The sequence below is a fragment of the Conger conger genome, chromosome 2, assembly GCF_963514075.1.
Source record: "Conger conger chromosome 2, fConCon1.1, whole genome shotgun sequence".
Taxonomy (NCBI): domain Eukaryota; kingdom Metazoa; phylum Chordata; class Actinopteri; order Anguilliformes; family Congridae; genus Conger; species Conger conger.
The window spans coordinates 41,237,227-41,309,315 of NC_083761.1; the positions used below are offsets into that span (position 1 = coordinate 41,237,227).

The following is a 72,089-nucleotide window of genomic DNA, read 5'->3' on the forward strand; positions in this document are numbered from 1 at the left end:
GTTTGTTCAAAAAAAAAAAAAAATAAAAAAAAAAAAAAAAATAAAAAAAGGCCCTTGTCCTTATCTTTGTTGTACAGGTAGCAGTTGAAATTGTACTTACCTCTAGGGTCTTTCAGCGAACTTATCCCTGGTTATGGGTATGCACTTTGTTGTACGTCGCTCTGGATAAGAGCGTCTGCCAAATGCCAATAATGTAATGTAATGTAATGCAATGCAGGGTTAAGCCCCATAAGGCTGCCTGTAGGGTAGCATTCGATCTCAGCAAAAGTGAAGCTCATTGCAATGTTACATCTCACGCTTACAAAATGATTGCGTAATGAGCTGTAGCCTTTATAAATAAGATGTTCATTTCATGCAGACTGCGGCCGCACCAACACACTCTAGTCAGGCCGCATTTTGCGCGTATTTTTTTTTAAAGATATTTTTTAGGTCTTTTTCAGCTTTATTGGACAGTATATAGTATAGACAGAAAGAATGGGAGCGAGAGAGAGGGGAAGACATGCAACAAATGTAGGACTCGAACCGCCGACGTCGCGGCTCGCAATGAGCATGCTCTACAGGCTGCGCCACCGAGACACCCCGGCATTTTGCGCATATTTACATAAATCTGGCCCTATATACAGGTGCATCTATGCTACTATGCTCAAACATATAAGAACACTATATACTTTTATTTCAATACATCCTCTCTCATGTTTCATGTTTTTTATGAATTAATTTTCTTAAAACTGTAGGTGTCAGAATTATTGGCACCCAGTGGCGGCTGGTAGAAATGGGCTTACAGGGCTAACACCTCAAACCCACCAGAAAGCGCAAGCACACAGAGGTATCAAGGATACCAATAATTCTGAAGCCCACTGTAGTTTTCTCATGTTTGAACACAACATTTAGATTATAAGCTTTGTTTTTTATTATATGCAGCCTTTTTTCTTCATTTTTATTAATAATTCTGGAGCCCATTGTATCCTCTTAAATTTGCAGACAGCCTCAAAATTCTTAGTTGTCATTTTATTTTCTAACACACTCCTTTGTAGAAATAAAAGAACAATAAAGTACTATCAATGTACTGTTTCATAATATCTTCTGCTGTTTGAAAGTTTCTGCCTACATGGTACAGTAAGCAACATCTAAGAGGCCCATTATAAATCATTCCCAATCTGCAACCCTTAGAATGGAATAGATTAGGATAGATAAACTTTATTGTCCATCAAATATAAAATAAAATGGAAACTTTCCTTCAGCTCAATGCTCATTACAGATAACACAATACGCTGGTTAAAAGCAGGACAGCAGACATTAGACAACCATAGACAGCCATCCTTCAAATAACATTTCCTGGTCACTATCAGCTATATCCTCAGGTCCAAGTCTCTGGTTTGTCCGTTATTGAGGACGGTGATCGCAGAGGGGGCAAACAACGTTTTGTAGGTGTTTTTACTCCCCCTTGGGACCCTTAGTCTCCTTCCAGAGGGCAGAATTGAAGAGTGCACTGGATGGGAACAGTCATCCACAATTTTAAGGGCTTTCCTTTTCATGACGAGACTGTATAGATGTAGCAGTGGTTCTTGCTTAATACTAGTTATTTTATTGGCTTGGTTTATTATTTGTGACCATTTTTACTTGTTGGCACAGTCAAATTTCCATACCAAGTCATTTCAAGGTCATTACACTCTCAATGAGACATCTATATATGGAGACCAATATAGGGGCAGCCATATTACAGTTCTGAAGTCTCCTGAGAAGGAAGAGCAACTGTCTGTATGCTTGTAATCCCACAGAAGAAATACAGAAAGAATTAGCGGCAACCACTTCTCAACTAAACAATATCATAAACAAAAAGACCCAGTTCCTAATACAAAGACTTAGACATGACAATTTTGAACACTATAACAAATCATGTAAATATCTTGCAAACCAACTCAAGCAAAATAAAGACAAATCTCTCATCTCAGTGACAAAGAACTCAGCAGGGGAACCCGTGACCACACCCACTGAGATTAACAATACATTCTGGGAATTTTACAGCTAATTAAATACCAAGGATCAGGAACCAAATTTAGTAGATACCCACTCCTTTCTTTTGTAGAGCTACCTCGACTTGACAAAAAACTAGCAATTGAAATAGATGCACCTCTAACACTGGATTAATTCTATAAAGCACTTAACCAGATGCCTAACAATAAAGCACCAGGACCTGATGGTTTCTCACCACTCTTCTTCAGAATGACAGTTGATATCAGTTGATAAACCTAAAAAATACCACCGCACATGAACACAGCCCTCCTCTCAGTACTACTGAAGCCTGATAAAGACCCAACCCTATGTTCCAGCTACCGCCCCCTATCACTCATCAACACCGATCTCAAAATTATCAGTAAAGCACTAGCCACCTGAATTGACATGGTTATCCCATCACTAATCCATCCAGATCAAACCGGATTAATCAAAGGAAGACACTCTTCAAACAATATGCGTAGACTTCAAATTTAATTCATACATCAAATCAAAATAAAACTAAAACAATATTCACTTCACTAGATGCAGAAAAGGCATTTGACAGAGTAAATTGGACATTCCTGTTTAAAACACTCTACAAATTTGGCTTTGGAGAATCCTTTATTCACTGGATAAAAATATTATATAATTCACCAATGGCCACAGTTTCTACTAATGGACTAACATCACAGAGTTTCACACTGCACAGAGGGACCAGGCAAGGATGCCCACTCTCACCAGCTTTATTTGCCTTGGTCATTGAACCACTAGCCGCTGCAATACGTAAAAACGATAAAATAAAGGGAATCCATAACCCCACACCACACACCACAAAATCAGCCTTTATGCAGACGACATATTGCTCTACCTACAAGACCCATCAAACTCCCTGCATGAGGTCATCAGTCTCATTCATTCATTCTCTCAAATATCCGACTATGCTATAAATTGGACAAAATCTACTATTTTACCCATAAATAGTGTCGACTGGAATGCAACATCTCCCCTCCACTAGCAATACTAAATATCTGGGTATAAATATTTACACCAAGCTGTCAGAGTTGTTCCTCCTTAATTTCATTCCAATAATAAATACAATTGAAGATGATTTAAACTATTGGACAAACTTACCTCTACCTCTAATTGGCAGAATAGCAACTGTAAAAATGACCATACTACCAAAAATAAACTACCTTTTCAGAATGATTACAACCCAGCCCACCTCAAAATGGTTTAATTCATTAAACTCCATCACAACTAAATTCTATTGGAAAAATAAAACGCCCCGGATCAAACTTTCTACCTCACAGAAACTCAAAACTCAAAGAGGACTGGAAGCCCCAAACTTTTATCAATACTATTTGGCAAATCAGCTAAACTACATCACAAACTGGATTCCCAACCAACAGGACAACCCATGGATATAAATAGAACAATCAGAATGTAAAGAATGATATTCATCCCTGCTAATACCTCTCCCCACCTGGATCTCTCCATTTCTCTCGGGGATACCACACTCTCGCCATAACCCAGTGCAAGGAACCTCGGCGTGGTGATAGACAGCAGACTGTCCCTTTCCGAGAACATTGTGGCAGTGACCCGGTCATGCAGGTTCTTCCTATACAACATACGGAGAATCCGCCCCTTTCTCACCCCCAACTTGACCCAGCTCCTGGTCCAAGTGATGGTTCTGTCCCGCCTGGACTACTGCAATTCCCTCTTGGCTGGCCTCCCAGCGTCCGCCATCAGAGCCCTCCAACTTATCCAGAATGCAGCAGCTCATCTGGTCTTCAACCTTCCCAAATACTCACACGTCACCCCCCTGCTTACTTCCCTCCACTGGCTGCCTGTCATGGCTCGCATCAAATTCAAAACATTGGTGCTAGTCTTCCAAGCATTTAAGGGGTCTTCCCCAGCTTACCTCCAAAAAATCATCAGACCCTACACCCCTGCCAGACCTCTTCGTTCAGCCTCCACAGGCCACTTGGCACCCCCCCCCTCTCCGAACCTCCACCTCACACTCACGACTACTGTCTGTTCTGGTTCCACGGTGGTGGAACGAACTCCCCGTTGAGGTCAGAACTATAGAATCTCTCCCCACCTTCAAGGGCAAACTGAAGGCGCACCTCTTCAAGCAGCACGTCTCCCCATCCCTCCCTACCTCCCTGTGAACCTTAATTGTTGTCTTTGTGATTTACGTAGTGTTTTGGTATTTTTAGTTGGCTAGGTAAGCAGTATTTGGATAGTTAAGTTTGGTCACTTTTGCTTTGTTGTTTGTTTGTTTATTTGTTGATTAAAAAAAATAAAAAAATAAAAAATAAATAGGCCCTGGTCCTTATCTTTGTTGTACAGGTAGCAATTGAAATTGTACTTCCATCTAGGGTCTTTCAGTGCACTTACCCCTGGTTATGGGTATGCACTTTGTTGTACGTCGCTCTGGATAAGAGCGTCTGCGAAATGCCAATAATGTAATGTAATGTAAAGAAATTTCCATCTCCAATCTACCATTCCTCTGTGCCTCTATAAAACACCACAACTGCTTCAAAAACACTGTCATTTCAACAACTCTGAATGCCTGGTGGAAAATTAACAAAATCTTTAAATTCACAATGACCCCATGCAAATACACACCAATATGACACAATCCTGACTTCTTGCTTAACGAAACACCACTTTCCTTTACCTCATGGAAACAAAAAGGTATCACACATCTTTCAGGATGGCACCTTCATCACTTTCCAGGATTTGGTCCATAAGTACAACATTGGGAAAGCGCAATATCGCAGTACTTGTAAAATTTAAATACTACTTACAACCACCTCCGCTAATGGATGAAATTAATCTCAAATTATCAAATTATACAAACTAATATCAACCACAGACCTAACAATATCCCTCTCCATCCAAGTCTGGGAAAAAGACTGCTACAATTCAGACTTCTGAACTCAAATCTGTAGGAACACCTTCACGATGACCACCAATACTAACCTCCAACTAATACAATATAAGGTAATTCACAGAACTCATATCACCCACCAAAAGATGTATAAAATGGGATTCATGGACTCAGACACTTGCACTCACTGCTCTTAGAATACCACAGATAATTACTTCCACTCGACCGGGCAGAGCCAGGTCACAGACAGTGGTCTGTGACAGACCAAGTCACAGACCAAATATCTCTCACCAAATAAAAATACCAAGCCTATACTCATTGCCCTATCGCTAAGAAAACCATCCTCTTAAAGTGGAAAACAAGACACAAAATAAACATAACACAATGGTTAAATCTTCTCAAAGAACACATATCCATGGAACTAATCTCACACCAGCACCAAAGTTCACACTTGGCAAACATTTGGGGTCCTTTCATAAAATCATTATATTTGCCTGTGACTAATCCCCCAACCCCACCCTAACCAACATATACTCACATACTCCAGAAACACACTCCATGCAATACCATATCCCAATCCAGCCCATCCATAATCATGCATATTTTCCTTTTACTGTTCTTTTTATTTTTGTATTTAAGAATGTATTATTCATATTCACCATGTTGTCTTTTTATTTTATTTTATCCCCATCTTTATTTTTATTATTATTCCTTTTTTTCTCTTCTCTCCCTTTTTCCATACTATCCATTCAAGGCTCCAATCAATAATCCTGCCAATCCACCCACTTGTCCACCTGTCTATCTGTTCTTTTTATGTTTTCATTTCATTTCTTGTCTAGCTCTTTGACTTTGTGTTTGTCCCTCTGCCTGAAAGCTATGTTCTTTAAATTAAGACAATGTTTTAATTCTTTATTGATCCATGATTTATTGTTGGAAATATTCTGGAGTCCACACAGAACACGTAATCGCTTATTGTGTCCATTAGCCTATCACAGTCATCGTCATGGAAGAACGCATAACACTTGAAAAATTAGGAGAACATTTAAAGTGCTTGATTACATCTTATGTCCTGTTAATCTTGGTGATAGTGATGCCATCAAGTTGCAAGCTGCGACTTCAGAAATTCAGTGGGATGGAAAAGAAGGAACTCTACTGCAGAGTAGTTTTATAGGCACACTGCGATTTAAGCTGGTGAATACTGAAAGAGGTAAATGTATTTATTCTATAATTCATTTGCGTCATGAAGGTGCTCAACTGCTCAGCAAAATAAAAACTTGGCTTTCAGGCTCATCCACTGATTTGGAGTTAGTGCTTGGGTGTACCTTTTTATGCACACCTAAATTTGGTGGATTTATGCTCGTCGAAGGTAACTTATTTATTGCCATATCAACCCTATCCCCAGTAATGAGTATCATGCTGTGCTATGTTTTATCGCTATGTTTAGCACCGCTAAAGTAACAGACCAGGGTTTGATTCTCGGTCTTGCCAAGGACGGGGTCCTCAGCGATCAGTGATAATTGGATTAGATAGGGTACAATTGGCTAGCAAATTGGGAGAAAATTAGTAAAAATGAGAAACACAATAAAAATACACTTAATATATCTCTGGGAGCAAAAAAAGTTCAGACTGGGTAGTATTAATATCAGGTCTTTATTATGCGATTCGTTTAACAACTGCCATGTATTTGGATTGGTCAGGCTTCAGAAGTGAGAAGACTGATTTTAAAACCATGAAGTCCCTATCAGGTTTAAGTTTAAAAACAAACAAACACCATAGCCATATATACAAGGTGGGCATGTGCAAGATGGGTAATGGATGAATAGGAGGGAATACAAGGTGTGTGTGTGGGGGGGGCGCTTAGTACATGTAGCATTTGGAGTAGGGCTGAGAGCCCACGTTGGCACCAGCCTGATTGGGGGGGTAGGTCACCACCTCATCCAGGTGGGACAGGGGCACAGTGTCCTCCTCGTTGACATAGCGATCAAACTCGGCCTTTAGGCTTGGCCGCTGATTGTCTTGGAAGGCCAGTGAGATGAGGGCCTCAGGCTCGCAGACAAACTTGTACACGTAGCGTTCACCTGCCACCTACCAAGATACAGCATTTTACTGCTCTGTATTCAAACACTCGGTTACAGACACAAAACTGCTGAACGTTTTTATATATCTGCATTCACTGAATACTACAGCAATTTCTTTTGTTTGCAAGATGACATTCATCTACACTGTCCAGTCCCAAGAGTGTCATATGGCACTGAAATGTAACTACTTTAAAATCCCAAGAGTTTTAATAGGGACTTTATACCTTTTCAACCAATCAAAATTACTGATATACTATTGTTTTGAGCCCCTAAAAAAAAAAAACTCAACCAAAGCAAAAAACCCTTGTGATTTTGGTGGGGCCAATTCATGTTGGGCTGGGTTTAAATTAAAAATGTGAAGAAGGCGTAAGACATGCACACACTGTTCTGCCGTACCTTCTGCATGATACCCTTCTCATAGTAGTAGCGCAGAGAGCGGCTCAGCTTGTCATAGTTCATGGCGGGGCGGTTCTTCTGCATCCCCCACAGCCGAGCAACCTGACAGATGGAATGAGAGGAGGCTGTAAAAACCCTGTTCCTGATCTTGGGCCCGGTCGAGCCACAATAAATGATCCGCACAGCTGTTGGGCCCTTGAGCAAGGCCCTTAACCCCACATTGCTCCCCGGGCGCTGCACTGTGGCTGCCCACTGCTCCTAAGTAACTAGGATGGGTCAAATGCAGAGGACAAATTAACCCACAGGGTTCAATAAAGTATATGTTATCTTATCTTATCTTCTGCTCCTGATACTGCACTTCAGCCAACATGATTTAATCCATGATTTAATTCATGATTTAATCCATGATTTAATTCATGATTTAATCCATGATTTAATTCATGATTTAATCCATGATTTAATCCATGATTTAATCCATGATTTAATCCATGATTTAATCCATTCAATCCATTCAGTGGATATTTGGAATTCGGTTTTGAACATGCAAACATTCATGGAGATTCCATAGACCTCTGCCTAAATGACTAAAATGAACTAAAATCCTATTTCTGTGTATGGAAGTTTTTTGACTGGCCAGTGTTTTTGGCCCAACATGTAAAGCCCAATTTCTCATAAGAAACCCACAATGGCATCTTGTTTTTCTTTTATTCATGAATTTCATGCAATTTCCCGCTATTTCATCTGAACAAGTGGCTCAAGAACAAGTGGTCATCTTGGTGCATGAATGGTGCAGTATCATCCTCTTCAAGATTATGCCAAGTTTCTAATATATTGTACGTTTGAACACTGATTCCTGGACCAAAGTTGTAGTCCAAACTGTTGGACGATGCATGAACTTGCAATAAGAGTATTCACCACTAGAGGTCCGCATTGATTTTTCAAACAATCTTTGTGCTGATATTTATAAGTGCAGTAAAATGGCCCCAACATGTGCTCACTGTTCCTCTTTTTGTAACCATTTACCACTTAAAAACAACCAGAATCCCACATTTTGTGAAATGAAGAAAAGGTGGTGAACAAAGATGACAAGTTTGTTTTGTCAAGCATATAAAAAATGATTTCCTCAAATTTTATAGCCTTAACCTCCACACAAACCTCCAGAAACCTTGTGTCCTAGTACCAGAGGATGATCACACCAACACAAATAAAATCCCATAAACACTTCTCAAGTGAGAAATAAAGTTGATCTGTTCTGAGACATGTTCCTCGGCATACATTGAGTGTTCTGTTAAACAATAGTTAGTTGTGACAGGCGACTAATCTCTCATGTAAAATGCTGTATGGTAGTATCATAGATGTTTCTGCTTGTCCCTCAAGCAGTTTTCATAAAGAGAATTAAAAGCAGGAATTAAAAGCTTAATTTGTGTCGGCACCCGTGGCTATGGAATGAAATTCAGGGGTTGGGGTGGGGGGGGTGGTTGGGTGTAAAGCAGGGTAAGAGTAGTAATTGGGGAGGGATGCATATCTGAGTGATGGTGTGGACCTCTTTTAGAGAAACATATCTCCATGTATGTTATAAACAGTTGTAAATAATGCATGGACCGTAATGGAAGCTCTTTGTGTTTTGGATCAGTGCAGAAAGCCTAGGGGAAGAGATGGGGAGGGGGGGGTTTACTTCTGTTGCAAGCCTTTTCATGTTCATGGTTATGCTTGAAACTGTAACACTTGCAGGCTCTGAAGGAGTGATACTGATTCTGTGTCGCAGGTATAAACTCAGTGAGACCTGTACTTGTAATGCAAATATTTAATCTGCAACCATGTGGGAGCAACTAAATGCATAAAAGCATGCAGACGTGGTCAAGAGGTATAGACCAAACGTTAGAATGCGGAAGAAATGTGATCTAAATTACTTTGACCGTGGAATGATTATTGGTGCCAGACAGGGTGGTTTGAATATCTCAGAAACTGCTGATATCTTAGGATTTCAAAACAGAGTTTGCAGAGAATGGTGTGAAAAACAAAAAACATTGAGAGAGCACCAGTTCCCACGGGTAAAAAATAATTTATAATGAGAGAGGTCAGAGGAGAAGGGCCAGACTGGTCGAAGCTTACAGGAAGGTGACAGTAACGCAAATATCCACACATTACAACAGTGATATGCAGAAGAGCATCTCTGAACATGCAACGCGTCAACTCTAAGTAGATAGGCTACAGCAGCAGAAGACTAATAAGTAAAAAAATAAGTAGAATAAATACAGAATAAAGTGCTCACTGAATGTATTTCAATGGCCAATGATAATGGTTATACAACTGGGCTGCGATGCAGGTTAGAATGCTGGCAGATACACTTTTGCTGTTCTCAGAAGCAAGGTACTTAAGTTCCTGTGGCTTCAAGTAATATTCATTTGTATAAAGGGATGAGAAATAGTATTAGCAAAGTATGTCTTTGTGGAACCTGCTATGCAAGAAATATTATATCATATTTATATGTCATATTTATATTCAAAGCTAAATTAAAAAGTGAAAAGAAATCAAAATGGACCTAGAAGGGGATTCAATCAAAAGCACTTTTGAAGGGGCAGTTCACCCAAAAAAGGAATTATGTTCCAGGAAGTATGTTTTCATTCCCAGAATACTATCCATCCATCCAGATAGTTTTGCTGAGATGTGATGAATTGTCTAGATTTCATGACTTTTTTAGATGCAGTTCACCGTAATATATAATGGACACATAAAGACTGCTCTTTGTTCAAATTAACATTTGAAAAACTTAACAGAATTAACAGTCTCTCAAAAAACAACAAAACTCAGAAATGCAGATCCAGAAGTATTTATTCTATTGCTGAGACTCACCAACTCTGTCCGCTTTTGGTTGAACCAAACCAGAATTTTGGGACATTTCTGGAAATTTCTGCTTGCACGGACACTGGTGTGTTCCGGCAATATTTTGCAAGGTATTTTACGAACCTGTATATGGAGCCAAGAAGGTAAGTATTTTGCTACTGAATGTGTCCGGTTGCAGTAGCTGCCACTCTTTCTACTACTTAAAAAAAAATCTTTATCGGGATTAATCTACATAAAGGTTTCTGTTCCAACAAAGTTAACCGAAAAATTGCATTTTGCGTTGTCTCCTGTCATTGCAGTATGACATAGAACCTAATGTGAAATTATATATCAACACTCTGGTCATTGTTGCAGCATGTTTTGCTTTAATGCTATAAAACATTATTTGAGAAACTTCTTGCTTGTGAAAAAAAGTTTAGTACTATGCAGTACCATAATGCATGACTGAATGCCAGGAGGTACGCTTGAGCCAGAGATAACAACACATATCAACAGAAGCTTCCACCCCAGTCTGGGAAGCAAAGGTTCAGGGTCACACCAAAATGTATTGGATTTTTCAGTCTTTTTTAATGACCCTTAATGTTTGTTGATTGAATCTGAAAAATATGAAATCTAGTTTGATTTAATTGCAAGTTCTTAAACTGGCTAAGTGTATATGATTTAATCACGAGGTTGTATCTATCACAGATTTCATAGAGGGTAGGGCTTCAGTAAGGCCTGTGGTAAGTGCTGTTTGGGGCTATTTCATCGAGCTGAACAGCACACAGTGGGGAATAAGAAAGCTACGCCTGAGTCCAACAGGAAAACGGGAAGACTGACCCACCTCCTCCGGCTCAATGAGTTTGAACTCCATTCCACGGCCAGTCCAGGCAATGAAATGAATATTGGCAGGGTCATCTAGTAGAGCCACCAAGAACTGCCAAAGCTGCAGGGATCCACGGCGCTGGTAGGGGGCGCCCTCACGAAACACACTGCCAGCTTCCGGCTTCATCTCACCTGCTCAGAAAGAGCGAGATTAGAAACTACTGGGAACCTAGTCTTACCCTTACCCAAGCCTTATCCTCTGGGCTTCTCTGTAATGGCCTTATCCAGCCAACCCTAATTAAATGGGAATGGTTACAGAAGAAAGAAGTACACAACAGGTGACATGAGTCAATGGGTGTTCTCTGTTGGTCAGCCTGTCCATAAGCGTACTGGGTCTCTGGCCATCAAAACACACACCAGTTTGACCGGAGTAACAGCCCAGGTTTCAGAGCTTCTTTCCAGCTCCTTGTGTATATGCGAAACTGGAATGTGAGCTCTGCGAGATATACAATATAAAATCAACACAAGCTCCTAGAGTATAAGGCGAATGCAGGAATCATGAGGCCATAGAGTGTAGTGCAGAGTGTGCAAAAAGTGTAAATCGCTCTCATGTCTCTCTGTGTCTCCATGACTCGTGCCTGGAGAATGAAGCAGCAAGACTGTGATTGAGGAAAATTACCAATTATGCTCAGGCTGCTGCAATTTATTTTTTTCTGACAGAATCTGATATTGACTGGATTGGATATTGACACTGGCTTTTTTGTGTTGTGGAGGTATCTGTTATAGACCATCATATTTTGGATTTTTCTAAATGGGAATGTAGAGGAAGTGCTACTGTACTATTGGTCAGCCAAGCTTGTTTGGCTAATTGATGCAATCAACAGTGGCTTTAACTAAACCATAACCAGGGCATCTATCCTATAAAACCCTCTACTTCCTGAGCAAAATATGTTGTGCAATGTAAGACATTAACTTGTAGAATTGAAGTCTTTAAGAGTTGCCGTGCTTACCTTCAAATTTATCTGGAACAACTCTGGAGTCATTCTCAAAGGGATAACCTTGAGGCAAAAAAGAAGGACAGGGTAAGAGAACAAAATAACATTTGCCTGCTTGTTTATTTTACAGGGAGGCCAGTTGTAATGGCACCTGTGTGTTGAATGCACTGGGCTTTTTCTTACGTTGTAAGCTTATTACTTCTGGCAAAGAAAAAAAATATTTGAAGAAGAATGCAAATAAACCATTGCAGATTTCAGGTGCAAACTTTGCACTTGGGAGACTATCATTTTAATGTTCATTTTCTTAATGGGTTGGATTTTGGAGTCATTCAGTTAAGGTAGCATATTCTGGTGCACAAATGAGCACCATGGTTTCGTAACAAATCTGGACCGTGCCAGTGGCAACTGTGACAGGTAGTTCCATAGCGTCATGTTGGTGATTCTGTTGCCCAAGGCGGTTCAGTCGGTTAGAGGTCCGCATTTCATTGCTGTCTAGCAACCCCCACTGATCGATTGGGTGCCTGTTGACTGCAGCCAAAAATTCTAAAATTCCAACTGAACTTCATACAAGCTTGACTGTGGGCTGTTGTGTGAAAAGACCCAGGCTGGTGATACCATTTGTTTCAGAGGAAAGCTGCCTTCACTCTCCCAAATCGGCAGTGGAGAACTCATACGAACATGGCTACAAATAGTTAATTGGACATGCAAATTATGGTGAACATATTCAGCCCCACATTGCAGAACAAATTTACAACAAAAATAAGGCTGTATTAGTCAACAATGACCAGTCATGTGAACTTTGGACTTCGGACAGACTTTGCAAGTCTCTTCTCCAGGCCTCATTCTGAGAGGACCACATCGGCAGCAGGACCTGGATTAAATAGACACTCTGGTGTAGTAGGACAGGATGAAAGCAGCAGACTGCGTTTCTTCCTCCGGGAAAGACACTCCACTGTTCCAACTTCCAGTAGTAGCATTAACTTTAGCTTTTTTATGAAAATGAAATGTCTTTTACATGTTTAATGACGTTTTAATAAAAAAAGCTGTTTTTGGCAGGTGGGGCTCAGTTTGCTGGAAGGACACAAGGCAATCCAAGGACCTACTTACTGGTTAAGTAGGCACACACCTGGACCGCATGATAAATTAGACCAGGTTATTAAATGTGTGTTCTTTCCCGCAGTAGGTGTCTGAGACCGAGGAACCACGAATGAAAGAGCTGTGGTGTGGAAGAGATGAGGCCGAAAGCCACCGAAGTGACAAGCGACAGAGTGAAAGCTGCAAAGTGAAAGTTACAGTTTTATTTGCCTTTGTTATTTTAGTTTTTTGTGTTGACCCCACTCCCGTGACGGTGTTGGACAAATACCTTTTTGTTTGTTTATAAGTTCTGTCTATAAAATCTCTCTCCCCTCCTCTACCTGTGTGATAAATAAAATGCCTGTTGAAACTGACATTCGCTCTACCTCCTTATGTCCATCTCTTCTGTCGGCCAAGGGGTGTGTCACGGCATGTGACAATCAACCACACAAATCTCCTAAATGCTTCAAGGACAAAGCCTACATTTTTCAAATTATCATACTATGCATTTACAGTTATTTTAGTCTATGGGTGTGCAGGCTTGGTCTCAATGGTGCTGTGTATGATTGCACAAGGTTAGCTATCGCAGCTCCTGCTAGGCTCCTCCAGCACTCATAGACCTTACAAAAATAGTGTCCACTTCATTCAGTATAGCACTGCTGACTCTTCCCCCCCCCAGCTGTGAGAGGAAAACTTGGCCCTATAAGGCCAGGGTTAGGTCAGCTGCAGGGTTCAAAACACATCCCATGCAGGCTGCTCCACTCAGCAAACAATAGAATCAGCCACTCAGCTAAAGACCAAGCACTTCAGCCAAGGGAAGTAATTACACTTTTATTACTTCTCAAGGAGTGGTAGGCCTGTGGCAGACATTGTCATGCAAGCACACGTTAGATTCTTCCCCTCCATTTTCCTGCAGAAACCAACTGATAGGTATCAGTTGTGTCACCAGAGTTACAATATTACTGTAATGGGTTGGTCTTGTGTGGCCCATGTTGGTGTATTGAACTCTGATATAGATATACTTGTACACAAACACAGGTTCCTATAATATGAAGCTGCTACAGGAGTCCTGGGCCATTTGCGAACAGACAGTAGAGTGCAGTACAAAGTGGGCGAAAGGTAGAAATCCCTCAACTTTATCTGTGACACACCCCTGGGGAATGAAGCAGTTTAGTCATAACCAAATTCTAAACTCCAACTGGAGTTCTATGGTGCTCTATAGATGATATGATTGCTAGTTGGGCTTTCCAAACCTGAGAAGTTTTCTTTGGCTCGACGGCACAGTGCATACTTGCATTGCTTTGATATTTTGTATCGGTTGCCATGAAGCAGAGTAAGTAAGAACAGTAGCTGTGTTTCACAAGCAATTCTTGGTTTCAGTTTTCATAAAATATTAAATCATGAATCAGGGCCAGTGAGGTGTATGATGAACAAAATGTACTGTGAATTCAGATCCCCAGTTGTTTTGCTCTTTCAGCTAGCACTGAATAAATGTCAAAATAATGACATTCTGATAGCATTACTGTGACACTGCAGTCCTTTAATAATATTGCTACAACATCAACTTTTTCAGCATGCAGCCACACGTGTATCTCTGAATGCATGTTGTTTATCAAACAGCCAGCTGATAAGAGTATCAGATTTATTCGGAACTTAGTGTCTCTGTTAACATACCACTTTTCTTTCAGGCTTTCACATTCCATTCATCACCAAACTGAACAATGCAAAATATAGCACTCCCCCCAAGCATCAAAACAAAAAGAATTTTACTTGAAAGAAATTGAGGTCATAGTTTTATCAGCTCTAAAGCAGGATATGCCAGTTTCAGCACCGTGAGGCTTCTCTTTTTGGCTGTTTGTCGTGCACGCCCGCAGGAATATTTGAGCCACAATGGGTGGAGACCACTCCATTCACTGAAAATTGAACGAGCTGTGTGAGGTTGGCATTTGCTTTGCGGCCGTATTGCGTTTCTCTGCAGTGTGTTTGACCCATGGGATGAGGAGCAGCCCTGAGCTCCAGCCCTGCTTCTCTGTGCAGCTCAGTCCCCACCCCCCTTCCCCCGCCCTGGGCCCTCCTCCTCCTTGTTGTTGTGCAGCCGGATAATGGCTCGGGTTACCGTTACCGCACTCATTTTTCCATTATGAGTTCATCCACCAGCAGAAGAGGAAGGCGCCACTGCAACCTGACACCCAGGGGCGCTCCGTCGGGATTCTAGTCTTTCCAGTGCCCTCCATTTTCTCAATGAAATTCCTCTGCCTCCTTTTCAGAGCAGGGAGCATATGGGTATGAGGGGGGAGGAGTGGGCAGCGGTGTGCCAAAAAACACAATCAAGACCTCTGCAGAGTGTCAGAGAGTTCAAAGAAAGAGAAAGAAAGGGAGGGGAACAACACACATGGCCTTTAGCCCTGAATGCAGAGAAAAACTATCTGGACATCTATGGCCATGGATCAAATCACAAGAAGTTGTTTTGGAACTGTTTCAGTTGAAAAAACCTGAAGTGTAGCAAAATAAACACCAAATGTATGTAACGTTGTATACTAACCAAAGTTAATATGCATTGTCTTGTTATTTAGCTACGCCTACAACATTGTTTCTCACTCTCTTGCTCTGCCCCACCCTGTTTAAAATCCTAAAATAAACTGCCCTGACCTCCGTTTGAAATGTTTGCATATCTAACATAGTAATTTGCATTAATTAACCTGAAATAATGTTTGCTATGAACACCATCATGTCAGTCTAAAACCAACCAGCTTTAAGTATTTAAGGCATGAAGAGCAGCAATATAGAGGCTATACCACAAGATACAGCCCACTCATTAGTAGTTAGAATCAAAAGGCGAGATTACAGTTTGCAAAGAAGTACAGAGATGAGCCACAAAAGTTCCAGAACAAAGTTTTATGGAGTTATGAGACCAAGATTAACCTCTACCAAAGTGATGGAAAGGCCAAAGTGTGGAGAAAGAAGGGATCTGCTCATGATCCAAAACATACAAGCTCATCTGTGAAGCATGGTGGAGGAAGTGTCATGGCTTGGGCTTGCATGGCTGCTTCTGGAGTCAGCTGAATAATCTTAATTGATGATGTAACTCATGATGGGAGCAGCAGGAGTCCACAAAGTCTACAAAAACATTGTCTGCCAACCTGCAGAGAAATGTGTCCAAACTAATTGGGAGGAACTTCAACATACAGCAAGACAATGAACAAAAACACACTGCCAACACAACAAAGGACTTCATTAGGGAGAAAAAGTGGAAAGTTTAAGATTGGCCAAGTCAATCACCAGACCTTACCTCAACTGCATTTCACCTCCTGAAGAGGAGATTGAAGGGAAAACCCCCCCGAAACAAACAACAACTGAAAGAGGCTGCAGTAAAAGCCTGGAAAAGCATCACAAAAGAAGAATGCAACAGTTTGGTGATGTCAGTGGGTCACAGGCTTGATGAAGTCATTGCAAGCAAGGGATATGCTACCATATATTAAGTTATTTATTTACTTTAATTTACTTAAATACTCTGTTCCAATACTTTTGCTCACCTAGAAAGTGGGTGTTCTGATACAAAAGGTGCTATGTTCTAAGTAGTTTAACACAGCTAGATCTAAATACCAGGAAATACAAGCTGAAATTCAGAACTAGTGTTTATCTTTTTCACTCAACCTCAAATGTATTCAGTCTATTGTAAAAACAAAGGAATTGGCCTTGCTGTTCCAATACTTTTGGAGGAGACTGTATAGCATTTGCAACAAAGCTCTTACCTTTATATATAAGGGTGAAGAAGAAGAGACATAGTTCTGTTTGCTTTCATCAATTTGGAGTGTTTTGCGATTCTAAGCCAAGTCACACTGTGCTGATCCATTTGCTTTCTTGTTTTGCTGTGTTATACTGTATTGTGTGATCCTGAATCCATGTCAAACCCTGTTATGACTCACCTGGCTCATAGGTGTAGTCGGTAGGCTCCTGCTTGACCATCATGTTGGCAGGGGGGTACCTCTGTGGGGGGGCCCTGGCCATGTGGGTAGCCCGCTCATACAAGGGGTCCAAGTACTCCTGCTTGAAGCTTTGCTGCAGATAGGGTATGCAGGGGTCAGACAGTTGGCGATGGTAACCCCCTCCCCCTTCTCCCCGTCCTCCTCCTCCTCCACCTCCACCGGGAGCAGGGTGTGTTCGTTGCAGGGCCTGGCCCGGAAGAGGGTACTGGGGACACATCTCTGGTGAAGGCTGCGGGTATCTGGAGCTGGGGAAACAGCAGGGGACGCAGTGTCAGAGGAGAACTTCCCATTATCTTCAGCTTTAGCTAAAGCTAAATACATCCCTCAGTTTTTACAGAGAGGCCTGACCTACCAGCACAGTGTGACTCACAGGATATTTCAGTGATATGGCAGAAAAGGCTGCCATGGGGTGTTGAATATACAGACCAAATGATCAAATGTTACAGGGAGACTTCATTAGTTTTATTGCATTGAAACATAGGTGAATAAAAGCAACCAAAGATAAAGCTCCAAAATTCATTGAGCAAAACTTGCCCTATGCTGCCTTGCCTTGCTAGTGTCCCAGCTGTTGAAGATCATCCTCCGCATTAAGCAGAGATCAACTGCTTCAGTGTTAAAACAGAAAGATGCTCAGGTCTTGAAAAACGAATGGCTGGCAGTTCATAAACATAGCTTTATGCTTGTGTCTGGTTGTGTGTGTATGTGTGTGTGTGCATGTCCATTTGTTGTTGGGGGGCAGGATACCTGTGGTCCATGGGATAACTGTGACTAGGGAGTGGCTGTGAGACAGGTGGGTTCATATATGCTGAGTCAAGCCGGGCGTCCAAGGAAGGTTTGGGAGAGTAGTGCTGCATAGGAGACAGGGGCGTCCTAGGGCTGGAGGTCTTTGAGCCTGCAACTCTCTTCTGCTCATAGGCACTGTGATGAGGGAGGAGGGCACAAGGTAAATGCACGTGGACACCAGAAACCCCTCAGATATTAGTGAAAATAAGTACGTTTTGAGCCTTGACTTAAACGTAGAGAGATTCAGTAAGTAAATCGTTCCACAAGAGAGGGGCTTGATCAGAAAAGGCTCTACTGCCTACAGTACATCTACCCACTCTCAGAACAATGAGAAGTCCTGCACTTTGGGCAGAGTTTGTGGAGGAATGTAAGGGAGGTACAATCCTCCACAAACACTTTGTTCCCAAAGTGCAGGACTTCTCATTGTTCCAGAAAGATTTTCGAGTTAGTTTATGACAATAAGATGATCGATAGTACCAAAGGCTGCACTTAGGTCTTGAAGCACAAGTAAGGAGATACAGCCATTGTCAGAGGAGAGGATTGGATCATTAGGCACTTTGAGAAGAACAGTTTCAGTGCTGTCCAGATTGGAATTCTTGAGGATAGGCTTGATAAGTGCTACTTTGAAGGAATGGGGTCCAGATGTTAGGGAAGCATTGATAAGATTAAGCAATGGTATACCAAATGCAGGAAGCAGCTGTTTTAAGAATCCTGTTGGTAATGGGTCTAGCAGAGAGGTGGAGTTTTTAAATGAATTAATTAAGGAACAGAATTTTGGGAATTTTGATATGTCTTTAGGCATATGGCTAGCCTAAAATAACTCCACTTTATTTGAGACTGGAGCGGCTATACTGGGGCCAGAGGCAGAGGAAAGATTTTGTATTGTCTCTTATCTTTAAGATTTTAGTGTCAAAAAAGTTCAAGTCAGCTGACGCACGACAATTTGTTAGTCTAGTGACCGTGTGAAGCAGGTATCTGAGACTGTTCCTCTATTAGGGTAGAAAAATATGAAGACCTGGCAGCTGTGAGGGCATGCTTGTAGCTTGTGAGACTTTCTTTCCATGCAAGGAAGAAAACCTGTAGTCTCGTTGAATGCCATTTTCTTTCCAGTTTCCGCAAAGCTTGTTTGAGAGCACGTATGATCATTATACCATGGGGCACTTTTTTGAGGAGGAGATTCTCTTCTTTTTAAGGGGTGCAACAGCATATATATGATGCTACTATTGTTAAATGAAATGATGATACCCAGACGTTTTTTGAAGACCTGCCTAGGATTGGGCTGCTATGACCTTATGTGGCCTCACCTGGCATAAAGGCACTGCTCCCCATTTGGGTAGGTGAAGGTCTGCTTGTGGCTACAGGACTGGCTAGGGTCAGCGCCAGGGCTCTGGGGCTCTTGCTTGATCTTCACTGAGGGGCTGTGGAATGCAACCGCTGGGGAAGGAAGAGATGCACACCGTCACATGCAAAAATTGGGCCGGGCCCTTTACAGAATTTCCAGCCAAGAAGAATCAACTCTCATATATTTTCTACCAAAGACAATGCCAACTCTTCCCTGTTGCATAACCTAAGAAGTAAAAAAAACTCTGAATGCAGAGTTTCAACTTTTGTTCAACGATTGTTGTGTGTAGTGCACCGGTATCCTTTTCTTTACCTTCGAAGGAGAATAATTTATGGCCTAGTGAAGAATACTGCACCTCTGGGATGTCCATTCTTTGTGAAATTAGAGAATTGGAGAGGGGGCGATAATGTTTGGGCAGACATTCTGTTAAGCATTTCCCAGACACTATATATATATATAAATATACTTGATGCCAAAACCTGCCTGCAAATGTTTCTCGAGATATCATGCCAGTGCACCAAGGTTTAGAGAAGATCAGGATTGCGACATGGTAGGGGCATTGTTTATTATCTTACAGCATACGACACAGGATGTTTTTACATGCCTGACAGGGTAAACAGCCACAGCTGTTCGCTTACTGCCTGGGAGGGCTGCATTTACATTTTGACTGCTCTGGGCGCGATCTGACGGGACAGGCACTGCTGAAATGTGAGCCCAGTAATTATATGCGATAGAAAAAAACAGGGGAATAAAACCTATCCCGCAGCGATACTGTGGCAGCATGTCTGTCTCTTCTCAGGAAGCTGAGCATCCCTGGGAGGAGCAGTGTTTTTTTTTTTTTTTTTTTATGGTAGGGGGTTTGCTTTTTTCCCCGTTTTCTTCCGCTCTCCCATGTCGGAGACGGAGGGGTTAGGAGAGGAAGCATTGGCTTAGGCACCAGATTAAAAGGATTAGAAGACATTTAAAAAGATTGTTTTGTAGAAAAGTACACTTAACACAGTTAGTGATGCATGTTCTTTTAACCCCTTAAGTATCACCCCTTTCCTTGACAAAAGCTTGAAAATGACATAACCAAAATAAAATGGTTACTATTTCTGAACCCTTTTGACTACAGGCATAATCCTGGTCTGTTCTGAAAGGTAACCCTTTGGTTTTTGCTGTCCAAATTGCTACTGAATAGTACAAAAAAAAAGTAACATAAGCTCAAACCCAGTTAAAGTGGAAGGTACAGATAATTGTAGCTGTGGCTGGTGCATTTACAAACACATTTGAGCCAAGTCACAACACTGGGCAAACCCCCCTTTCAAATTTGAGGACAATATGGTGTCTCGGTGGCGCAGCCTGTAGAGCACTGACCGCATGCTCATTGCGAGCCGCGACGTCGGTGGTTCGAATCCAACTGTCCGACATTTGTCGCATGTCTTCCCCTCTCTCTTGCTCCCATTCTTCCTGTCTCTCTATACTATATACTGTCCAATAAAGCTGAAAAAGGCCTAAAAAAAATTTTTTGGACAATATCCACAAAAAAAAGAACATTCTGCATTGTTTTTTCTAATCTACAGTTTTTTCTAATATGCGGTTTTCCAAAAGGAGACTCTACAAGGACACATGGAAACTAAATTATATGTTTTGGGTCTTATGAGGTGTAGTGTAATGACACTGTATTTTGTGTACGCACTGTGTGCACGCACTGTGTATGCACTTCCCCCTGCCTGTCACTCTCCCCCTGTCACCCTCTTCTCTGTCTCAACCTCCTTGCAGCTATCCTCAGACAGAAACAGGTCGAGAAGATCATACAAAAAAGTACAATAATCACAATAATACAATCTTGTATACTCAAATATTCATTAAGGTCAATTGATTGAAGTTTTTCTCAAATACCCAACCCCCATCTACAAGTCAAACACATTCCATAATTTCACATGCCATTTATAATTGAATTCTTATTTATAAGCATACTGAATAAGAACAAAATATTTAGAGAATGTATTTAGATGCTCACCGATATGAAATGGGGCCACATCACTGAAAATGCCCTCTATTGTGGAGTCAATGGCGTTTTCACTGTCTTCCTCAAAAATATTAACTCAGATGAGGTTTCCTTGGGACTCCTCCCTAGGAAGTCCTCTATTTAGGCATAGGCGTCGCAAAATAATCTTTCTTGCCATAAATTCAAGAACTGTTTTTTTTCCCGAAGCACAACAGTCTCAGTACCATACCACTAGCCTGTTCTAGGCTGAGCTGTTATATGGACAAAATCACCAATACTGGTCAGAAACGCTCGTACTTGGGCACATCGTGTTCGAGAGAGCCTATACAAAACATAGATAATACCACTTCTATGTACAAGCACTTTTGTAGAAGTATACAATGGACATCCTATGAATATTTCTCAGAGTTAGCACATTTTTAGAAAGAGAAACTATTCTGCATTTGGTCTACTGGATCCTTGTCATGAAAAGGGCACTGATTACCTTATTTCTTGTAGTATGTGGATTGCCAAAATACAGAGAAGGCGAGATCCCCCCACACTTGTTTTACCAACAATGTGTTACAGAATAAGCAACTGTTACTAAAGCAATGGCATGTTAAAATAGGTTATACAGGTAGAACTGTGAGTTTTAGGTTTCAAACGGTATATCCTCTTACCATAGTGATTTAAAATTGCACCCTGAAAAAAGGAATGAATGCAAAAAAACCCTCAGGTGACACTTAAGGGGTTAACTACTGGCACTGACACATTACAACTGTGTAGTGATAGTCCATAATTGTATGTGAATCAATGTGTGAACACAGTGTTAATTCAAGTCCTTACTGAACTCATATGTACTCTGTAAGAGTTAATTTAACAGTGAACATTACATTACATTACATTATTGGCATTTGACAAAAGGTCTTATCCAGAGTGACATACAGTTGATTAGACTAAGCAGGAGACAATCCACCCTTGGAGCAATGCAGGGTTAAGGGCCTTGCTCAAGGGCCCATCGGCTGTGCGGATCTTGCTGTAACTACACCGGGATTAGAGCCACCGACCTTGGGTGTCCCAGTCATGTACCTTAACCACTACGCTACAGGCCGCCCAGGTAACATATTATTAAACTGAATATTCAGGATAGGGAAACAGAGAATTGCTTGGAATGCAAAAGGAACTTCATAAGTTGTGTTCTCACATCATAACATTTAGCATGAAAACTACCACTGGCCTGCTTTCACATCAAAAAAGCATGAGCTGGCAGGCTGAGGGACAGTGAATCGCCCAGTGATTCAAATTTTAGGTAATGAATAGATTACTTTAATTAGATTACATCATGTTCCCTCTTTCAGAATAAGTATTGATTAAAAAATAAAAAGATGCCAAAAATGGCTTGTTGGTTTAATGACAAGAGCAGGGTAGAATTGTGAAAGATGGAAAAATTTGGACGGAAAAAGCATGTCTCATAACATATTAATCAATTTTACACCATTTTAAAAGGCAGTCAAATCAGACTGAATTAAACTGCCAAAAGTGCCATACATCTTTTAGGGAAAATGCACCAATCTAGTGAGAAAAAACAATAGACTTTAAACATAACCTGTTCACAGCCCGGTACTGGACCTGTAAATGGTTTTCAGATCTTTCCTCTGGTTCCCATCTCATCTTTCTATCTGGTCTATTTCTGACCATTGCTTCCAGTTTATGGTTTCTTTAACATGCATTCCACTGGGTTTTTTTCCCCATACCATACCATACTCTTTCCAACATACTGTATGTGCTATGAGCATGCAAAAAAAAAGCACACAGAATCGGATACTTTCATATCTAATTCAAGCCGCATTCATATGTGGAAATTAATCTGATAGGAATCTGATATCTACTAATGTGACAGTCATGTAAACACATAGATCATAATTTCATTGTGATTCACACATCATTAAAAATTCAATGTTCTTTTCCCCATTTGAATGACATGTGCACAACTCCGCTGGTGACAGTCAAAAGAGATGTTCATTGAAGATGCTTTGGAAAATAGCTTGAATTTGTCTTTGCAGCCATTGCAGATGGTGATATACTGTAGCTGTGCCTGAGTAGTTCCTCATCAGCAAACATGCTGAACTGTCTCTGCCACACGCAGGTTGTTTCAAGTGCAAACAGTGTTAACACATGTATCGGATATGGGTTACTTTTAAAAGTCGGAACTGGGTATCAAGACCTGCGGCGTAAATGCATCTCTTCCCCTAAATGTGCATTCTTATGAACTGAAAGACTGATTGGGAAATGAGCAGAAGGAGCCCACATGACAAAGAGGAAGCTCAGCACAAATAGGGCAGGAAGTTGCATATGTAAATAGTTTGGTTGAGGAAGGGACTAAGAGGTGAAAGGTGATGGTCATGGTTGAGTGATTAAGGAAATGGAGGGTCAATACATTCAGTACGTATACCCTGTCAACACCAACTGTGAACGAATCCACACTGCCCCCCCCCCCCTTTCACCATACTAAGACAAAGCCTGTCCTCTGGTCAAATGCAGGCCCATTCAGATGAAGATGGCCACCCATTCTGCCCAGTTAAGAGTGTCCAAACCCATCATAACTACATCTGTCCTCGACCGTAACAAGGATGGGGGATGGGGAGGGTTGGGAGGATAAGGGCAGTGATGGTTTCCCATAATACTTATAAAGTCAATGTGTAAGTTTTCTGCATTCATTGCAACTCAAGACAGCTCTATGCTGATAAGGACATCTTATGGACTGGTAGCCATGAAGTAAAGAAAAAGGAAAGTTACCTTAATTGCCTTATATAAAACATGTTACGTATCACTTATCAGCGCATAAAAACCAATTAGTCAATAGGAGTATTCCTCTGTCAAATAACCACCTGGCTCTTCTGTCAGTTACAAGCACACTGTTTGTTCTTGGTGCAGTGCAGCTGTTTGATAACAGCCTGGCCAGGATTCATATCTCAGCATGATGAAGAATCATATCTCTACACAATGAGGAATCTGGCCAGCTGAACAGTGCTCATGCCCAGTGCTCAGTGTGTCAACGTCAGTTCCTGAGAGCCAGCAGCATTTGGTGGACAGTGTGCACTCACAACCCTCTGCACAAAACATGCTCCCTAATACTGTGTGACGCATCAAGTGTTGATAAGCATGGTGCTCATTATGTCATCATATCAAATCTTTGTGCTCATGGGAGTTGCACACACTGAAGTCTCCAGTCAGTCAGTGGGCCTTCCCATGGGAACCATATCTCATGATATAGTAGTCAAGGAGGTAGACAGTGAAATGCAGCTGGCCATCCCCTGACCAATTCATTCCAGCTGTGAGACATCGATGAAACAACAGGCACGCCAATTATGTCACAAAGGCTTTAAAGGGGCTAAAATAGGATTAGAAATCGGTGGCCAGTAGCGTAGTGGTTAAGGTACATGGCTGGGACCCACAAGGTCGGTGGTTCGATCCCAGGTGTAGCCACAATAAGAGCCGCACAGCCGTTGGGCCCTTGAGCAAGGCCCTTAACCCTGCATTGCTCCAGGGGAGGATTGTCTCCTACTTAGTCTCATCAACTGCACGTCGCTCTGGATAAGAGCGTCTGCCAAATGCCATTAATACAATGTATTGATTTCTAGGATACCTAACAACCCCCAGACAGCCCAGGACAACTGTCATCTCTAGCCACACAATTCCTTTCTGCAATAAAGAAAATAATTATATGTTTAGCCAATCAGCAAGAACGTTAATGCTGACCAGCAAAATGTTTTAACAAAATGGCTACCCGGATCCTCTTAGCAAGTCGCTCTTCCACCCCTGTTCCATGCAGATGGCACTCAGGATCCAAAAGAATCATGAGTAAATGCATCAAGTGATCAGATGCTCAGAGGCCTTGTTCAGTTCTTGTTTTACAGTACATTTCCCTGCATATGCCTGCCCAAAGCCACAGACCTCAGAGTCAGCTGGAGGCCAGCTGCATGCTGGGTTTATGCAGGGGGTATGGAGCTAGTTGCATGATACATGTGACAAAAGTGGAGTGTTTTCCATTGCAAGGCTTGGAGTTTCACTTCTCTTTTTCTGGGACAAGGAATTTCCAAATGTGCAATGGCAGCCTTGGCAGTTCTGCTTTTCTCAATGGCAAGTGGTTTCCTTTTCTCATTTGGTAACACTTAGCCTGTTCCAGCTTTGTTTATTCCCCCAGTTTTGCAAACAAGTGGCTTCACCTGCAGCACGCCCAACTTTTCATGATCTTTCCCAAACAGAGTATATAGGGTATAGAGCCAGCAGTGGTGCATGACGCAAAGTTTAATCATAGGAAGCAACACAGTAATGCAAGTCAGTGGGGCAGTTGATTGATGAGATGAAGTGAGTAACAGGGTAGCCGCTATGGACTGCTTTATCCTGCAGAGAATACTTCAGGGGCTGAACAAACAAATTCAAGAGTAAATTACCAAAATCCGAACACAATCCCACCTCATACACCACTATGAGAAGTTAAGTACAGTATGTAATGAATGAAAATGGAAAATTGTGTTACTCCGTGGAGTTAAAGTGGTTTAAGTTTCCACACCATTATATATGTTTCTGACATGAATGTGTAAATATGTAGTTTGAAACATTGAGAGCGCTTTTGTAGCTTTCTCCTTCTTGCTGGAAATGAACCATCTTCATTCTGAAATCCTTGGACAACTGTTTAGAGAAACCCATGGTTGTTAACACCAGAAAAAAACGAGTTACTTCAGAATAAAAAGTTCAGCCCTGGAATTATACTCACCTGACTCATTGAAGCCCTAAATTTGAGCTTTAAAAAGGTTTGCAAACTCTAAAGAATTTGAATGGACATGAACAGGTTTGAAAGGATGGCAGAGGGAAAAGTGCAGTGGAGGAGGGGTGTAATTAATCTTGCACAATATTGACTCCCTGCTCAAGATCCTTCAGACCCCAATATAGCTTCCCCCTCTTAATGTTTAATGCTACTATTGATTTCCTGGCTGCCACTGAAATAATATAATGAGCTACCACCATGTTGATATTCATCCAAAGAGATGGAATAGAGTTGGGATGGAGAGGAATTATCTTATCTTTATGAGATATAGCACCAGTACACTGGATTGCCATATATATATTTTTAACTTACCAATTTGTTGTCTGAGCCTGTCTTTGTTAGACTGGCCTGGTAGTATATATTAGGTACACCAAGACACTTAGAGCCATTCTCCCTGCAAGCTCCCATTTCCTAACTACCAGTGTATTCTGAGCTCTGCTGTACATCATTGGCTAACAGGGAGTTTCCTGGACATCAGAACACCTTATTAAGTACAGATGTGCAAGGCTAGCACTGGGTAATCTGACTATTAACAATCTAGGCCAGCTACAAAAACAAGTTCACACACAGCCATCCTGGCTGAAAACAATGATAGCACTGTACTGATTAATCCCACCGCCATTTGTGATAACACTGCATGCTTATTGGTTTACTTCTTGCCCCTTTTGGGGACTAGACATTGCTCAATACTAGGCTGCCCTGTTATTTTTGCATCTCCTTTCACTCCATCGGCTGTCTCGGTTTCTGCATTGGTCTACCCCTTCTCTTGACAGGAAAATTTAAGAGCAGACATCCTTGGCTGGTTTGTGTTAAGCACAACCCCCTCCCCCCTCCCCGCTCTCTGTAATAAAACACACACTACTGCCCATTAAGCATTGCTCTAAGGCCCTCCATCTCATGAATGGAGATTCCCTACGATCTGCTCCAGTCAGTCCCTACACAACCAACCCATTCATAAAAACACGGTGTGTGTGTGTGTGTGTGCGCATCTTTCTTGTAGCACTACCCTGCTTTTACATTGCTGTTCATTTTTGTGAATAATAGAAAATGATACACTAGCATAAATCAGTACTCCTATATTCTCATCGGGTATTCCATAGATATATAAAATATGTTCTCCACGAAATTCAGGTGCTGCAGACAGTTGCATAGCAGCTGTTTTCTGTAAAGGTGAGAGCACCAAGACTGTACTGTTTGTTTTTAAGGACAAGAACATCATTAGAAATGAATCAACTGATTCAGCTTACTGTAGTTCAGCTGTTAGGAGCAGCAGAGCTCAACAACAAAAGGAGGGTGTGGTAAAACAGAAAAGGGGGTGGGGATTCCATGTCGTGGCTGTACACAAGGCAGCTGAGTCTCCAGCTAGAAACCACTGTAAATAGTGGTTTCACTGGAAGTGGTCCAGCCGCCCTCTCTTTCATCCCCTCTCTCTATCCTTCCTTCTCCCTCACTCTGGAAGCTGAATTTATAGCCACAACTTCCTATATAATTACAACAAGGCAGAATGCTCTAAACAGTCGACCACGATGTCCCTGTTGCTGGATTAGCTCACATCTTTGAACGCTTTGAGAAGGGTTCCAAGTGGAAACAGCTAGAGTGAGGAGAGTGTTGTAGTTAAGAGAGAGAAAGAGAGAGACGGAGAGAGAGAAAGAGAGATTTGTCCATGTGGGCTCAGTTTAATTTGAAGAGCTCAACAGAAACTAAGACTTGAAACAAAGGAACACATTACGCCGCATAGTGTCCTTCTTAATGAACTGGAAGAGAGGACAGTATGTCCACAGAATCCACCCCCCCTCCACCCGCACCCTAGCCTGCTGGGAACAGACAATAGGGCTTATCTAACAGCCCCATCCTGAATGAGGTGTCGTGCTTCTTGTGTCTGTCCCACAATCTCACACCTCATATGGCAAGAACAGAACCATTCAAGTTGATCGTGAAACTACTCTTCAAATGTCACTTCCTGCTTCCTGCTTCCACCATTTTGTCAATGTCAGATAAACCTCTCAGACTGCTGAGCCAGGTAGAGTGCAGTGGGGTCTGACTCGTGGACCGTTTGACTTTCCACCTCAAACAAACATGCATCAACAGTTCTAACAGCACTTTCAAAATGTGTTTCATAAGAAGGGAACCAATGTAAATTACTCTAAAAATCCATCTTAACAGCTAGACATTTGTAGGGCATACATAGAATACAATGTGAAGCATAAGAATAGGCAGACATGACAGTTAAAGGTTCAGGGAATTGGATCTGTCAGCTCTCTTTCTTCTCATAGTGCAAGTCAAGTAATATGGGACCATTGGTTTGAAGCACAGAGTTCTTTACTTTCTATTTTTTATTCACTCAAGGGCTGGAAATAATCACCTCACAATTCAATATATATATATATATATATATATATTTTTTTTTTTTTTTCATTGCACTATTCCCAAACATTCATACATCAGCAATTCCATAATTGATTATGGAGAACAGCCTATAGGCGAGCTTACTGAAAGCTTGAAAGTACAGCCAACAGAAAAAACACATTGACTTCTTCTGTTCAAATATGACTTATTAGACTGCCATCTAGTTGAGTGTTTTATGTTATATTCTGGGCTGGGTTCATGTAGTAAATTAACATGGTTCTGGCAGGCAACAGAGAACAAGAAGCAAGCCCCCACCCCCAAACACACACATACATACATAAAGGCAGTATTTAAAAATGTTGAATTTTAGATTCTGAGTGGTGCATTCAGTCGAGGCACACATTCCTGGTACTGTGAGGTACCCTACAGTCAGATTGTCTAGGAAGAGATTGGCAATTGACACCAGGCCTGTCTAGTGGATATGCGAGGCCCTGTGTAAGCCTTTATCGTGACGCACTCCATACAGTACATGCACAATACATTATAGTTCATGCGTTCATGATGTTCCCCCTCCACTGTAGCCAACCCTACACTGATAGATAATAGTAAAAATAGAATGCTATAGTTACTTATTTTGATTATCCTACAACTATATTTATTAGATTTTTGGATTTATAAAGTAGTCATACCCCACACTGAATAAACGCATGCTATTCAGTGGCGGCTGATGAGCTGATCATAGACAGGGCGGGAAAATTCACTTTAAATTGTCTCACCCTGTTTTCATTATTTGAGTCAAAGTGTGTCAAAGACCAGAAACATTAGAAAGGAAGTACACTTTTTTCTTCACATTATGTTACGGAGATATTCAATTATGAACTCTAAATAATGTATAATAAATTCAATTGAGAAAATCAGTTTTAATCACTAAGTGCACTAAACAAATCAGATTTAGCTTTGTCACACTGTCATTGCAACACTTCTCAATTCCACATCTAAAATGAAATTAAGCACTGGGTCTTCCTGAGTGTGGGCTCTACCTCCTGGTCTTTAGTTCCCAGGCATGTTGCTGTAATAGAGCACTTGCTACTGAGAGCTGAAATATGGTGCTCCAACTAAGCAGAATGTGAACATCTCACCCCTGTTACCTGATCACTGTTATCTATAATAGGAAGGCAACGATCACTGGTATCCATCTAAATGAGATCATGCTGAATTTCCCCTGAAAATGCACATTATTACATGTCCAGCCAGTGAGCTAGACAGGATGTGCCAGCATGATGCAATGCCCTTCAGACAAAGTTGTGCCTCTCTTCCACTTCCCCATGGTGTCAGATAACAAATGGGAACCAATGCAGTTTAAAGGCCCGGACACACCAAACCGACGGTCGGCCGTCGGACGTCGGTGGCGCCCTGTCGGCCGAGTCTTTCCGGTGTGTCCCGCACGCCGACACTCCGTAGGCGTGTTTTGGAGGGCTCCGACGCCGATTCAACATGTTGAATCTGCGTCGGAGCCCCCGGAGCCGTCGATGAGAGAGAGCTCTCTGATTGGCTGTCCAGCTAGCAAATCAGTGCACGAGAAGAGAAACGGAAGCGACGAAAGCAAGCCATTCCAAAGTTACTATCACTACCAGACATAATTTTTGATTAGTATTACTAAATAGCGAGAGAACGAGGAAATTGCTGCAAACTGTTTGTTGTGAGCGAGACAATGGCTGCTTCTAGGTCCAACGCAATGCAAACGCATTCCCCGGTCTTCCGGTTTCCATTTTTTGAAAGACAAATACAGACTACCGCCACCTGCTGGTGTGGAGAGTTATTGCCTCTCACGCAGGCGCAGAACGTACGTGCAACTCGGCCGTCGGCGGACCGTCGTTGCGGTGTGTTCGGCACAGCCAACATTAACGACGCGCATCGACGCGAAGCGATCTTTGTCGGCGCTCCGCGGCCGACCGTCGGTTTGGTGTGTCCGGGCCTTAAGGAGCATCACCTGATTCAACAGCTCTTTCACATAATTTGTATACAAGTTAAAACCATGGCTTAGATTTGAAATGAACAGCAAGAAAGATGGGACAAAATGAGTCATGCAAACTGATTTTAGGTTTTGGAACAATCTATGCTGCATCGACACACATTTATATAATGTGCATATACACTGTATATACTAGGCACGGGTATGGTTAATCGTTTAACAGGTTCACTGAAATGGACACTTGATCGAAACGGGCAACGTCAAAACCAGTTTTTTTGTTTTTTTTAACTGATTAAATCCTGCATTATAGCATTTTTTTTTTACGTTTATAAAATGTTGTGGGTAGGCTAACGAAGACTCAGTCAGACAGTTAGCTCACGATATTCCAAACAGTGCAAATTTCACAACAAATAAATACAAAATTACTTTCAGATCAGCTTTGGTTTTCGTGTGTGTAAAGTGAAATTCCTTCCGTTTTCATAAAACTTATGTGATCCATTTCAGCATATATTGACATGGTAATGGCGCACCCCTGTGACAGTGTGGTGGAGAAGCTGTTGCTAACAAGAGACTAATTCATTCATTATCCTAACCGGCTTATCTCGAACAGGGTCGCAGGGGGGCTGGAGCCTATCCCAGCATACATTGGGCAAAAGGCAGGAATACACCCTGGACTGGTCACCAGTCCATCACAGGGCACACACACCATTCACTCACACACTCATACACTCATACCCACAGGCAATTTAGACTCTCCAATCAGCCTAACCTGCATGTCTTTGGACTGTGAGAGGAAACCCACGCGAACACAGGGAGAACATGCAAACTCCACACAGAGAGTTGCCAACCGAACCCAGAACCTCCGTGCTGTGAGGCGGCAGTGCTACCCACTGCCTCAATATAAATATGTTGCATCAAACTTATTTTAAAAACTACGTGATATAATTTGCGACAAAAACACCAGGACAAATCTCTAGGTGAAGGAAAATGATAGGGATCCTTGAAACGTTAAACACGAATGCGATTCAACCAGAAAGGAGCATATTGCACAGCACGTCACGTGTATACTTACTAAGGACATGATGCCTCTAAATTCTTTTAAGCTAAATGAAGGCTTTCTTGATCCCATGGAATTGTTAGAGCCAGAATATACCATCATGCAAGGCCATTACAGGTTGAGAAGGAACGGACTTCAGCAAAGATAAAGTTGGGAAGATAAAATCCAACTTTCCTACTGTATCCCAGACTTACTGTGTCGGACCGATTCTGGGCTGAAGTCAGCCGGTACCGGCAGATCCGGTCCGGTGTCACTTACTATCTGGCATGTAACTTTTTCCACTGACGGCTCACCTCCCTTACAATGGCAGCACAGGCTACATGACTGCAACATGTTGATGGATGGGAATTTAAAACAGCTGTGCAGCAAACTCACAACATAGACGAGAGGCACATGGACGAAAACACGGCAGCTCAACTGCTGAACACAAATCAGAAACGTATTGTTTGTACTGAGTTCAGTTTTAAGGGAAAAATGAAAACTTCAAGTGTTTCACAAGTTCAGTTTGGCAAGTGGTATTGCCAGCTTTCTTAAGACAAATAAGCCGAAACAACTGGATAGGAATTTGCTATTGCAGACCGGGGCTGGGAATTTGAGCTGCAATACCTAAAGAACTTAGTGTGACTGCAAAGCAACACAATACATTCAACATTCAAGTTTATTATTATTAGTTTATTTTTTATTTTTTTTAAACCAACTGGAAAATGTCCGCCATGATCGGCATGGTGTGCTCGTTCACAGCTTTTTATTTGTTTGAGAACAGCTTCCTTCTCACTCTAGTCTCACTCTCAACGGACATTTGGCAGTTCAGCCAATCTGCTATTGATATGCAAATTACCTGTGTGCACCTGTGATGTCACAATAGCCTCAGCACACCAGCTTGTAAATCAAAATATTTAAACAAGATGAAATCAGAATGTTTGTAAACAACGGTTGCTAAGATACTTCCGGGTGGCCACTCAGCCACAGAATGAAGTAACATTACTTAAAAATAGACTGAACCAGAACTATGTAAAAACCGTTAGCTAGTTAACTATATCATGTTGTGTTTGGGACTGTAATGCCAAATGAAATGCGACACACAGTGGATTGGGCTTTATCCGATCATTAAAAGGGAAGATAACCGAGTCCAACAGATTCTACAGTCTGTTTACAGGTGCTTGGCACAGTCAATGACAGCTGACACAGAGATGCCCGATATAAGTTTCAGAGTGTCAGAAACAGGGGGGGAAAAAACTAAAAACAAAACCAGAACATGTAATTGTATTGCTCATGTCCTTCACAAACATTTTTGGCAGCTAACGTTAGCTTATAAACACCAGATCGTTGCAGCTACAGGGCGGCCTGTAGCGTAGTGGTTAAGGTACATGACTGGGACCCACTGGATCGATCCCCGGTGTAGCCACAATAAGATCCGCACAGCCATTGGGCCCTTGAGCAAGTCCCTTATCCCTGCATTGCTCCAGGGGAGGATTGTCTCCTGCTTAGTGTAATCAACTGTACGGCACTCTGGATAAGAGCATCTGCCAAATGCCAATAATGTAAATGTAAACCAGATGCTCATTGGCGGCTGTACAGAGAACCATTGGGATGATAACTTTACAAACATGAAACATTAAACATTAAATTGTAAAACTAGATCGCTAGATAGCTAGTTTTGGTCGTAATGTTACAATTATAGGGTTTCCAATAACGCTAGCTAGCTAGTTTGCACTGGTTATTCATGTTAATGATGTTAGCTAACTAATGTTAGGGGAGCTGCTGACATCTATCATTAACGTTACATTAGCTAGCATCATATAAAACATATAAATAAAACAATTTAGTTCAGTTTTCATCAATTATTTTTATATTCCAACATTGACTTGTTTGTAGCTTGGTTAAAATACACAGAAAACACTGCCCGCTATTCACAGTCCTCAACCTTATCCACTTGTTCTTTGCTGTTGTGACGTCATGGTGATTTCATCTATAGTATAGCATTAGTAGCAATAGTCCACCCAAACGAGCAACCAGATGTCTTAAAACCAGCCGAAACCCTTAGGAAAAAGCACAAAATGGTCTATTAGATGGCAACTCTGTCTACAGGCAGCCGATGTTGTTCTGCGTCATTCCTTAGGTACTGTCCTACAGTTACATTATCTGTTGTTCAGCAAGTAGCCTATTGCTGAATATCTTGGTATTGATGTTTAGAGTTGTCATTTTGATCCAATCACCCCTTGTCAGTGTCATGCCTTCAACATATTTGGACTTATTTGGAATATATTTGGAAATATTACCAGTGAGTCATTTTTTGCCCATGGTTTTTTCCTGAAATGATGGCCCAGTTATTAATGTGTTTATACTGACTTTATTGTTTTGGCTGTGGCCCAGCCTACTGGAGCATGCTTGTACAGCCAATTATGGGAATTAATAATTAAATGTTGCCAGTTAACCAAACCATGAAATACTGAAAATGCCCATCCCTAGTATATACAGCATGTGTCTGTGTGTGCATACATGTGTGTTTGTGTTCACAAGACTAAGATAATGGAATCTGCAGTCTCCTTGACTTAATAAACAGAAGGGAACATTTTGTGGAGCACACCAGCAGTGCCTGGAACCTTGTATTCTTGTATTGATTCACAACAAAAAGAGACACTGGCAATTTCAGCCCTGTTGGAATATGCACTTTCATTTACCTACATTTTCTACACAAAAGAGGGTTTTTATATCTCTTACCTGTTTTCATGCCCTTTTAATTGAGCTTTTTAAGACACAAATAAGGAATCACATTATTCAGCCCAAACAACTGGACTTGGGAGAAACTCTAACTCTAACAGCCAGATTTACGTACATGAAACTCGCAGCAAAACGTGGCCTGACTAGGGTATCTTGGTGCGGTCGCAGTCTTTAAAGTCTTATTTTAGAAAGCTACAGCTCATTTCGTAATCATGAAGTCAGCGAATGGGACTGTCTACGAACCACATTTTGTGAAAGAGGCAGATCTTAAACAGCACAGTTAAAACACATGTTTAATGCTTTGAATATCTTCACTGCATGTGGCGTTTTGCATCGGCTTTGCAATCTGCATTGCATCGGCTTCCACATAAAAACCTTTCTAGTGGAGGACAAAATGTGTACATATTCCAGCTGCAGCGGCAATTGTCGTTTGAATTAAATGCAAGATGTAAAGCTGCAATGAGCTTGACCATTGCCGGGATCGAATTGAAACGTTGTGTCAGAGAATCCATGACATATTTAATTTCTCCCAGAAGTGCAATTATTCGTATAGCTGGTTGTTTGTCACAGAAGTATGTCATATGTGCCCCTGAAAATCGTTGCAAAAGGCTTAGTACATCTGGCCCAAGAGTTGATCATATATCAAGTGTTTCTTTTAAGAATGCTTTGACTTTGGTGGTGATTACTTTTGGTAAAATTCAGTCGCCACGCCCAACCCTCCAGCAGTTCCTCTCAGTCTTATCCACTCTCTCTCTTCCTTTTGGCTCAGGCTCACTGATTTTCATATACAGTAACACTCAAGGCTCTCAAACAACTGCAGGAGCTCTACTCACAGCTTTCTGAATGGAAGTCAGGGACAAACTGTTCATCGCTGTCGGGAACTTGAGCTGCAATCAGAGAAGGGGGAGAGACAGATAGTTATTGTCTCCATAAAGTGAGTGTGGACATTAAAAAACAGCATAAAAGAGGTTCAGGAATACAACTTCACAGAGGGGGAGGGGGACAGGGATTTTTAACAGGTGTTTTTAACAAAGACTCCATAAATCAAAGACTTCAGACCCAGCTTGGGTTACAGGGCTGAGCCCCCTGAATATCACTTCAATAGTGATATAACTTGGCTTTCTGGCCAGATGGTTGAAACACTGGCAGCAAAGCTTATACATAGGCTTGGATGCAGAGAATCAACAAACTTCTAAAAGTCTTTGCCCTGTAGGGTGGCCAAACAGAGATATATTTTCTGAGCTCCTATATTGCACTGTGGAATAATGTGTGCAATCCTGATACCTACTTGATTGAATCTAGGCGCTAATCATATAGTTATGGATACTGTAGGCCCCCTGCTTTTTCACAGCTGGTCTGCTCTGCAGTGAAGTGCTGGCTGATTGTATTTACAATGCCAAGCCCTATCCGAAACAGAAAACTAGCTGCTCTGGGCCTCTTGTCCTGCAGATATCCCATCAACCAGCCCGCAAATTTGTCTACGTATAGCAACCTTCCCCCTGAATCTCCAGTATGGTAGCACTTTCCACACACAGCCAATAACAAGGGAGGGAAGGAGGGAGGGGGCGAGCAGGTTGTATGGTGGAGCAGCAGGTTGTTAAATGCTGCTGAATTCTGCTCCATAATTTCCTGCACCGTCCTGAACTTTCTCATCTCCACACTTAACTCCACACCTAAGGTTCTGCCCCGTCTTCAGATCCATTATCTAGAAACCATTGGACATTAGAGTGCATCCACACCGATGCTTGTGCTCTCGGTGTGGAAACAGTGTGATATGTAAGCCACATGACGCCAACAGATGGCAGATAAATACGGTGCTGAAGAGCCAGCTGTCTGCAGAAAGCAGAAATGCATTTAAACTTTTCGAATCCCTTCACAAGTGCAATCTCTAAGAAACTAAATTCATTCAGGGAAATGTTCACTTACTCCATTGATGGCACTGCAGGAATATAGAAGCTAGTAAAATGAAAAACGCAGCCATGTTTTTAATACCTGTGGAGGTGCTCTAAACTCATCAATTCTTTCAGATTTAACAAACTTACTTACTCGGAATGGGGAAAAGAATAAATAAAGCTAGTCTGTGTTCATTAGTGCCCTTACCACTGTCGGAACAAAGAGGACATTTTTCAGGGCTTAGTAACTTGTATAAGTCCCCTTCCCATAAATCAATGCTAAGTAGTGACGGCCAGGGTTTTTTTGTGTGTGCATAAGATAGACCTCGATGAAGACATGTATGCAGTATTACAACAAAGGTTTCTGAGGGAAGTTGAACTATGTCACACAGCAACACTGTATCATGTGACTAATATAAAGACAGTGGAAAGTTACCAATATTCCTCCCATTTCTTTATTCTCAACAGTGGAAAAAGCAACTATGAGCTTGCATTAAAATAGACAGTAATGGACCTTTGTTAAGACATCCTGCACAGTGCTCTAAAATGTCTCACCTGTATTGTGTTCTGGTTAAAGAGACTTCTAGTGATTGGGGGCAGGGAGAAAGTTGGGTGAGAGGGCAGTTGAAGGTGGATGTGTTTAGCTTGGAGATGATTCAGTCTTTATTGTCTCAATATTGTTCACAAAGAATTCACTATGTTTACAGTGCTGTGCATACGTATTTGGACAGTGGCAGGTTTTTTTGTTGTTTTCATTGTAATCAGCTTTAATTTAATCCATATTGGGTGAACCGTGTAGTAATTACAACCCTTTTTATGCATAGTCCCCCCAGTCTTTAGGGACCAAAAGTAATTGGACACATGAACACAAACTGAAATAAAGTCATCATATCATTTTTTTGCCTATGTTTTTGATTGATTTATTCTGAATTTTCAGCCTAATGATAGCCGGCTTTACTGGCACTGACACGTCTTTGGTCCTGATGTTGAGAGACAATAAGAATCCAAATGGAACCTTTTGCTAGCTCTTTTATGCAGGAACTAACGATGAAGCGTAACATACCTGTCCAAGAAACATTTGAGCAGCCAATTGTGCAATTACTTTTGGTCCCCTAAAAACAATTCCTACACTCTTTTCCTAATATGGATGTAAAACCCTCAAATGAAAGCTACACATCTGCACTTTAACTTAATCATCATTGTTTTACTTCAAACTAAAAAAAAAAATATATATATGTCACCGTCCAAATACTTATGGACTGCAGTGTATGTCATCTCTCTGCCAAATCTTCAATTTTTTACTCATCTCAAACTGCATTTTTAGTGCAGCACTGCTGCTCTCTCGCGCTCGCGCTCGCGCTCTCTCTCTCTCTCTCTCTCTCTCTCTCTCTCTCTCTCACATACACAGACACACACACACACACGGTCATATTTATTTTCTCTCTCACCCATATACACAGGCAAGGTGCTGTTATTTTAAACTGTACCTTGCTGCTTATCACTTTAATGTGTCCCTGGAACAAATCCTGAATTAAATGCCTTGTCTCCCTGCCAGTTGTGCCAAATGTAATTACTGTACTCCAACTTGCACTTGTCAGTTTTCACATATGCTTCGAGCTTTTCTCTGAAACCCGTTCCATCTGTGATTCATACTGGATGGAAATTAGGCCTTTAGAAACATCAAATGTATATTCTCTAGAGCCCTATTACTCATATTATGGTCCCTGAGGGCCAAGAACAGCTGGTTTTCCACCCTCCCTTTACCTGGGAGTAAGGTGTGAAGAGAGTAACAGTAATTGTTCAGTTAACTTCTGAGGAGAAAATAAAACCATGGCCAGATTTGGGTATTCATGTTCTAGACTAGAGCAGGGGTGTCAAATCCTATCCCAAAGGGCCAATTTGGGTGCAGAGATTATTGTTTTACCCGAGCACTACAGCACCTAATTATACTCATCAAGGTCTTGAAGGTCATGATTAGTTCATTTAAAACAAATCAGGTTCTGTAGGGGCTAGGGCTAGGCTACATAAACAAACCTGCACCCACATCAGCCCTTTTCAGATAACCCTTTTTTAGAGGGTACAAGAGTTACAGACATTACACATACGCAGATGCACACCAAGAGCACAAAAGTATCCTCCATGCCATTTCAAATATTGTCTAAATTAATTTTGTTAATATTTTCAGTCGTTTTTATAAAAAACAATGAAACATAAAAAACTTAAAACAAAATGTGTGATATGCGGTGGGCATGCTTCCAATAGCAACAGAGTTCACTGTGATTCCTGTGGCAGGAATGTGCATTAGCTCAAAAATCCATAGCTTAGTTATTTAGATAGATTAAGTCAGACTTGAAATTCTGGATGTATCAATGTAATGAATATAAATGCAATGTAAGAAATATAAAGCAATTGAAACTGTGATAAACCAAAAACACCACATAACTGAACTGAAATACACTGCAACAACAGTATACAATCTCCATCTTGAATATTCTCAAAGAGGGCAGTCGCTTTAATATGAATTTTTGGCCACACATGGGAAGAGGAAATGGCTAAAGGAGTCCAAAATAAGCAAGGTCTGAACAGAAAGCCAGGAAAATGTAAATAGCACAGCTTCCGGATGTTTTTTTGTCTATTAATACCCATGCCCAATCTGAGCTTTTTATGGCCTTCATCCCTTTACTCTCCAGGCCAGTCTCTCCCACTGTGAAATCACCATCCTTGTTTGCTCATCCCAGTGCATGCGCAGATTAAATACAACTAAAGAGGCTTCACACAAAGCAATCTCTTATTCTGTGTGTGGTCAGAATCATTATGGTCGTGCAATTTCAACAATGGCATGAAAATGCAACAAACTGAAACCTTGCAGGAACTTAACACAGCCTTGTAGTCGTTATGCAAACATAACCACTGGGACGCAGGTGCACAAAGGGGGCTGGGTATTGTCTCATTTTGTTCATAGTTATTCTGAGGCATGGATGCTTAGCAACATTGAAATTCCCTCTTAAGAATTGTCAGGATATGACCACTTTCTAAGGCAGATCTACTGAGCTTTTGCACTTCACATATAGAGATTATGCATGGTTCAAAGTGGTCACTTTGATTCCCTATCATTTGGTGATTCCATTAGCAGTGGTGAGGATTTAAACCATGGATTAGTAGCCCTGTGGCACACCTTTCCACCTCGTGTGACCACCACCATTGGTATTGGCCCCAGGCAACACCTCAGCAAGCTCTCAGGACACAAAAAAACAAGCTCACCACAGAAACACAGATTTCCAAAGGCACTTGCTTGCTAGCACATTTCAAACCAGCATTTCTTCCAACAATAAGGGGCCATGCAGATCTTTTTTATTAAAATGTCATTTAACATTAACCCTTTGATCCAGTTTCCCAATTGGTATACTTGTAGGCTTAGTATATTGGTAGGCTTGCAGGGTATACTTGTAAGTGTTGAAACCGGCTCAGCACTTCCCACATACTGTTTTACTGAGCCGCCCAGAATACATTTCAAGCACCAAGCACCTGCAATACCAACCAGTCCAATAAAGTGGCATTTAACTCAACTGCTTTGCATTCTTCTCACTGCATCGACCAGCAGCTAGACTATTACAGCAACTCAAAAAACCAAAGACAAAAAATAAACAAATAAGAGCAAATACAGTCAAATATACTTCAGATTCTCAACAGTGATTTTGCAAATTCTGCCCAGTTGGCATACTGTAATATAATTTCAACATATTCTGTCTTCCTTCTAATTTTCCCGGAGGGATAGAATACGACTTTGGCTGTTTTTGAGAGAAAGAAGCTGATATCTGTCATGCCAGCTTAAAAAAACCCAATAAATCACTGACTTGTTTTGACTTGCCTGAAACTGAAACTGTCGGATTCATTTCAGAATTGCGTTAATAACAGAGAGTGAGTGCCTTTTACTTGCCTGTGTCTGACAGTGCTGACTGCACTGCACCCAGCACCATTCTTAGCTCAGACTGTATCTGCATATGTGCCTGTGTTTTAACACTATGGAACAGGAACACTTTGTTGAGCTTTGAGATTCACATCAGCACAAGAGAGTATCTGTAGTGTGCGTGGGTAGGTGTGAGTTTCCTTCATTTGGAGTACCTTCAATGGCTTTTTTAAACTATAGAAAACCTGGGAGGAGCCTGAAAGACAAGCCAGGGCAGGTTCTTGATCTTCTCCATTGAGAACTTTCCTGTGGCTTCACTCTCACAATATATGTTTTTTTCCACTCAAACCCTGGTATTATGATGCTTATTTGTAGCAGTTCTACAACACAGTTGTGTTTACAGTGCTACTGAATCACACATAACCACAACTGTGCAGTAATATGACCTTTAATTAAACCAACAGGAAACAAGTTCCAGATTCATCAAGAAGATAACAACCTTGCTCAATTATCAGTTCTTCTTTTCCTATATATGATAAGATGGTGGTTATGGAGGCTATGGTTCCCAAACTGTTGAACAGTAGGTTGGAGCCACTGATGGTTAATGATTATGTGTTTGGTACAATGGGAAATTAATTATTGAATAACCAGATATACTCATGTGATGCTTTGCAGCAAAAATGTGATGGTACTGGCTCTATTAATTTATACAGTGACCACTTTATTAGGCATTTATTAGACTTTTAGACTTGTTGGTCTTCTGCTGCTGTAGCCCCACTTAAAGATTTGATGTGTTGTGTGTTCAGAGGTGCTCTTTTGCCTACCACTGTTGTAACATGTGGTTATTTGCACTACTGCCGCTTAAACCAGTCTGGTCATTCTCCTATGACTTCTCATTAACAAGCCATGTTTCCCCACAGAACTTTTTCTCTGTAAACTCTAGACTGCTGTGCATGAAAGTCCCAGGAGATGAGCAGTTTCCGAGACTCAAACCACCCCATCTTGCCCATTCCAGAGTCTCTTAGATGTGACTTCTTCCCATTCTGATATTTGGTCTGAATAATAAGTGAACCTCTTGACCACGTCTGCATGCTTTTATGCATTGTGTAACTGCCACATGATTAGATATTTGCACTAAAAAATTGGTGTTCAGGTCTACCTAATGAAGTGGTCACAGAATGTATTTACATAACAGGAAGATTTTTTTTAAACTGTGACAGCTTCCTGTATAATCCTGTATAATGGATCATGAAATAAACTGAAGGAGAGCCTCAAAGCTTTACAGTCATATTTAGCCCTGTAAATGATTATTAAGATGGATTTGGTAATGATTCATCACCAACACTAAATTAGCAGAGGGTAAATTCCAATTTACACTGCATTTTATTCTTTCCGACTCCACTACCCCCAACCGCCATATAATGACTTTTGCTTGGCAAATTTCTGCTCCACGAAAACACCCCCATTCTGGTTTATTTTTGGCCTCTGTAATTTTTGGCTTACCCACATAATTTGTGAATTTAATGAATTAAATGAATTACAATATAAAGACACAAATCTGTCTTTGTCCTCGGCACTTGACTGTCTTGAATATTTAATTTTTAACAAAATATGGATCTGGACTAAAGGTTTCTTAACAAATACCTGATTTAAGCTGTCTATGTCAGAAATGTGTTGCTGGATATATGTCTGTGCTGATGAAAAAAACATTTACACACACTTAAACACATTCCTTCCCCCAATTTGAGTTCAGATTCAAGACATGTCACATACTGGCCAATGCTCCAATGAACTACACAGAGGGTGACATGACCAGGTCTGCAATGCAGGGTAAAATGCTAAAATGCAATCTTGGATCAAAATATAGAAATAATGGCATGAAAGCAGGAAGCTGAGCTAATCGACTCCCAGAGTTCATTCCGGTACTGCGAAGAAAAATAAAAAATAAAAATAAAAATCCTCTTTTATGGTTTGTAATCCAGTTTCTGCATTGAAAATGTGCTCCCTTTCCGCTACAACCCTCTGGCAACTTCCACATTTATTACATCAGGCTGATTCACACTAGGCCGCTCTCTTTCCATCCGTACTGAAACCAAATTATATTTCAGGGTCACCATTCCAACCGCTGTAGCTCCAACACAAGAAAATGAAATACATTTTTGATAACTCACCGAGAAGTCCTAAAAATGTCCTTAGTGAATCAGTTTTCCAAATGTTGCATTTTTACGCTCAAGATATTATCAAAAGCTGAATCATATTTATTTATTTGCAGAATCTGAAATGGAACGTTCACAGTTCCAGGTTCACGCAATGTGTCAATTCAACACAGAACAGTGCCGATACAGCACTTTGAACACAATGACATTCGTACCACAGACATGCCCGTTATCTCATCATTCAAAAAGCAGAAACCCAATTCCTATTAAAAATACTATTGTATCCAAAAAGATGAAAGTACTGGTCATGGACATGATTGTAATAATGCAGTGACAGTTACTTGGAAATATTTATTTTGAAATACAAGGTCTAAACTATGCGTTATAGGCCTATCAAATTTGAAGTAAAAAATCAAGTCATTGCACATTCCAATCTATTCAACTAGAACCATTCAGTTATCTGAATAAGTAAACTTGAAGGACCAAGAAAACAGAAGGTTTTGATGCCTCACCTTCTGTGAGCCACGTTTCCTGAAGTTGGCTTAAATCCTGAAATAGATCTAAGGAAAAGAAAGACCAAAATTAATACGACTGTGTCATCAGATGTAGCCCATTCTTGACTAAAGCATTTCTTGACTACAGGCATAACAATAAAAATGCTCGAAGCGCAGTTTGGCGTCCAGGATTGTTGCCAATTAATTTTACAGTATACTTCAATTTATGTCAATATGTCAGTCATTTCGACATCAATGGCCTACTTAAATAGCAACTTTGTACAGAAAAATGCAGTCGAATAATATGTTTCACTTTACCTTCAGATTCCTGAGGCGGTAATTCCGTATCCACGTATTTCCGTTTTGTCGACATCAATAGCCTATTTAAGGGCCCATTTCCTTGCGACGTCTTCAAAATATTGGAACAGTTAATAATTGGCAAATATTTACTATTCAATAATTACAGTCGAAACAGCCAATGACATTATAAGAAGCAATTAGGCTACACGATCAAAACCAAGTATAATTATTCCGTTGTATTGATGTCTGTGTAAACATTTACTGTAATTTAAACTTGCTGTATTAATGATTTTGTAATACATTAACATGTTACAATAACAAAACATTAGAGCATCGCCAGTTTGATATCATTATAGCCTATATGAAACAATACTTATTTAGAATAATCTGCACAAAATTTAGATATAGGCTACGGAGTTGAGTTAGATTTTTTTGAACATAACTATGCTTAAACTGCAACAAAACCCGATAAGATCGTTCGCTTGCCGAAAAGAAAATCTAACATAGTTTAGGCTAATGCTTCGAATCAATCCCGAACAAAGCCGATCGCACGTAAAAGCAAGACAACCACGAGAGAAAATATCTAGAAGTGTTAAAAGAAAGATTTATATAAACTTACGTTGGATAAAGTGTAAGGCACTTGCTGATCCAAATATCCGTCCATATTATAATCCATCCGTTAACCGTTTGTGGTCATTTAGGCTGAAATCCACGCACCTTGTTACAGAGAGAGCAGAACGACACAGACAGGAGCAGTTGTGAATGGGAAAGCTAGAAAGCTGCATACGTAATGAGCTCCATTCACAAAAAAATGCAGAGAAGACGAGGCAGCGCAAGCGATTAGCCTACAGTATAAACTTTTTTGCAAACTTTTAACACATGGAAAGAACACTTAACACGATCTTTTAACTTTTCGCTTTTTTGACCATATTTTAACCGCCAGTTTAATCACAAATCACCTAGTTCATACACTACGCTTTTAAAACAACAATACAGGTATATTTGGGCTCATTTGAACCATACGCTGTTGGTATTAAGTCGATTATTTTTACACGACGAAAGAAATGTTGACTTTAAATCAAGGTTGTTTCCTAAAAGTAGAAACAGAGTATAGTGGTAGTGTAATCGTCATGTTGCGTGTCTACAAATACGAGTTGTGGTTTTGTCAGTTATTATAGAGAATAACTCTACTTTAGGCTACACCTCACCTTGTTTTTCTACTTAATTTAGCAATTTGCACTGTTCTATAAGCAGTTCAAAGTACCGTCGTATCTAATATATATATATATATATATATATATATATATATATATATATATATATATATACCCTTAAACAATAGCGTTGATGAAAATAATTTCCAGACTTGTTTTTCTTGCTCTCAGACAGTTGTTTGCCTGGGGAGCTACTGATTGGTGGATTTCTTCTTTGAATGGCTCAGAATTCTTTCTTTGTGGTAATGAATGACCTGACTCTGTGAATGAAATCTCGGTTCCCTGTGCAAACCAATCATTTGCAAGATGTTCGGCGGGGCATGGCAACAGTGGGTGGAGCTGCAATAGGGGAGTCCAATCAGGACTTCTGGCCCCCACAATCTTCGTCCGAGGTTTTCCCAGTTGTTTTTCATTCACAAAAAGAGGAACTCTTCCATTCATAAAAAACACCGACCATCGACAAAGATATTTTATGAATTAGCCGTCCTTGGGAAATTTCGTGCACATTCATACAGTATATGTCAACTATACTGTATGTTCAGAAGTATCTTTAATTGTTGAATTTATTACCACCCTTACCAATGCAAAGTTGTTTCATTACCAATTAAATGGTTTTCATGGCCTTTGTTGAAACACACAACATATGACACCAGTAAATGACTGCATTACATGGAAATGTTAAGGGATAAAAGAAAATATGATTGAAACAATTTCAGATGGAACATTCTGACTGCAAACATTTTTCGAATTTTGTTGGGAAGTCAGCCCCCAATTTGCAGTCAGCCCTCCAGTTAGCTCGCTTGGCAACCTTAGCAAATTAAGTTACATTTTAGCAAGCTATCTAATTAGCTAACGTTATCTGAATGCAGGACAAATTTAGTCTGAATGAATGGTCATCAAACTATGGTGACTATGGACAGATGACCCCTATTTTATGACTTATGGTGGCTACACCGCGGCTTGAACCACCAACCTTCCGGGTCCCTGTAAAGCTTCTTAGCCAATAGGCTACAGGCTGCCCCAGTTGTTATGCTAAATACCTTGTTTGCAATAGTGAAGTAATTATAATAATGAATCAGAATGATGATTGAAGTACATCTATAGTAGCCTAAGCTAGCTGTCAGGGTCCTGATTCAGATCCATTCATTTTCTGAAACTCACCTAAATATAATGCTGATTGGACCAGTTTCACAGACACAGATTAAGCCAAATCCAAGAGTAAATTAAATTTTGAATGGAGATTCTCCATACAAAACTCACTTTAGTCCTGGACTAGGCTTAATCTCTGTCCATGACACTGATCCATAGAGTGAAAATTACGGCTGCACAGATTAATAGAATAAATAGTGTAATATCTGGTGAGATATTTCAGACCAAATGTCAGAATGGGGAAGAAATGTGAACTAAGTGACTTTGACCGTGGAATGATTGTTGGCACCATACAGGGTGGTTTGAGTATTTCAGAAATTGCTGATCTCCTCGGATTTTCACACACAACAGTCTCTAGGGTTTGCAGAGAATGGTGCGAAAAACAAAAAACATCCAGTGAGCAGCAGTTCTGCAGGCATATACTAGAGAGAGGTCAGAGCAGAAGGGCCAGACTGGTCGAAGCTGACAGGAAGGTAATAGTAATGCAAATAACCATGCATTACAACAATAGCATGCAGAAGAGCATCTCTGAACACACAACATGTCAAACCTTTAAGTGGATAGTGTACAGCAGCAGAAGACAAAGTCTAAAACATAAGTCAAAGAAATACCTAATAAAGTGCTCACTGAGTGTACACAGACCTTAGTGCAATGATAGAGCGAAGTTCCTCATTTGATCCCTGGCCCCTCTGGGCAAAAGTGTTGAGCAAGACAACTAATGCTTAATTTCTCCCGATAAGCTGGTTGGCTCCTTGCATGGCTGCCTTCAGCATGTTTGTGTATGTTTAAATGGGTGTAAGGTTCAATGGTGCGGTTTCTGGTAAGGAAGCCAGGCAATCCATGGACCATGACTACTGGTTAAGTAGATACACACCTGTACTATGTTTAAAATTAATCCAGGTTGTTAATTAAAATGTGTGCTCTTTTCCGCAGTTGGTGTCCAAGACCAGGGAACCACAGAGGAGCTGTTGTTTGAGAGAGGCAGGGCTGGAAAGCGACAGAGCGAAAACCACAGATTGGTTTGATTCATTTTGCCTTTAATATTTTAGTTTATTATTTTTACCCGGATCCCGTGAGGGTGATGCGCAAAGATTTTTTGTTTAGTTTTGTAGTTGCTCTCACTCTCTCCCCCTTCCCCGATTGGCATTCTGTAATAAAATGCCGGCGCAATCTGGAATTTCCCTGTGTCCAGCTCATCTATCCTCTCTGGGGTCTGTCATGGTGTGTGACAGTGTATAAGAGGCATCCATCCATCCATTATCTTAACCCGCTTATCCTGAACAGGGTCGCAGGGGGGCTGGAGCCTATCCCAGCATACATTGGGCGAAAGGCAGGAATACACCCTGGACAGGTCGCCAGTCCATCGCAGGGCACACACACCATTCACTCACACATTCATACCTACGGGCAATTTAGACTCTCCAATCAGCCTAACCTGCAAGTCTTTGGACTGTGGGAGGAAACCGGAGTACCCGGAGGAAACCCACGCAGACACGGGGAGAACATGCAAACTCCGCACAGAGAGGCCCCGGCCGACGGGGATTCGAACCCAGGACCTCCTTGCTGTGAGGCGGCAGTGCTACCCACTGCACCATCCGTGCCGCCTTGTATAAGAGGCATTCACTGTAAAATGTTGTGTAGCCTTATTTGCTGGGAAAAGCACTGGGAATGTTTTGTAAAAAAAATACCTTCTAAGAATGTTGTGTCAAAACATTCCATGAATGTTTTCAAAGAACATTTTTGCTATCAAATCATCAGTTCATTGCAATGTATGAATGTATGTACAGTGGGCACCAGAATGAATTGCACCCTTGATAAATATGCACAAAAAGATTATACAGTTAGTGACATAGGCTTTATTTTCCAACATGCGTAGAGTGCTTTATTATTGATTCAATGGAATCAACCAAACTCTTACATAAAAAAACAAAAAATAAACATTTCCCCAAAAAACAGGTTCCACAATACCAAAAATACTTTGTGCAAACACCCCTGGCAAAGATGATAGCCATGAGTCTTTTCCTATCATTTTTGATTAGGTTAGAGAGCACATAACATGACATAATGTTGAGAACAGGCCATTCAGGCCCAGCAATGCTAGCCGTTTCCTACCACTAAAGTGTCCCTACTGCTTAGTTTGCCTAAAAACTAAATAGTATCTAACACCCAGTGTTTCTGCCTCTACTCCATGTCCTGGTAAGCTATTCCATGCAGTGACCAGTCTCTGTGTGACAAAATACTTTCTACTATCTGTGTAGAATTTATCTTTTGCAAATTTCCATTGATGCCCTCCCGTTCTGCTAACCAAACTCACCCTGCAGAATTGCCTGTTGTTGTTAATTTCTTTAATGAAGTTGAACGCCTCAATTAAATTAAAGTCTCGCTTTACTAAGCTTAAAGAGATTAACCCCTTAAGTCTCACCAGCCCAGTGGTTTTTTTGCATTCACTCCTTTTTTCAGGGTGCAATTTTCAATCACTATGGTAACCGGATATACCTTTTAAAACTCATTCATCTGTGTAACCTATTATAAGATACCATTGTTTAAGCAACAACAGTTCCTTATTTTGTAACATGTTGGTGGGAAAACAAGCATGGGGGACCTCGCTTTCTCTGCATTTTTAAATCCATATACTACACAAAATAAGGTTATGTCAATGTCCTTTTCACGGCAAGGGTCCAGCAAACCAAATGCATAATACTGCTATTCTAAAAGCGTGTTAGCTCACAGAAATGTTGATAGAATGTACATCGTTTACTCAGATTACCCTTCTGTTCTGATTTGACCAGCTGTTTTTGGTTTATGGGTTCGTTTTGGTTTAGATTTTGTGACTTCGGACTGTTTGTTTTCTACCTTCTGCCTGTGACTACAACCATTCTTTGGATTACCTGTGTTGTTACCATTTGCCTGGATACTGAACCTTTGACTGGACAATTACGAACTGCTTATTTTGCATCATTCCTGTTTGCTGGTTCTCGACCCCTGCCTGTCTGACCTGCGATAAAGTTAATAAGGAATTTAACTTGAACTTCTGTGGTCTCGCTATTGGGTTCATTGTTCTGGTGCCTGTCAAAAGGTTGACATTTTACAACAACGAAAAATTATTTACAATGTTACAATGCCTATGTCTAAATAGAGGACTTAAAAGGAATCTCTAGTCTCTCTAGGCTCTCAAGTATTCTCGAGTGAATATTTCTCAGCAAGAGTTTCTAGACTTGGTTGACCAGTTCTTGTTTAACACACCAGTCACCGGTCACTAAATTACACGTCAGAGACAAGTCAAAATGAGCTGCTTAACTATATGTCCACTGTTTACGGAAAATAACTGGCTGATGAAGTATCAAAATCAACATTTGTGGCTGTGCAAACTGAGCTAACAGATGTGGAATGTGTTAGCCAGTGTAGAATTGTGCTTAGATAGGCTATATTACTGATGGTTCAGTTATGGAGATTCCTCTTTTAGTGCTCCTATTATTGTGAAGCTTGGTTTCAGTTTGGTTGGTTTCGGTTTAGAAAAAGTAGGGGCCTGTATTGTAGCCCTGTAGCTCAACAGGTAATGCATGGCACAAACACTGCCACTGGATTCAATTCCCACAGATGCCAGCCATCCTGAAAAATGTATGAGCTCATTGTATTATGAGGTGCTTTGAATAAAAGTATTCATCAATTGGCATATATTCAAATGGAATAGTTTTTAGCCCCCCCCCGTCCAGTAAGCCGCCAGTCAATGATTGGTATTATATGACCTTGTTTCCAGTCATCTGGTATTTCTCCAGTTTCTAAAGACTGCTTAAAAATACCTGCCAGTGGTTAAAAAATGATTTCACTTAACTGTTTGAGTACCCTTGGGAATATGCCATGCAATATTGAATATGCCTTTCGACTTATTAGTGACCTCCTCCCTGGTAAAACTCTCAACAAAGTAGCCATTTAAGTAGGTAGTAGGCATTGGAAATATCTTTATTCTCATACAGCAGTTCTCCTTTGTTATTCTTAATGCACTTAACCTGCTCTTTAACTTCCGTTTTCCTACTACATTATTGAAATAAATGCTTAGAATATTACAATATTCAGACTTATTACTCCCAGTACAGTACTTTTATTCATCCACCGTGGAGACTGTGCATTAAGTATAACCTTTTTGAACCTGCCCCACCTTTTATTCACAGTCCTGCAATCAAGAACTTGTGCCGAGTCTACATTACTTAAATTTGATTGAATCTTTTTAAAGTTGGCCCGCCTAAAATAAAAATCCTGGACTGGAGGAGCTCCTCTTAAATTTGCCATAATACATCAAAACATATTGTGGAATGATCACTTGTCCCTCTTGTTGGATGACTGACATACTGTGACAAAAAAGGTAATTGCTACTTACTTTTTCCCTGCCAAATTCCAGTCAATATTTTGGTAGTCACCCATGATAATAGTCTCAGCTCCCTGACAAGATTGTTTTACATTTTTAAAGAGCATTGTATTCACACTACTGCCTCAGGGTCCATGTTCTTGTTCCCCAATAAACGTAATCCAAATATCCACACTAGGCATAAATTGGTACATTTCTGGAATTTCTTGCACATGAAGATTTAATCTATATATTAAGAAGCCACACCACCTGTCGTACTGGATCTGTCCTTCTTAATAAGTTCATACCCCTCTATATTATATTCATCCCCATCTTTATCCCCAAGCAATGTCTCTGTAATCCCTACAATGGCATAGCCCCCACTCAAAATGACAGCCTTAAGTTATATTTCTAGCATTTAAACAAAAACATTTCAGACTGTTGATTCCACACATCTTTTCCTGTTCCCTCACTCCCTGCTGTCCCAAGCCACCATTACTAAAATGTTGCTGAAAAAAGATTTTATTAGTACCATTGTATGTAGCCTTGACTGTTTCTGTTTTGGCTGTCTGTGCCTCCCTGCTCATTTAACTAAGCATATGCTGACCCTGTGTAAGTGCGGTAGCAGTAAAGTAGGCTAATAGGATGTTAGGATGCATAGGAGGAGTATTAATTATAAGTCCAAGGAAGTTATACAATACTCTTGTTAGAACACACTTGGAGTACTGTGTGCACTTCTGGGGACTGCACTATAAGATGGACATAGAGGCACTAGAAAAGGTTCAGAGAAGGGCAATCAGATTGAGTCCATGTATAAAAGATAAGAGTTACAAGACTTGACTCAGGATGCTTAATCTCTTTAGGAGGGTTGAGTTTGGTTCGCAGAACGAGAGGACACAAATGGGAATTGGCAAAGGAGAGATTCCATACAGATACTCAGAAGTATTTTTTCACACAGCGAGTGGTCAATGTGTGGAATAGCTTGCCAGTGCATGAAGTGGAGGCAGAAACACTGGGGGTTTTCAAGACCAGGCTTCATACACGGTGTTAGATTTTATTTAGCTCTTAGGCAATTTAGGCAGTAGGTACACTTAGGGGTAGGAAAAGGCGAGCATTGCTGGGCTGAATGGCCTGTTCTCATCATTACCCTATGTTATTTCAAAGATAATATATGTCTAAAATATCACAATTGCTTCCAATTTGACAAATTATAGAATACTTTTGCAATGGTGTAAATTACTTTGCATGTGTAATATCTGTAGTAGCCTACCTAATACATTTTATTAGGGGACCTTTTGTTATTGTGCATGATTGGTTTATGTTTATGCTTGCAGTAGCATTTACTATTGCTACAGAAGTTATTCTTAATTTTAAGAGTGTTTATCATGTTATAATGAAAATGCAAGTTCATTAAAAAAATTCATCTCTGGCCACATGCTTGATAAGCTTCCAGCTTCCTTTTGTAATTTATGATAGTCATAAACATTCAGACTCATCAAATGGTAGAAGGCGGAGATGGTCACTGAATCTACATCTTAAGGAAAATAAAATCTCACTATTAAGACTTACAGCCCGATTGCAATGCCCATTTTCAGCACTCAGGTGTAAAGAAGGCGTTCCCTCTGGGGCACTGAAATCTAAAAGCCTCGTACACATTTCACTTTGGCAAGCCCTGTCTGAATCAGATGGGCTTTGTGCCTTGTGCTTGTGACACAAATGCAGCATGACCTCTGTAAACCTATGCCCCAGTCTACAAGCAAAATATCTCTTTTAGTTTGCCTTGTGACCTTTCAGTTTTTAATAAATCTCTGAGAGGTAGAGACAAAAATGTATCTCCTGCGAAATATTTTCCGAAACACATGAACTACTGTACATCCACAGTCACATCTTTATTATTTAAAGGGAATTATTACCATGGTTATGATTAAAATGAGAATGCAGTCTACACAAAGCCCAGTGTGTGTTATTTATCTTTTGTTTTGACTGAAGCTGCCTAAAAGTCCATGTGGAGGGAGTGCTGAGAACAGCAATGAAACAAAATGACCTTGCTGCCAAGGTCATGGACAGAAGAGCCAAATGCTGCTGGATGAAAACAGCAGGCTTTAAAGGTACAGGGGGGTTCAACATCAGTGCATTCACAGAAGGGGGGGGGGGGTAAACAGTAGGGGTGAGTGAGTAGTGCATTACTCATATTTGTTTCCGTATACGAGTGAACCAATTAAATTATCCGTTATACACACCCATGTTGCGCTAAAGCACTATACTCTTAAGCAAAACATCCGTCACAGTTTGTTACATAAATAAAATAATGCAGATAAAAATAACTGAAATAACATACCATAAATCACAAACACTTGGGTGACCAGCGACCACACTCCACTGTCCAGATCCTCAGACAACTAACATTAACTCTGACAGCAATCTGTGACAGAGGCAATACACCTCATTCAATACACTGGGCTCGCATGGATTATTGGTAGGTTTCAAAATAAGTAACATCAGAACTAACCTTACCCATACCTTGCTATCGGGTGATGTCTGACGTACACTACAGTACAGTCAGTCTAAAGTAGCCGGCTAGGCTACGAACCACCACCTAAGGTTAACGTTACAATAAATTGGTTTATTTTAATTCACCTACTTCACCATTTTAAGAGCTAAAAATGTGTTCATTAACATGATCATTAAAACACTGTTCTTATGTATGATTGATTTCTTTAACAACCCCGACCAGATAATGCAGAAAGTCTGAACCAGGTAGAAAGTGTTACGTTTGGGTTTCGTTAAATGTTTTTGGACCCCAAAGCAGAAACAGGGACAACGAACGAGAGGAAACAAACTAAAATTTATTCAAGAAAAAACAATAACAAAAAGCGCTGGCATGTAGGGGAGGCAGCAGGCGGACCGGACTGTCGGCACCACGAGCTGGGACAGCCACAACGCGGAAACCAGCGTCAGGGTCCAGAGGGTTCAGACAGGAGGCGAGGCCCACGGGCAAACTGTGCACGGGAGAAAATGGAGAGACACGGGTAAGTAGAAACGCACTTGGTGAGGGAAAACATGTACTGGCATCTTCGAAAAAAGAAAACACGACAAAACACCGAGAGGAAACAAGCAGCTGTAATACTGACTTGTCGTCGGAAATAATTTGCCACCGGAGTAGAGTGAAGGCTTTTATGGAGCGGGGTAATTGGATGATTACTGCCAGGTGTGCCTTGTAGATGTACCAACAGTCCAGCCACGCCCACTGCAACACACCTACACTGCCAGGGGGGAAACAGAAAAAGGAAACAGAAAACACACGCAACCAACACCAAAACCCAAACCATAACAAGAAAGGAAATGTGGAATGTAGTTTGTTCATCCTGGGCTGAAATACCTGTTTCTAGATGCCAGAAATTTGTTGACTCGATGCAATGCAGACGTGCAGCAAAAACAATGGTTATTTAACTAAATATAAGTTCAGTAATTTAAAGTAAAGTTAAATTTGACAAAATTCTTCAATTTATACAGTAAGTATTTGAGTTTGAAGAGAAAAATGTCGACACTTTTTTTCAGATTAATATTCCTTTTCTTTGCTTCCAGTAAAAGAATAACGAAGACTTGATCAAATGTGTTAATGCTTTGATTTGGAATTGAATGTGTAATGTTTCCACTACATTTGAAATATGGAACTAAAAGATATTTTTAAAAATGCACTTTATTTAACACATTTTTTAACACATATCATTTGAACGCAAATGTAGGTGGGTTTTCTTGCTAAATGGCAAGCAATCAGAGGTATCAACACATCTGTCTATCTATCAGCCCTATCTATCTAATACATACATACATACATACATACATACAAATAGAAGTAGAGAAGAGAAACTGAATACAAGTAATGTAAACTCACTGTGTTCCTACCACTAATTTAGCTCACCATGTTTCGGACAGTGCAACTTTCATGACGAATAACTAAAAAATTACTTCCAGATCACCTATGGTTTTTGTGTGTGTAACTCCTTCCCTTTTCTTGTCATATAGTGACATTGTGGAAGGGAAACTGTTGCTCACAAGATACTACGAACTGGGCAGGCTTATACGGCGGTGTTCGGACGATGGTAAGCTAACATGGTCTTCCGAACACAGGGACGTTGTGGTCAAATTATTAGTCAACAAATAAAATGTAAGACAAAGGTGGCTGCACAAGGACTTTAACTGAAACATGTCCATTGGAACAACTCTCACATCAGACCAGGGATGGACAACTCCATTCCTGGAGGGCGGGTGTGTATGCAGGATTTAGCATCTGCGCTATGGCATTATATTACCAGCAGATTTCACTAGTGTGCACTTGAGGCCTTGAAAACATTTGTAATACGATTGGAGCATCATCTCGCCATCACTAGGAGTAGGGCGAAGAAGGGTGCTGGAGGATGGTTTGGGGCAGAGAAGGAAGTCAGGCTAGGACAATGGCTTCAAATACACAGACAAATTAATGAAATTACAAACAGGTGCAGAGAAGCAGGTAATGAATTGCCAGGAAGGAAATAAATATATGGTGTGGAGGGCGGAGACCCGTAAATGAGGAGAAAGAAAAAACAAGGACATAGAGCATAAACACCGAAGACACATAGAAAATGGGGAAAGAAGGAAAAATGGAATGGAACGTGACAATTACGCTGCTTCTACTCTATACTGCTCCTTAGCAAAGTGTGGAAAACAAACATGTAGAGAATGACATAAACATGTGCACATGCAAACACATGCATACACGCAACATACACATGGTTGTGAAAGTTGTGAAAGAGGAAAACAAGATTGTGGAAACTAGCATATGGTATCATGGGATTTATAAGTATTTCTAGTTGATGGATTGCTTAGGGGATGGTGCTTGTTGAACTACTTATCTATGAAATCCATTCTGTATTCATAATGTTCTGCCAAGAGCTTTTATTATTATGTGTAATGGAGTGTGTACATTTTCATGGGTGTATAGTATCATTCATTTGAAAAAGCAGAGACAACAACCTATAGTGTTTGCAGTATGATGGATATAATACTAATACTACTACTACTACTACTACTACTACTACTACTACTAATAATAATAAGATAAGGAGCAGGAGACAAAGAATCAGACAACAAATAAATGAATGAAATCTGTTTTTGTGTACCATTGACATCTGTGAATCATTGAGAGTGTCAGATAAGGCCTATTCAGCTATTCTGGAATAATAATCCACTGAACTAATGTCAAGTGCCCTAACTAATATCCCACCACATCAATAACAAATCAATGAAAGCCTGCATTCTTTGGTCGTAGCTGGGAGAAGGCCTCCCTTCAAATTTGTCCAAGTGGTTAGTTGTCTCTGAAGAGCCCCAGCCAGGGAAGCAACTAATTAGCTTTTATAATACTTAGTAGCCCACTGCACAATCTGCATTAGAGGAAATCAATGCTGACTGATAGAGAGGCACAGGAGGAAGGGGGATGGCAGATTCCACTAAGAGGATCTGAGATAGAGCAGTCAGAACAGGGTGTACATGCCTGTCGAAGGGCCCTGCCCAATCATCCATCATTCTTGCACCGAGAGCACTCAACAGTCCCGGGCACCCAAAGGGGCGTGCCCAGCCACAGGGGCTTCTTGGCCATCACCAGGAGTGGAGAGTAGAGAGAACCCCATGCCATTTGGTTCACTCCCAGTTTTTTTTTTTTTTTTTACAACTGGCCTACTTTGTTGTTTCCATCACCCAAAACCATTCAGGTTCTTCCCAGTTCACATACGTATCATTTTGTCCCCTTTTTCTTTTCTTTTTTTGCCCATTTTTGTCCCCATTTTTACATCAGTGGAATAATGAAAATGAATATTTAGCATCCTTCCATGCATTCCATTTAATACATTTAAAATCATGACAACAAATACAGCTGACTCATGCATTACTGTAAATTTCATCATGGGAAACATTAGTGAGCTTCATGGTTGCATGCCCGTTGTTCTAAGGGTTCTTCTTTGTCAATAGGAGTAAACAAACCCTGGGTTTTGGGTTAAATTGACCTCTCCTGCCTTTGATCGAATTCATCAGAAGAACCAACATGACATTTAATGTGCTCATCAGACTGGTGTATTACATCTATGCAACTCTGAGGTGTCATATAACGCCAAGAAACTTGTGCTTTTGCATGTCATGCTCTGTAAAGGCCACTATATTCAGAAATAAGTTCCATAAATGTAGTTTAATATACACTCGCATAGAACTTCATTAGGAACACCTGTACACCTACTTATTCATGCCAGTCATGTGGCAGCAGTACAATGCATAAAATCATGCAGATACGGGTCAAAAGCTTCAGGTCATGTTCACATCAACCAACAGAATGTGGAAAACATGTGATCTCAGTGATTTTGACAGTGGTACAATTGTTGGTGCCAGACAGGCTGGTTTGAGTATTTCTGTAACTGTTGATCCCCTGGTATTTTTATACACAGCAGTCTCTAGAGTTTACCCAGAATGGTGAGAAAAAGTTTGAATTCTGCGGATGTAAATGTCTTGTTAATGGGAGTGGTCAACAGAAAATGGCCAGACAGAAGCTGGCAGAAAGGCTACGGTTACCCAGATAACCACTCTGTACACACATCTGCGAAGCACGGTGGAGGAAGTGGCATGGTTTTGGCTTGCATAGCTGCTTCTGTAGTGGGCTCACTAATCTTTATTGATGATGTAACTCATGATGATAGCAGCAGGATGAATTCAGAAGTCTACAAAAACATCCTGTCCAAACTAATTGGGAGGAACTGCATCATGCAGCAAGACAATGACCCGAAACACACTGCCAACACAACAAAGGACTTCATTAGGGAGAAAAAGTGGAGGGTTTTAGACAAGTCAATCACCAGATGTTAACCCAATTGAGCATGCATTTCACCACCTGAAGAGGAGATTGAAGGGAAAACCCCCCAAAAACAAAACAACTGAAACAGACTGCAGTAAAAGCCTGGAAAAGCATCACAAAAGAAGAATGCAACAGTTAGGTGATGTCAATGGGTCGCAGGGCTGTTGTCAGGTTTGGGGGACAGAGGAACCAAGTGTAGACTCCGGGGAACAAGAAAATAACAGGTTTATTAATGCAAATTCAAAACGTAATCCAGGGACAGGCAATGGTCAGAATCCAGGCAAACAGGTACAAGCAGGGCAGGCAGAGCATAATCATAACACAGTTCAATAACCAAGGAGACAAACCAAACAACGAAAGTACAAAATGACATCCAAAAACCAGAAAAAATAAAACCAGAGAGAATACTCAGGGACGAAGGCACAGGGAAGAGGAGGCTAGAACCAGGGTAGGGAACACAAAGGCAGAACTCGGAAATAGAGAGAGACAAACTAGCGAAGAGAAACTGAAAAGGACAACTATAAATACACAGGGGAATGAGACAACCTAGGTGGGCATGGGAGTGAGGACGGTCTAACAAATAGACATCAGGTGAAACACATGGAAGGGCAATAATACAATTACAAGGGATGCATGAAGATGCGGACTGGATTCACATAGACACAAATGTAATACAAATGGCTCCGGATTAGGGAGAAGACAATTGCACAGATTTAAGGAACATAGTGATAGTGGAGAGCAGGTGCGAACACTTCGCTGAATTAAGGCAGGCAATTTAGAGACGGAACTGGGAGGCGGAGCTATAGAGCAGTATAGAAATGTAGTTAGTCTGTTAGTTTATGTGATTAAATTATAATTACCAAAAACTAGTGACTGTTAGTTAGACAGACAAGTTAGTATGTTAATATAATTAGTACTGTATGAAAAATATTGATTATGAAAAATAATATTTACAAAAATAACAAATGAACTAACAGACAGAATCCAGGATCATAACAGATATGCTACCAAATATTAAGTGTTACTTACTTCCATTTACTTAAATACTCTCTGTTCCAATACTTTTGCTCATCGAAAAATTGGGTAGTCTGATCCCAAAGGTGCCAAATGTTCTAAGTAGTTTAACAACAGTGTTAGCTTGCAGTTAGCAAAATAATTATTTTAGTTGGAAAGCAGAATCAGAATTCAGTGGATCCAGTGCCATTTAAGAGAAACTTGTGTGGATAAAAACATCCAAATCATAGATGGCAGGTTAAATCACAGACTGACCGAGATGGCTATGTGAAATTCCACTTTTCATAGAATGGAAAGCAAAATATATAATTCGTCTTTCTTACTTCACAGATTACGCCTAGGGTGGATAACGTTTCGGACATTTTCCATTATTATTTTGTCTATTATTTGTGGAATCTTTTGTATTAACCGCTTCACACAAGCTGCCTAGTTCCACAGTGCCCGCAACACGTGACTGCTTGACTCAGATATTCAGTGCTCCTGCAACGGCACATTGAAAGGAAGCATCAAAATCTATGTTCCAAATTCATTACTAAGCAACACAGGTAAAGGGTTAAATATATGAGCCTCATGAACATGGGTTTACAAGCAAATATTTAACCACAAAAAATGTGTAGTCTGTCGGAAGCATAGTATACTTTTAGTTTACTTTTGGCATACTTTCATGAAGTAAACACATCAGTATGCTTCATTAACTTAAATTTTCACAATAGCCTTTTAGTTTATGTTTGATATACGTTCAAGTATACATAGAAAATGCTTGTGGAACACATTAATGTTTTTATTATACTCCCTAATAAAAGAAGTAGTATAGATTCATTCTGAAGTCATATGACAGTCCACTTCCATTTATTGAATTTCATTGTATCAAAGATACAATGAAATTCATTTTATCTTTTGGAAGTTTTTCAAACAAGTTGTAGCCTTGTATAGTATACAATGGTGTCGCTACAGTAAATGGAATTATTCTTTTTAAGTTATTTATTAAAATGTTTTTTCTTTGTTTACTGTCGTATTAGCTGACATTACAGCTACCTGCTACAGTATACACTAGTTATATTGAGTCTTACTATTACAGCGACTAACATTCTAACAGTAAACCTCTCATTTATCTAACTTGTACATACTTGGACGCTCTGAGTAACTGCCTTCTCCGTGTCGTGGCTTCTCCATGTCTCTCCACTGCTGCTGGGTTTTCAGTGAGCAAACATTTGGTAATGTTACTCTGAGCTGTTATTTATCGCAGGAATCCAAGTAAGTTACACAGTTGGAGTAATGGATGTATTTGCTTTAATATGAGCGAGTTAGCCTCGTTTGACTTATTGTAACAGAATGGGGCTCCGACTGTAACTTTGCAGACTTTTGTATTGTAATTATGCGTCCTCTTCCAAATATAACATTATATTGATAGCATAGCTGTATGATATAATGATACTACGGCTAGAACCATGTAACTAGATGTTTATTACAGTTAGCAAATGGCTAGCTACCTAGCTACCATATTCAAACTCCCCTCTCAGAGGCTCCCATGTTAGATGTGCAGACCACGCTTAGAAAAGTGGAATAAATAGAAAGTATACTACACAGAAACTTTGATGTGTTCTAAAATATACCTACAAGTAGTTCAGTAAGTATACTTAATAATGAAAGTGAACTACCCAGATATTCTGAAGTATTCAAAAGTATACTTGTAAGTATTTCATACATGTAAAGTATTTGGGATTCATCTAACTATGAAAAAGGGCTGTTCCCTGACCTGGGCAAGTTGACTGTATTGAAACAGGGCAGCTAGCTAGGTTTTGAATTAGCTGGTAGTTAGCTGGTTGACCAGTTCAGACCAGATCCATACTGGCTACAGATCCAACTGAAGTTATGTTTTGAAATGGCTGGTATCTGGTCATTTGTTCTGCACAATATAATCAAATTAATTGGGAATATGTTACATTGTTTTGTTATTTAGCTAGCTAGTTACATTCGTCCCAGTTTAAATGTTTTTTAGAGCGGCTGATTGCTGGCTTTATGTCACTGGGACGTCAGTGTTATGAATTTACTTACATTGCACAGATGAAATTACCTGGTCTAGTCTGAACTGATGAACCAGGTAAACCATATCAAGCTGAGAGCTGATCTGAACTGGTCAACTAGCTACCAGCTATGTACCAGATATGTGCTGCTACACTAAGATAACATTTCACTTGGACTGGTTATATATGGCAACAATTGTGAATACAGAGGAATGTCATCCCGAAAACAAAGTACTACATTAATTTAAAGTACAATTTAAAGTAAAGAATGTGGTATCTCAGGCCCCTCAGTCACCTGAAGTACCTGAGTGCATGATTACATCTTTAGGTGTGTATACCTAAGTGTGTTGTGCTTTTTTTGAATAATTTTTTCCTGTTCTCATATTTCACTGTTCTTGTGATGTCCCTCTCTGCCGATATGAGGAAGGCCTTTGACCAGTCAGCTTTCGGACACCCTGCGGCTCATCAGCTCCTTTGCCAGCGACTAGAGAGCCATTCTGTATCGGACCATTCTTTGAGATTTTTCAAACTTTGGTGTCCACAGGCTGGAGGGTCAAAGCCCTCAGCATCATGTTTCTTCACAGACTTTCTGAGCGATTAAATGTCCAACTTTTATTCTCAAACTATCGACTTGGCCAACCGGGTCGATTCTTAGTTGCAAGACTGGCGAACTGAGAGACAGTCTCCACCGAACCCAGTAAGACCAGTCTTCACCCCATGCTCCAGTGAACAATTCCTGATCACTTCTCCTCAAAGGCCCAGTCTCCTGGTTCACCCCAGACCCAGTCCCCAGCGATACGCCAGGCAAAGTTTCTGGTTCCACAGTCCTTGGTAGCATTCCGGTTTCGGTCCCCGGATCTCAGGCTCTGTCCCAGGCTCTGTCCAAGGCTCCTGCCCGGGACCATCTGAGGCCTCATCTCAGGCTCTGTCCCAGGCTCCTGCCCTGGCATCACAGGCTCTGAATCTGGCCCCTGCGCCGCTTCCGCCCCAGGACTAGTCTCCAGCCCCTGCACCATCTCTGCTCAAGAATCCATCTCTGGCCCCCGTCTGTTCTCTGGCCTTGCTCTGCCCACACTTCAGGCTCCGGCCCTGGCACCGTCTCAGACTACGGGCCCCTCCAGGTCCAGCACACTGAAGCCCTTGGGTTGTCCAAGGTCCCATGGTCACCTGAAGTTCCATGGTCACCTTAAGTCCATAAATATTTGTTTTATCATTTGCTAAATTCAGTGATGGGACAGGCAGTGGTGGTGAAAACAACAATTGAAATGATGACTGAAAAGTAATTGATACACTTGTAACGAGTGGGAATTTAACCTCATAAATCAAAAATGGTTTAACTTGTTGGGCCAAATGGCCTTTTCCAGTTAACACTGCTGTCACTCTGGAGGGGTATACAGGAACGGGAGATCACAGCTCTTACTCTTGATTTTATGACGAAGGAAATCATTTATGATCACCCTCCCCTTTCTAACACTCAACACCTCCTCTCCACCATCATCTCTCCTCCTCTCTGTCACCTGAATAATGTACCAGGCCCTTCCCCTTTACCCTCTTCATCACTCTGATAAGGCTACTGGGGACTGATTAAAAATGGGAGCACCTCTTTTTAAAAACCAAGGACATCAGCGGTTACTGTAAAAATGAATGTTTGCATCTGAAAACTAGGTCATAATCATTGATCTCTGAGAAATAATACTTAGCATTTGACACAGTTGGTCTCCTGCTATCTCACTACACTTGTGCCTTCATTTATGCCTGTACTAATGATAAAGTGTAATAATGGCATTCTGTATTGTGTCTTGCGGACAGCACTAATACATAGGCTCAGAGAACCAAGTAATATGTGGGCGTTCAGTCTTTCCACATGCTAAAGTGGTGCCATTATGAGCTTTCTTAATCAATGGTAAATTGATTTAAAGTGCAGGCATGCCTTGCAGTTGATATTCTTTTTGTTGCTTTACCAAAGACCTGGGTGGACAGCTTGTGCTGGGTGGACTGTGGTTCAGTGGTGTGGCTAATAGGCTCTGGCTGTGTACTGCCCCCACCTCCCACTGGGACTTTAATTAACTCCCATTCCAGGGGTGAGGGAGTCTGCTATATTAGCCGGCAAAATGTTTTTCCTGTCTCTCTTAGCGCTTTCTCTCTTGCTCAATACGATTGCTCTCACTCATTTGAAATCCTAAGGTCCTATATTGGCACAGCTATAAAATAAAATTATATTAAGTCCATAGATTTCAAAAGAAATATAAACAACATTGTTAAGAGTTATGATTAACTGATAATGTAAAAATCTATTTCCCTGTCCTACTTCATTATGTCTCCCACTCTCTTCTTTACTTGCGCTCTCATTGGCCCATGTTGTACACAAAGGTACACTTTATTTATACCTTTCATACTAATGTGGCTTGAAAGGACCCATAAAAATCCAGCCTACTTGATAAACGTCAAGTAAAACCTCCAATTCCTTTCTCTTTTTTTGTATAATCCTGAGCAATACAATCCACCTTGTATAATGGTGCTAAAATAAACTTATAATACTGTTAAATATGTTGTGAAAAGGCTGTAATCTATCTGGGAACAATGTACTTAATACTTTGCACTTTGCAAGCACAGCACTTCCTATCTTGCTGTTTCATGTAATCCCACACTGAAGCTGAATCCGCAGCTCAGACATGGTCCATGATTCTTGAGCTAGAGGCATCTGTCGGCCCGTTATGTTGACCCCTCATGGCAGTGGCTTGTCCTGTTGGCGAGACGGCTTCCTGCAACCCAAACAAGTGGGGCCAGTTCTCAGAAAGCGGACTGAAGCCATTCAAGACAGGGACTGTGAATTGTTGACAGTGGGAAGAGAGGAGCCTGCTCTCACGTGCCATGTGAACTGGAAGGCGATTCCCTGTGAAAACAAGTGCTCTGTTAAAGGGGGCAGCAACCGGGTAGGGCTGAGGACAAACATTTCCAGCAAGCCAGGGATGAATGCGACAACTAAAAATATATGGAGTGCCTTTGGCTGCCTCCTTATCACACATCCTCTGTGCACCCAGTGGCCAAATTTGGACCCCAGCTGCTTTGTGTCCTGTGCAGAAACCCAGGCGCCATCCCCTAAACATAGAAGATTGCTTCCTCAATCCCCACGGTCTGTGAATGGCACTTATCTAAAAAAACAAAAGCAGATGCAGTCAGTTTAAAATGTGTAATTCCAATCTGTTTCAGATAAACTGATATGAGACCTTTATTGCAATAAACAATTTCCTAGCTTTTACATTATCCAGATTGCATATTCTGCCCATTCATCTTCATTTCTTTTGTTTTACCCTGCCTGCCATTGCTCAATGTAATTTAATGTTAATGGTCATGATTTATTCAACCATTGAACATTATTCACTATTCTGCAGAAAATGCGAGTGATTCATGACTTTCCATTTCAGAACTGGCAATTTAACGTGTTCATGTAGTAGGCTAAATCTAAAAGAGGGTAACTATGGATAAGCATAGCTCATGTTTTTTAAACTCTTGCTTCAAACCGAATTGTGGCATGGCCCTGCACTGATATTTAAAAATGCAGCTGCCAACTCCAAAGAGCATTCTGCATTAATTTTATTTTAATAAATGGAATAAAAGCATGTCCAGCTGTGCTCATTTGCCATAAACACTCACCAAGAACATTTTTACTTTATTACACCTTCATGTGATTATCTAATCAGCCAATTGCAAGGCAGCAGTGCAATGCATACATTCATGTAGATACATTAATGTTAATGTTCAACCATCAAAATGTGATATAAGTGACTTTGACCATGGAATGATTGTTGGTGGTAGGTTTGAGTATCTCAGAAACTGCTGATATCCTGGCATTTTCACAGAAATTGGTCTCTAGAGTTTACAAAGTTTGGTGCAAAAACTGAGCAGCAGTTCTGTAGACAGACATCAGATGAGAATGGCCAGACTGGTCAAAGCTAACAGGAAGGTGACAGGAATGCAAATAACTGCACATTGCAACAGTGGTATGCAGAAGAGCATCTCTGAACACACAACATATCATATCCTAAGTGGATAGGCTACACCAGTATAAGTCTAAAAATTTAGTCTAATAAATACCTAATAAAGTTCTCACTGAGTGTATATTAGCTCCATTCAAGTTCAATATTAAGCTTACACAATCACGTTTCATTTAAAAACATTGCCTGAATCTCGAGCTACATTTTTGCTCTCATGAATAACTGGAACTGTTGGAGTGGTACAGTGACAGGCCATCAAACAATATTAGGTTCCAAGATGGTTCCTCTAACATGTTTTTGTGTCATCAATTTTGTTCTCAGTTATGAGAGCATTTTTGACAACATCCTTAGGCGGTTTAGGATGGCAAGTTTTGGAAAGTTTGTTATGTAAATTTGGAAATGTTCATAGGTTTTTTTAACCCCTTAAGTATTGTCCCTTGTCTTGACACATGCTTAAAAATAACATACCAAAAATAAAATGGCTACTATTCTTGAAGCCTTTTGACTACAGGCATAATTCTCTTCTGAAAGATAACCCTTTGGGGTTTCTTTTTCAAGAGTCATAATTACTCCAAATATTACTAAAACAAAGTTACAGGAGCTCAAGCATAGTGAAAGTGGAAGTTTTTATTGTCACTGAATCACCAAAAAATTGCATTGCACATTGTTTTTTCCTAATCTATGGCAATTTTCCAATTTTCCGTTGGAGACTCCAAAAGGACACATGGAAAATAAATAATATTATGGGTCTTTTGAATTTGGCTTAGTAAACTGTACAAAACATTTTATCCTGAAAAAGAGTGCTTGTATTTCATACCCTCTCCCTTACCTGTCTGTTTCAACCTCCCTCTCCTTTCAGCTGTCCTCCGACAACAGGTTGAGAAGATCATAATCACAATAATGCCATTTTGTATACTAATATATTCATTGAGGTGTATTGATTGAAGTTTTTGTCAGATACCAAACCCCCATCAACAAGTCACGCTACCCAAGGCATTTTACAATTTCACATTTATTATAAAGGCAGGCAGGCTTGTTATTTATATGCATACTGAATAATTATAAAATATTTGTATGTATTTAGATGCTCACTGATATAAAATGGGGCCACGTAAGTGAAAATGCCCTCTATTGTGGGGGTTTCCTCAGAAATATTCACTCAGACGAGAGATTTCTTGAAACTGCTCCAAAGGAAGTCCTTGATTTAGATGTAGGCATCGCAAAATAATTTTTTTGTTGTAAAACGTTAACCTTTTTTGGCATAAAATCTCAAGAACTGTTTTTGCCGAAGCACAACAGTATCAGTGTGCATATTGAAAATGCTATGGTTTTGTTACGTGGGCAAAATATTGCTTTGTTGTTTTCTGCAAGCCTAACAAACTATACACTATGACAATCTCTTATGGAAACACAATGTCATTAGCTAAAATGCTTTTTAGTCATTACTTCAATAACAGGTCCATAGTCGGTTCTTTGATGTGATAGCCTAGATGGGTGGCCGTCCATAAACCAGCCTCTGCATTCAGGAGTGGAGTTTGAACACCTGTTACCTTCTGGGAAACACAGGCTGGAGATTCCAGCCAAACACGTACAGTGACATCATGCCCTTAGAATTTTAAAAAGGCTTAAAAAGTTGTATTAACATTTTTTTACTTTTAAAGGTGAAAAATAAGAAAACTATCCTCACCTCAGATTAGTTTGACCACATGTAAACAGTAAGTTAACCCCAGAACACAAAATCACACAAAATAGCTATTATATTTTTGAAGTTGTGCCTCTTATTTTGGAGAAATGAGTGGCAACTTACCCACATGACAATTTACTCCAGTCTCCCTGACATTTTGTCAAAAAGAGAGTTGGTGTCACTGTATATGCATAAATAATCAGTTCATAAAGAGGGAGGATTTCATTTTTAAGTTTGAATCTTATGAGTCAATGTTTATAGAGATTCCCTCATGCTGTTTGATCACACAAATGTTATTATTGGATGTGTATACCGTCCACCTAATACTAACTTCGAGAGATTAGAGAATCGCTCCCATATTGGAAAAAATTTACAAAGAAGGTCGTTTGTAATTGACAATCAAGTAATCTAGTTAGTAATATCAATCTGCTCAAAAGAGAAAACATGTGCTAACAGATTATTTCATGAATACTCTATACTCTATCTCTTCCCCTGTATCACTAAACCTACAAGAATGACCTTTTTATCTGCTACCCTCATTGATAATACCTCATTCACTGAACAATAATTCTAAATGTGGTCTAGATGTGTTAAACTACACATACAAATCTTCTGTACTGCAGCCTCATTTACCTATATCTCCTATATGGTAAAATTATCTTTGCCACCACATACCCCCACCATTTATTTTCACAGAATATTCCTTTTTACAGAAAAGAAAGTGATAAGACTAATTACCCATTCTAATCTTTACGAGCCATCATGAGATGGGTGCGGGGGGGTTGGACCCAAAATGCATGACTCAGACAACAGAGATGTAATAAAGTCCCGTCAGGGCTTTATTCAGGAAATGTCCAGTGAGCGTAGTCGAAAAACAAGTTCATACACATGAAATCCAGACAAAACCAAAACCGAGGGGAGAAGGCAGTCTCGAAATCGGTACACCATGCAAAAAGTCCAGTAACCAGGAAAGCTGTCAGCGGGGCAGTAGTGCAGATGGACGGCAGGTAGGCTCCGGGTGATGACGGCGCGAGAGTCAAGACCGAAGTCCACTCCGCGGGGCAAAACCACAAAGACAGCAGGCAAATTCATGGTACAGGCAGACAATGGTCAAAAAAACAGAAGTCAATAATCTTTGGTCAATAAACAGGCTTGGATCGTAACAGGTAGACAATAGCTTGACAAAACACTTAAAAGTGCACTGACGAACAGGAGGCATTTTAAGAAGACAAGGGAAATTGAAACAATTAGAGAAGCGTGAGTGACAGAAAGGGAGAGAGAAAAAGCATGAATGCAAGGTTTGCAGAAAGACACAAAAAAGTGTATGCTAAACAATGAACGGAACAACATAACATGAAAAAACATAAATCGTGACGTAACAAGTTTGCAAACTATGACATGAATAAATGATATGACGTGACATGACAAGACTAGAAAATAATCGTAACAAGAACTAAACATAATACGTGACATGACAATAAAATATCTAAGACAATAACTAAACATGAAACATGACGTCACAAGCATGAAACGTGACACATCATCCCCACGTTTTGTAAAAAAAAAGGTCTATTTCCTTAGCTTTTCACATTTTTTGTACCATGTCACTTTCCGTAGTTCATTTAGTCTGTTCTGCCTTTCATTCCTTTCATCTGTTCTATTTAGTGTCTCCACCCTCCATTCCTTATATGTATTTCCTTCCAGTCATTCTGTCATGTCTCTTACCTGCTTCTCATTGTCTGTTAGTCAGTTTTGTGTTTAAGCCCACCTGTTGTCTCTTTTCCTTTGCTAGTTTGTCTTTCCTGCTATCTGTTCTCTATCCCGGTTCTAGCTTATTTTCCAATCCGCTTCCCGCTTCTGTTTTCTGTGCTTTGGTTTTTGTATTCTCTGGTTTTAATCTTTGCCTGGTTTTGAACTCCCTGTGTTTTTGGATTTTGTTTTTGTACTTTCACTTGCTTGGACGTTGTACCTGGTTTCCTGATTACTCTCTGCATACCCTGTATGTACCTATCTGCCTGGATCATGACCATTGCCTGTTTCAGGATTACATTTTGCTCTTTAAAAACTGTCAGTTTTCAATTCAGTACAGAGGTGCAAAATTATGGAATGTCACCACTACATCTCTTTCTAACTTCAAATACAGGTTTCTCTCTCTCACCTCTTTTCTCTCCTCCTTTTCTATCTCTTTTAGAGCCTGATCTCACACTAATTCGACGACAGGTGACCGAATATTCTGACCACTGAAAGCGGCCCCTGTGTTCCAAAATCTGAACATCCGCCTCTAGTGGTCGAAGTTACCAGTACGTTCTAATTCCCCAACGCACTGACACACTCCGTATTCATACAAAAAGTTTTTGTGTCTCTATGCTCAATTAATATTGTTAATGTTACATCCCAGCCCTAGCCCTAACATTTGTTGCTACAATTTTTTGGCCGTTTACCCACGGATTATGTGTAAATACATCTATTGTTTAATATATCTGTTCATATCTACAAAATGGCGGCACGGATGGTGCAGTGGGTAGCAAGGAGGTCCTGGGTTCGAATCCCGGTCGGCCCGGGCCTCTCTGTGTGGAGTTTGCATGTTCTCCCCGTGTTTGCGTGGGTTTCCTCCGGGTACTCCGGTTTCCTCCCACAGTCCAAAGACATGCAGGTTAGGCACATTGGAGTCTAAATTGCCCGTAGGTATGAGTGTGTGAGTGAATGGTGTGTGTGTGCCCTGCGATGGACTGGCAACCTGTCCAGGGTGTATTCCTGCCTTTCGCCCAATGTATGCTGGGAGAGGCTCCAGCCCCCCTGCAACCGTGTTCAGGATAAGTGGGTTAGGATAATGAACAAATGAATGAATGAATATCTACAAAAACATTTTGTAACTTCCCATCAACATCCCAACAATGTTCCATCTTTGTTAACATGTGACATTACTGGGACATTCTTGAGAGAACCATTTTATAACCTGCCATCAACTACATTCTGGCAATATTGTAAAAATGTTGAAGTCAAGACGTCCCATCTTTGTTAATGTGACTTCACAAGGACATTCTCCAGAAAACCATTTTGTGACCCAACATCAACAACAGCCTAACACTCTTATAAAATGTTGGAGTCAAAACATTCCATCTTTCTTAACAGGTGACATTACAAGGACATTCATTCTAAAAATATTGCTGTGAAAACGTTCAATCTGTTAAACTATAACGTTACTAGAATGTTCCACTGTACTTCACTATAAGAAAAGTGAATGCTATGAATGTTATGGGAATGTTCCCTGTCAGCTGAGAGTGTGTCAGACAGACACTGGCATTTGGCTTTTCCTATAGACTGTTACTGCCCACAGACCTGTGCAGCCACACAGTAAATCATTTTCAGTCAGCCGCAGAATGCTTGGCACTGCAGCCCAAACTGGCACAGGAAAGGCCCAGGCTCCAACACATTAGCAGGCCCAGTTGGTTAATAAGGGGTTTCTATGTGCTCTGGATCTGTTGGCAGCCCTTTGTTCATGCCTGAAGAGCGTACTGTCGTTGCTGGGATGCCTTCCCATGTCACAATAGGCAGGAAATTTCAAGGGGGCCACTGAGGTATAAAGGCTGCTGTAAGAGTGCCCAGCAGCACCTGCGGCCTCTGTTCTCCATCATAGGCAGTTGCTTTGTTGATTGTCCACATGCCGCTTGCTAGCAAAGTCATGGTCTCCCTCTGCTTTGTGGTGTATGGAGATCACTCAGTCCCACACAATAATGCTCACTTCTATGGGCGGTCCTGTCTGCCATTTCTAATACCCATGAAAAGTGCCATGCAGCTGCACAGGCTAAACTGAATGCATGCACATATAATGCCTCACAGGCGCCTAGCGATTCAATACAGCAACCTTTTTCTGCCAGCAAGCCACACATTTAGACACTATTGAAGTCCTGAGATCTTTTCTTCTGCTGTAAATCTGGATCAGTGTAAAGCGTGAGATTCTTAATCACAATTACGTTTTCCAATGGCATAGTTATCAATTAATGTATTACATTGCTTTCACTTCACAGAGCAGCTTACAGAAGTGGAGCACATCAGTGTTAGTCTGAAGAATACAAAAGTTGTACACAAAAGCTAAATCTATACTTGATTACAGCTAAAAAGAGTCAGGGGAGCCATGCTGTAATTTGAAGAGATGGTTTTAAGTCAGTGTCAGAAGATGGGCGGGGTCTCTGTTGTCCTGATCACGGTGGTAAACTCATTCCACCCTTAATGAGTATAACAGACAGGAGATGTGACTGGGAATTCCAGACACATAGGGACATGGGCCTGATATGCAAAGGTAGCAAAAAGGAGCCTGGCTGGTATGTAGGGTCTGATGATCTTTTGAAGATAATAATGCAACCCTCCCTTTAGCTGCCTGCTAAGTTGTAAGTTAATGCAGTGGCAAGCGGTTTCATTTTGCATACACTACTGAGATATTATGATGGATAACAGTGAGGATGGAGAAATACTGTCACAGGGGGCGACATGGCTCAGGCAGTAAGAGCAGTCGTCTGGCAGTCGGAGGGTTGCTGGTTCGATCCCCCGCCTGGGCTGTGTCGAAGTGTCCCTAAGCAAGACACCTAACCCCCAAATGCTCCTGACGAGCTGGTCAGTGCCTTGCATGGCAGCCAATCGCTGTCGGTGTGTGAATGTGTGTATGAATGGTTGAATGAGAAGCATCAATTGTACAGCGCTTTGGATAAAGGCGCTATATAAATGCCAACCATTTACCATTTGCTCCTCACCATCAACGCCTGGCCACACACACTGTCTGATCCACCACCTCAGGACCGTTGCCGAATTGAAGCTAGTTTCATTAAAGTGAACATTGATTGATTGGCCGTGTTGGTCATTAAAACCCATACCTTGAGACGCCCAGAGGAGGATGGGCTCTCCCCTTGAGTCCTCCAAGGTTTATTCCTATTTGCCATCAGGGAGTTTTTCCTTGTCACTTATGTGGGGGATTAGGCCAGAAAAATGGCAGTGTTCTAGTATTATTTTGATTGTCGTGTCGTACAGTCACCTGATGTGTGGACTGTTTATATGCTGTCCGCTTACGAATTCTGAGGGCATGGAATTTCGTAGTATAGCTACGAATGGGTTGTGAGACCAGGTTGGATATTGGTTATATCCAACAATTTTCAGTCTGTATACGCTACATAGCAAGGTTTTGATTGAGCAGCCACAATGAGGAGAGAGAGGGAGAGACACTGTACTCTGAAAATACATGGCTACATGTAGCGGCATCAAGTTTGTGACCAGTTTTTGGAGGAGTGTCATTGATTCAACATTTAGACTGAATCTGTGCCAGAATATAATGTAGGTATACTATATGGAAACCGCTAAATTCTAACGTATTTGTACAGTGTATAAGTAGGTCCATGACACTATCCATTGTTAGATAATGTTGCTAAATTAAGTGACGCATTCCAAGTCGGGTTTACAAAACAAATTATATTTAGCCGAGGCTACTTAAAACAGTTTGTGTTTGTAAATATTTGTGCTATTATAGCTAGTCTAGTCTACTGGCTAAACATTTGCTTGTTCTCGTTCAACAATTACACACACACTGCTTGAGAGAAGTAGTAATATCTGCCCAGCTCCACTCCTTATCATCCCTGTTGTGGTAACTTTTGTGTGAGATGTTGTATTTGAATTGAGGAGTGCTGATTTTGCACCTGTTTTATTTATCTTGTATAGCCTAAACTGACTTCCAGCCTACTTATGTTGTGTATGACAGTTTACAAAACCAATTAAAAAAACCCAGCTTAGCTCTCATTGGCTAGTCTCTGTACTACAAATTGGTCATTGTCCATCTCACACTACAGGGGCTCGTTTCATTAAAGCAATTTGAGAGGATGTTCACTCGCAGATCGCAAAATCTTATTTAAAAAAAATTGGGCACTTGCAAATCACAAATAAACATGCCCCTTGCAAAACCCTCGCAAATATGCAATTTCCTCTGATAGTTCAGATAAGATGCATAGACAAGCTCCAGAAAGAATACAATTTATTCTAAGATCTGCATCCTAAAGTGGTAGGCTATACTTAAATTATTTTTAAATTATAACTTTTAAATTATCATTAATTCACTTTGTTAATCCCTTTAATACATTTAAAAGCCTCAATCAAATCCCCTAAGCCTCCTTTTACTAAGCTTAAAGAGATTAAGCATCCTAAGTCTATCCTCGTAACTCTTATCTTTTATACATGGAATCAATCTGGTTGCCCTTCTCTGAATTTTTCTAGTGCCTCCATGTTCTTCTCATAGTGGTGACATTGGCTCAGGCAGTAAGAGCAGTCGTCTGGCAGTCGTTTGGCAGTCGGAGGGTTGCCCCATCCCGCCCTGGGTATGTCAAAGTGTCGCTGAGCAAGACGCCTAACCCCAAAATGCTCCTGACGAGCTGGTTGGTGCCTTGTAGCCAATCACCGTTGGTGTGTGCGTGTATGAATGGGTGAATGAGATGAGTGAGTGAGTGAATGAGAAGCATCAATTGAGAAGCCTTTGAATAAAGGCAACCATTTATAGTGTGGTCCCCATGTTATGTATGACACTGAGGACCCACACGTAGACCATTAATTGTTTATCAGTCCAAGTTCAAAAGCGAAGAGATCCAAGACAATGCCAAAAACAGAAATCAAAAGAATGGTAGAGCAAACAAGCAAAAGGTCAATCGGCGAAAGTACAAAAGGGCTAAGGAAAAAAATCGAAGTCACAAAACAAAGCAAATAATCAAAACCAAGAAAACAGATGGGCAAACAAAACCAGAGGGCAAGGCAAACTCGAAAAAAAAAATCTAAGGCGTGTCTTCAGGAATCTCAAGAATAGGCATACAAGGAACTCGGCACTATAAATGATCAACGTTCTGACAAAGAACAAGGTTTAAATACATGAGGGAAGACAATCTAGGTGGGGCTCGGGAGAAAGGTGGGCTAAACAAACAGACAACAGGTG

At 40.7% G+C, this 72,089-nt stretch overlaps 1 protein-coding gene across 4 annotated transcripts; it reads right to left on the reverse strand.

The window, feature by feature from the left end:
- Positions 1-6,522: 6,522 nt before the first annotated feature.
- On the reverse strand, positions 6,523-44,266 carry etv4 (ETS variant transcription factor 4). 4 transcript variants are annotated; one of them, XM_061231144.1, is made up of 12 exons: positions 44,165-44,266; positions 43,455-43,552; positions 42,854-42,944; positions 42,554-42,601; positions 34,920-34,973; positions 19,156-19,285; positions 17,813-17,986; positions 17,009-17,313; positions 12,024-12,071; positions 11,033-11,205; positions 7,366-7,467; positions 6,523-6,976 (listed from the first exon to the last, which is right to left on the reverse strand). In XM_061231144.1, exons 2-12 carry the CDS (start codon positions 43,509-43,511, stop codon positions 6,749-6,751), a joined length of 1,410 nt encoding a protein of 469 aa, XP_061087128.1. In that variant the 5' UTR covers positions 43,512-43,552; positions 44,165-44,266; the 3' UTR covers positions 6,523-6,748. The 4 variants fall into 4 exon arrangements, with proteins under 4 accessions (XP_061087128.1, XP_061087125.1, XP_061087126.1 ...); XM_061231141.1 differs by lacking the exon at positions 44,165-44,266 and adding an exon at positions 44,044-44,117; XM_061231142.1 differs by lacking the exon at positions 44,165-44,266 and having other exon boundaries at positions 43,455-43,589.
- Between the last annotated feature and the right edge of the window lie 27,823 nt (positions 44,267-72,089).

Coding starts and splice junctions, on each gene's coding strand:
- etv4 (XM_061231144.1), bottom strand. CDS start 43,511: ATGGATTATAATATGGACGGATATTTGGATCAGCAAGTGCCTTACACT. Junction 42,945..43,454: donor TGCCTTACACTTTATCCAAC/GTAAGTTTATAT, acceptor AATATTTTGAAG/ACGTCGCAAGGAAATGGGCC. Junction 17,314..17,812: donor AGTTATCCCATGGACCACAG/GTATCCTGCCCC, acceptor CTGTTTCCCCAG/CTCCAGATACCCGCAGCCTT.